The sequence below is a fragment of the Dromiciops gliroides genome, chromosome 2 (genome assembly GCF_019393635.1).
Source record: "Dromiciops gliroides isolate mDroGli1 chromosome 2, mDroGli1.pri, whole genome shotgun sequence".
NCBI lineage: Eukaryota > Metazoa > Chordata > Mammalia > Microbiotheria > Microbiotheriidae > Dromiciops > Dromiciops gliroides.
In genome coordinates, this window is record NC_057862.1 from 19424003 (window position 1) to 19496091 (window position 72089).

Genomic DNA, 72089 nt, shown 5'->3' on the forward strand with positions numbered 1-72089 from the left:
AGAAATGGCAAGCTAATCCAGTATCCTTACCAAAAAAAAAAAAAAAAAACAACAACAACAAATATGGTCACGAAGACTAGAGTATGACTGAAAAATGACTGAACATTATAAGTTGTGGTATTTTGTTGAGCTTCTTTTACCTATTCATTTTTGTATTATAGCCAGATCCTAGAGTTACTTTAGTAACACATTTCTATGATTGCAAATTCAATTTTTGAAGAGAATGTTGTCTATATCTCCCCCTCAGTCTTTTAGAGATAACTCTAAGGAGTTGTGGTGATATGTCCTCTAATTCAATCTATCTTAGCCACCATTATAAGATGTTCTCCTTAGTATCATTTGCCAGTGAATTATATTCTAATATCATTTAACCACTTCGTATCAAATAATTTTTCCAAAGTGATATGTAATGGGAAAAATTTGGCAAGAAGAGAAACCACCAACACCTGGAGCCACACTACTTGTTACACCTATTCAATCTCAGGGGAGCGTGACTTAAAACTTAAAGCAATTTCCAAGACATTATTAGTTCCACCACATTCACAAGCCCATCACCAAAATGAATTTTAAAATAATTTGTATAAAAATTGAGCAGCTGGTGTGATGTTTAAAATCTAAATTGTGGTCACCTTAAATTAGAAGCTTCAGCACCAGTCTTTGGGCATTAAACATTTATTAAAGCATAGAGGTATTCACAAATAGTTCAGAAGAAAAAAGAAAGTCCTACCTAGCCTAGAGTTCCAGCCTGGTTGGGTTCTTCCTGAAGTCCTCCTCCAAGAGCCTGCTTTAATCAGGAACTCTCTAGCAAGCTGATTGTGGAAGCTTTTTATAGGTCTGGAACAGAGGCAGTCCTTACACACTGCTTCAAGCTGATTGGTTGGCATCATCCAAATCCATTGGTTTTGAAAGTGTTCTCAAGTTGAGTTCACAGTCTAGCTTCTGAGAACAATACCTTCTTAAGGGATAGCTAGGTGTGATTACAATCCAGTTAACTTGAAGTAGGCTAATCAGCAGGCAATCACTCACACTTGATTCAATCAGTCTAGATTAATCTATAGGTGAGTCTTTGAGTATCTGTGAATTCCCATTATTTCATCACACTGGTCTTTGAATATGGCACAGCTAAAGGGTAAGTCCCTTTTGTTTTTAGAACAAGAATCTTGGCTACTGTATCAATCAATCACCAGGATAGATCTTGGTCAGTCCTCAGGCTTCTGTTGGTAGGCCACAAATGTTGGTCTAAACTCTAGCTCCTAAGTCTCTGGTGGCTCATTCTCTTCATATTTTCAAATTTCATAACATCCAAGGCTAATCTGATACTCCTTCATCTAAGGCAGGAAATAACAGGTAGAGAAGGCAGAATCAGCAATTGGGTTATGTGCTTGTGGACCATATGTCAGAGAGGTGGCAATGTCTGATGCCTCTGTCTCCTGACTGGGAATCTTACAGTAGTCCTGGTCTCTTCACTTGAATACATCCAAGAAGAAAGAGAAAAGACATTAGCCAGTTAGTGCCTGTGGAATGCACTATTTCTCTCAGTTCAGTACTCAATCAAAAGGCTCTTTTTCTTCATTTGGTAAGCCAACTGGAAACACTATCTGTTTATGCTCCCAAATATGTATGGCAATTATATTAACAGAGAACACTGCATATCTTCATGAAAATTAGACTCGGTGGCCAGTGTCTGTAATAATACTGCTTATAAGATCCATCCCATTTATTTTCTCAAAAGTTTCATGATAATTCTGTAGACTCTCACCAGAACAGGGACTCATGGAAAAAGTAAGGTTCTGGTTTTCCAAGTAGAAGAAAATACTGAAGAATCACAGAAGTCAAAGGCGCAAAGTATAGGAAAATTCCAGTAAGTTTGGAGCTTTGAATGTTGAATATGAGGTCCATACAAGGGAAAGACATGGCCATACTGTGCTTAAAGAGTGACCCACTTGGGCAGCTAAGTGGCACAGTTGATAAAGCACTGGCCCTGGATTCAGGAGGACCTGAGTTCAAATCTGGTCTCAGACACTAGACACTTACTAGCTGTGTGACCCTGGGCAAGTCACTTAAGCCTCATTTCCCTGCCCCCCCCAAACACACACACACACACACACACACACACACACACACACACAGAGAGAGAGAAAAAAAACCCAAACAAAAAAACAACAACAAAAAAGAGTGACCCATTTAAGGACTTGTGTAACTGGACAAAATTGACTGTCCAATGAAAAACTGGTAAATTTGTCACTTTCTATACATTTTCCTCTCCCCTGCCTCTATAATGCTTGGTAAAATGACATCACTAGTCCTTAAACATTGTTTTCTGTACATACTTTTATATTTTCCCCCTCCAAGTAAAAATATATTGATTTCTGCTACACTCTGAATGAATGTTTCTTATCAATGAGTGGATCTAACTATGGAGTTTATTGTGGCGATGGAATGACAGGAAAAAGTCTGGAGGAATAGTCCTAAACTTAATTGAAACACCAGACCCCTTCACCTATTTCTGTCTGTCTTTGTCCATTTCTGTGTCTCCCTTTGTGTGTCTGTGTCTATCACTGCATCTTTTCTTTCTATGTCTCTTTGTCCTTATCTCTGTCTCTCTGTGTGTCTCAATATCAGTAATTTTCAATCTTTTCTCATTGCTACTCATAGTGTTTTTACCACATTTATTTAACCATCTTAACTATAATTTTGAATTTTTTAAAGGCAAAAGGAACATTCACTTTTTACTGATGCTTCAGGCCATGTGGATTAAAAAGGTATAAGTAAGATTGACAAACCAAGCACAAGTTTGTCATTAATGTGAATTTAAAATAATTTGACCAAATTAGATCAGCTAGTTGCAGCTGTGAAATTATCATCTCTTTAGTTTACTACCAGTTACTTTTCCTTCGTTTTTACTGTACAGGGTAAAGGGTGTTGAATAAATATTTTTCTGCAATAGAAACATCTTAGGGCTGTGTTTGTCATCTCTACCTTTATAAAAGATGGGGCAGGGGATGGCATATCTATGTCAATTGAACAACTAGCTTCTACATACAGGAAATAAAAGTAATTCATTCACCTTAAGCATCAGGCCACCACGAGATGAGCTTGAGCACTGAAGTTGAAAAAAATGTCTTAGCAGCTGGCTGAGATACCCATTTTTTTTGTAGTATGACTGTCAATCTAACAAAAGAGCTAAAAAGTCATTGAAGAGCCCTCAGGTATGTTGGCCTGAGCAACTTCATAAAACAGTAACTGCACTCCCTTTGAGGAAGAAGCTCCAGCAATAGAATACTGCTTCAGTAGATCACAGGAATTTGGTTAAGAATCAGCAATTCAAAGTTTTGGAGACAGAGAAATGAAAATTGAAAAGGATAGGACTTCATCAGGGTACAGTTAGTTGCTAGGATTGAGAGCTATTAGAGCAATTCCAATCATGATGGAATGCTAGGAATGTGAATTTCCCAGGGAATATTTCCTCATCCACTGTTATAGAAATGTGGAAGAGGTCATATACCCTTAGGTATGAAAGCTATAGAAATATTCCACTAGTTAGTTTTCCTTGCCAGTTTACTTTGCTATTTAGTCTTAATTAAAAATTATGTAATTTGATTTGCAATTCTCATTAGCTCTGTTGATAGAGAAGGCATTTTGTGGTCACTCAAAGCATAATTGCATAAATGAATACCCAAAACACCTCAAATTTAATTGGGAATATTAACTGGGTGCAGAATTCTATGGAACTTATGAGATATTGACAATGGAAATAAAATCATCTGCTGTAAAGAACAGCATTGTCTTTAGGTTAAGGCATCAAATTCAGAACACATTCTAGATTGAGTTATAGGAGTGATTTCCTGGGTGCCCGTTCATCATGCTACAAATTTCCGTTCTTCCTCTCCTGATTTTTTTTCCTAAGGATTATGCCTTAGACCCTGCCTGCTTCATAAAGATGTCCTGCAGATGAATGAGATTCTATTTTCTCATCACTTAAAGATCACTTAAACCAGAGTAGGTTGGATATACAAAGAGGTCCTATTTCTTTTTATGTTCCTTTGAGAAATTACAAAATTATATTTATTACCCTAAGATTTTCCTCAAAAAAAAGACAAAATCTTTAAGCAAAAATCTTCTTCTATTGGTGTTATGTGACTATAATATATAAAATATGGGTATGTATGAAACAAATCAGAGTGAAGTTTGCCCAAGTAGTAATGGAGGAGAGCATGACAAGTGTGACTACAGAATGACAATACAACTCATGCATTATATAGGGAAAAGAAAGTAAAGAACATCTTCAGAGAAGTGTATGATCAGAAAAAGGCTGTTCTCTGTATGAAGAAAAAGGAACAAGTGCCAAAGTCTATATGCTCCATTAATATCCATTCAATTTCAAGAGAATATAAGAGAGGTGGAAGCTAGGTGGCACAGTGGATAAAGCACCGCCCCTGGATTCAGGAGGACCTGAGTTCAAATCCAGGCTCAGACACTTGACACTTACTAGCTGTGTGACCCTGGGCAAGTCACTTAACCCTCATTGCCCCGCAAAAACAAACAAACAAAAAAAGAGAGAATATAAGAGAAGCTTCCAGCATTGTAGGTAGAGTCCCTGTAATGGATTTACAATTGGGCGTACATAAGGGAATCATAAGATAAGCAAATCTGAGTGGGATGCAATCTGCATCATCGAATGGAATACTCTCAATGAGGTGATCATGTATCCACTGGAGTATTATAACAGGGTTATTTTTTTATGCAATAGCACCCATGTTCACTCATTCATTGCAGGGTTTAAAAGTCATCATGTGCTTACAGGATTCTTTTAATTATAGTAATTTCATCAACTCTCAATTATCACAATCCAATTTAATCTTAGGAATTCAGGTTAAGCAGCTCAGTATGGAAAGGTAAGAAGATTATACTAATTTACTGCCTAAAATCTCTATAGCGAGGATTAAACCCATGCATGGTTTGCATTGTTGGGAGATTATATTTCCATTACACATTCTTTGGGGAGTATTTCAGATGCCTCTTTGCTCTCATCCAACCAGTTGATTTCTGCCAAGTGATAGCCTGACTGCAAACAAAATCATTTTAAGTCCAAAATAATTGGTTGAATGGTCTTCATTAGTACAAGTCTGTCATTTCTATTTATGATGATTTGAGGTAAGGTGTTTCACCTGAACATTTTACCTCAGGGGCTGCCATTACATTCAGGAACACACATAACTTCTATTCTATTAACTTGACAATACAGTTACCTTTTGAACCAAGCATGAGGATGTGGAAATGGGATCACACACCAGAGAAGGCATTTTTTTTCATAGTGTCCAACTTCCTGCTTGGAGTTAAACCAGCCTCCTTTTTTTTTTTTTCAGCATTTGTTTTTGAGAGTTTGATATACTTTTCAAAATAACAAAGTGAATTTGATTTGTAACTTGCTTATTGGAATTTTAGCAAGTGTATTACATTTGGGAAATTCAAGGTTTTATTTTACATTTTTTTCTTCACTTAATAATGTAAAGAATGACACATATTTTGACTGTGTTCTTTCCAGCTTCATTATCACTCCCTCTCCCAACTGTTGAGCCCAAGTGCGGTGGACCTGCTTTTGGATTTTTAAGGATGTGGAAAATGTCCCCATCTCTGCTAATTGTAAGCCTTTGGACAGAGGATCAGTTTATAAAATCACTGATTTAGAATGGAAAGGAATCTGGTCCAATCCCTTCCCCAATCCCCAATTCAGGCATTTGAAGTAACCTGCCCAAGGTTAAGTAGGTAATGATCAGCAGCACTAAATTTCATGCCCAGATCTTCTGATTCTTTGATTTGAGACTTCTTTGAACCTCCCCATCATCCTTTCCTTTCCCAGAAAACTCACAATTGGGAAATCTCATTATAATGCACGATATCATCAGCCCTGATTCTCACACCTCCTCAGTCTTCTCTGTCCCTTTGTTGGGATTCTCTGACTGAAGGGCCAGACCATGGGCCCCAGGGCCAATATTGAAAGGGAGGAGGGGGTTCAGTACAATTTTGTTCTTCATTTCCCACTAACTATACTGCTTTGAGAATGTTTGGGGATTCTCCATCATTCATCATACTGCCTACACAGTTTCCAGCTTTCTTTTATGTGTTGGCTTCCACTGCTATCGTGTAAGTTCCATGAAAGCAGAGGCTGTGTTTATTTTTATTAATATCCCCAATGTTTAGCATGAAGCTTAGCACATACCAGTCACTGTTCTAGACTTTCCTGATAATCAAATAGCTAACATCTATAAAGTGATCACTGTTTATCAGGCACTGTGCTAAACACGTTGTAATTATTATATCACGTACACCTCACGACAACTCTGGGAGATAGGTAATATTATTATCCCCATTTTGTAGATGAGAATAATGAGGCAGAGGGTATTTGTCCAGGGTCACACACCTGATAAGTGTCAGAGGCAGAGTTTGAACCCAGGCTATCCTGACTCCAAACCCAGTACTTTCTCCACTCTGACACCTGGCACGCCACCTTGGGACTTAATATTTAATAATTGAATGATCTTTCACTGTGCTAGCCTTTCTTGATGCCCCCAATTACTATCATCCTTTCCACACAAAACCCATATATTAATTTGTAATAATTCTGTCCATACTATATATGAAGGGCAGCCAGGTGGCACAGTGATTAGAGCTCCAGGCCCGGAGTCAGGAAGGCCTGAATTCAAGTCCTGCCTCAGATACCTAATAACTGTGTGACTCTGGGAAAGTCACTTAACCCTGTTTGCAAAATGAGCTGGAGAAGGAAATGTCAAACAACTCCAGTATCTTTGCCTAGAAAACCCCAAATGCGGTCATCAAGAGTTGGACATTACTGAAATGACTCAACAACAGAAATTTCTGAAAAGGCACTGTGACATACTGCAGAGAGTTCAGTTCCTCAGAGTGAGGAAGATCTGGGTTCAGGTCCTGCCTCTAACTATGAATTGGCTATGAGGACCTGAGTCACTCATTCAATCTTTCACACATACCCCATAGGGTGTTCTCTAATATTATAAATTATAGAAAGGTGCTGATCTGCATCAGTAGTTCCAATCCAGACTACTGATGCAGATCAAATGTGGCAAGTGAATGTAAGCCATCAGGGCTCCAGTGGCTCCCAAGAATCAGAGACCATAGATCAAATTTCACTCAATCACTGATTCCCTATGAGGGGTCTTGCACAAAGCTATTCTGGGATGGAAGCAAACAATAATCCCCTGAGTCATCATAATATGTGATCACAAGAGATAGTCTTCCATTTCAAGCTCCTAAAGGGTCTAAAACCTTTTAGTGCCAAAGAGCACTCAGAATTGAATTGTCATGTTCTACTAGTGGTCTCCACCATGTTCCAGGATCCAGAATATTCCCAAGGAAAGACATAGTGTTGATGAATGCCTATGCTGAGACGGAAGAATGAGAATTGTTCAATTCTACTTAATATCTCAATGACACTTTTCTGTACAATGAGAGATGGTGGTGTGATGATTAAAAATATGAGAGACATAGTTTCTGGGTAATTTAATAATTTTATTAATAGGATGATCATTTGGCCATCTCTCTCAGACCAAAGTCTCCTAATGGCAGTGAGGTCAAAGTTCATATACCCCATCCCAGTGTACGAGGTCCATCACATAGCAATCAAATCTAATTGGCTAACAACAATCAAATCTAACTGGGTGACATGATTGGAGCTTGGTTACATTAAAATGAAGTCCAGGGATACATGACTTGGTTGACATCACAGGAGGAATATGAACCCCTCACCTAAAATAATTTCCATTTAGGTGTAAGTTTAATCTCATCAGTAATGTCTTTCAACTATCTACACAAAATGATCTGTATCCAGCCAAGACTCTTTTGTAATCTTGGGTCATGCTTGACCCAGATGAATCTTATTTTCAAGGGGAAATCTAATTTGGAAATAAGGACTCATTCCTTTGAAATAAGGACTAAGAAAGAAAGGGAGATGACTAGGTCCCCTAAGGTATTAGTTATTAATAATTATTTCTTGAAGTGGCATGGTAAATAGAGACATGACTTTGGAGTCAGGAAGACCTAGGCTCTACTCTCTAAATCTTTCATTCCCAGATCAATTAAACATCTACCTCTAACATTCAACCAATGAGCATTTTTAAAGTGCTTAAAATACACTAGGGAGTTTCCATGTCATCAGCATCCTGGACCAATGAGATCACAAGTCTCATATGTCCCCTCCAAAATAAGTACACACAAAAAATCTCTCCTATCTCTCTCCAAGAGTTGTCTGTGCCCCCTTCCTTTCAGAGAAACCTTGGAGTTATGAGTCCACACAGTACTTGTCTGAGAACTAAAACAACTACTTATTCTTTTTTTTTTTTTTTTTTTTTTTTTTTTTGCAGGGCAATGGGGGTTAAGGGACTTGCCCAGAGTCACACAGCTAGTAAGTGTCAAGTGTCTGAGGCCGGATTTGAACTCAGGGTACTCCTGAATCCAGGGCCGGTGCTTTATCCACTGCACCACCTAGCTGCCCCCTAAAACAACTACTACTAAGGTACCTTCTAGCTCTAAAGAATATGAAGTTAAAATTTGGAAGAAAACATCCCTCTCCTTAGCTACCCTAAAAAACAACCAGAAGAGCAAGGTCCAGTTATACAAATATGTCCTTGAAGACAATGTTTGTCCAATGACTTATGTTCAACATTAGCTAGCCACTAGTATAGGGCAACAACACTGGGTTAAGAATCAGACAGGCCTTGGATTCAAATCTGAGTTCTGTCGTATGTTCTCTATGAATATAGTAAAGTTGCTTACCCTTTTTGGCCCTTAGAATATGCATTTGTTCATCCTAATGCATTATAAACAATCTAATATTCAAACTCTAAACTGTTACCACCTGGGACATTTAAAATCTAATATGTGGTTGCCTTTTTCTGCCCCCAGTTTGTGTGTATGTGTGTGTGTGTGGGGGGGAAACTAGCTAGTATTTACTTATAAATTAGAAGTTTCAGGAACAGTTTAGGCATTAAGCATTTATTAAAGTGTATTAGAGGTTAGTAAAGAACAGGTGGAGTTCAGGAAATTAAAAAAGAAACCTATCTTAAGAGCTGATATTATTAATATGATTAAATTATATTTACACACACACACACATATATAGTGAGAAACCTAAAAAAAGAAGCTAGCTAATTTGTACAAGGTACCACCTAGTTAGTATCAGAGCAGGGCCCAGAAATAAGACTTTCTTTCTCCCAACACAGTACCATACTGATTCACTGTTTCTAAGATGTAGCATAGTGCATGACCTATTCTGTTTGTAATTTTTTTTAAGTGTTAAGAGATTAAAGAAGGAAATGCAAAAATAAAAAAAATTAAATTAAAAAAAAAGAAACCTATCTTCCCTAGGGTTCAGACTGGACTCCTTTTCCTTTCCTCAGCCACCAGCCCCAGGTTCTGGTATGTAGAAGGCCATAGCCAGGGAGTCAGCCTCACTTCCTACTTCCTGTCTTCCTGCTACTGAAGGGGCCGTCCTTCAAGCCATTGGCTAGATTGCTTCACTGGACCTCAAGGTAGTCTCGTTGCTGAGTTCGAAGTCCTCAGCTTCTGAGAACAACACCCCACCCAGGGCTGGCCAGGTGTGGTCTCCATTTAATCAACCTTAAATACGTTGTCAGTCAATCTCTCAATCAGTCTCGACCAATTCAATCAATTCCAAAACAATCTCCAGGTGGAGCCCCAAATCCCATTATTTTCTTACACACACACACACACACACACACACACACACACACACACACACACACACACACACACACACACACACACACACCCCTCTGTGGCTAGACTCCAGCATTTTTTAATTTGATAATTCCATAAATACTTATTAGGCACTTGGGCAATGTAGGAGCATCTCATAATAAAGCAATGAAAAATAACCAATTACCATTACCTATGCCCCGGAAATGGTAGAATGGTAGCAGCTAATAGGGAATTGCTCCTGAAGAAGAGTGAGAAAATACTGAGAGTCCCTAGCTGTTTTGGTAAACTACAGTCTCCTGGTGCAGATGCATCCTTAGGCCCTCAAAGAATGGGCAGATGTGATCACTTCAGCCATTGTCAGTGATATTTGAGATATCATAGAAAATGGTACCTATAACATAACCAACCTAATACCAACTAGGTTTCACTTAAAGATCTCCAGAAATAGGAAACTCCCTTAATCCCAGGGACAACTATTTCATTTTTTTGTGGCTCTAATGATTTATTTCCCATTGTTAAACAAAATTTTCTTCTCTGACATTAACATCCATTGCTCCTGGTTCTTCCCTCTGTGACCAAGGAGAATAAGCTAAATTTCTCTTTCATATGAAAGTCCTTCTAATTCTTCTAGACAGTCACCATGGCCTGTCCTCCACCTCCAGTCTTCCAGGTTAAATATAGAGGCAATCATTCAATTGATATTCTCCAGTCTCTTCATCAATCCAGGAAACTGCCTCTAGACATACTCCAAAATGTCCAAGTTCTTTTGAAAATATGGTGCCATCATCTTCCAGATATTGTTCTGATTGAGAGTGAAATATGGTAGGATGATCACCTCCGTCATTGTGAACACCTTATGTCTCAATGCAACCTAAAGAGTAGCCTAAGTTGCCTGAGTAAATCATGAAAGCTTTCAAGGGTGAAATGACCCCTCAGCTAAGCTTTCAAAGGAAGGAATGCACTTAAAAGACAGAAATTTGGGCGGGGTTATTTGCAGGCATGGCAGACCATGTTTGCAAATTTAGGCAGAAAGTGACAGCCAAAGTAGTCTCAAAATATGAGTATTCTAATTTGGCTAAAAGATATAGGAGAGGATGGGATAGATGTGAGAAAAAGAAAAACAAGTTAGATAGTAGATACATTGTCGAGGACTGCAAATACCCCATAAAATAATTTGTATTTTATAGTGTAAGCAATAGAGATTGAGTGAGGGGCTTTCAGCTGAGAGAGTGGGGTCCTGAGGTGTGAGAGGTATTGCTACATATTTCTGCCTTTGTTGCATATATTTCAGGCAGAAAACATGAAAGAATGAAAATAGCTCATGTAGGTAGGTCTATTTGATCACATCTATTCATGCATAGAGCAGTACCACCCATAATTATTTTCTTCCTATTCCACTCAGTGAAGGAAAGGAAGTCTGAATTTGGATCACATTCCCATTCTGTAGAATAAAGGCAGAAGAAGCAGGGGGAGGGATCCAGACCTATAAGTCTCAAGTGTGACCAGGATTCATGTGAATAAAAAGAAGGAGGAGGCCAGAAATCAAAATTAATCTGTCTAGTGAAAAGCCAACTTAAACCAGAAATCATGGCATATGCTTCTAATCCCAGCTACCATGGAGGCTAAAGCTAGCTGATCTCTTGAGCTTAGGAGTTATGAGCTTCAGTGGACTGATGCAGTAGGTTATTCATACTGAGCTCAGCATTAATAAGGTGAGCTCACAGGAATGGAGTGGGGAGGGAGTACCAAGTTCCTCAAGGAAAGGTAGACTAAACTAGGTTGGAAAAAAAACAAGCAAAATCTCCTATACCATCAGAGTGGTACTGACTTGGTGAGGAGCCCCTGTACTTCCAGGCTGGATGAGATAGAAATATCTAGTCTTTAAAAAAAAAAAAAAAACAGCCAAGTTAGATTTAGATCTGCTTAGAGCATGCTAGAGAACTTCTCAATCACAAAAGTGCCAGCTGGTGTTGTGGGAGGTTGGGGGGGGGGTTAACTCTGAAGTTCCATAAGCTTCCTAGACCAAAATAAACAGAGAGAGAGAGAGAGAGAGAGAGAGAGAGAGAGAGAGAGAGAGAGAGAGAGAGAGAGAGAGAGAGAGAGAGATGGAGTAGAAGAGAAGGAAATTGGGGTAGGAAGGAAAAGACATAAAGAAACTGAGTCATAAAGAGAAAAGAGAGGGTGGAGGAAAGGAGGGGAGGGGAGGAAAGGAGAAGAGGGGAGGTGAGAGGAGAGGAGAGGAGAGAAGGGAAGAGGAGAGGAGGGGAGAGGGGAGGAGAGGGGAAGGGAGAGGGGACAAGAAACACTAAATGCTTACTATTTGCTAATGCAGTTTAACATGGTAAAATGCCAAGTTACCTAAAGAGGGTTAAACTAGGACGGGGATGACAAGGAATACAACCCCCCAGCAAGCAAGACAATGGGAGAAGAACAGGACACCCATGAGGTGAGGGAGGGCACAGCATGGAGAGGACCCAGAACTGTGGGAAGTGTGGTGGAGACCTGGATCCAGGCCAGGCAGAAGTCAGGATGGTTTCAACGATGGAGATCAAGTGTTGGATGGGGAATACGTGTGGATGAGGAAAAGCATGCATTCAATTCAATCTTTAAAGCTTTCATTAAACACCTTGAATGGTTGCTATCTGTACAGTGACAAAAACTCTAGCTAGACTGTCTAAAAATCTAATGAGTGGTTGCCAATAAATTAGAAGCTTCAGCAAGAGTTTAGACTTTTAAACATTTGTTAAGGAGCATAGGAATTTGGTGAGCAGAGAGAAAGAGGCCAAGATGCCTTCATCTATCTATCTAAGGGAGCCAGCATCTCTGCTCTACTCCAAACAAGGTCTCAGTGAAAGAGAGCGCCTCACCCCTTCTTCATCCCAGAGGCCTCCTGTGAAACAGGAAACAGGGCTGTACACACACACACACACACACACACACACACACACACACACACCTCCAAGCTAACTAGCTGGTAGCTCTGATTGACAAGTCTAACAGGTGACTCTACAGAAGTAACTTCCAGATGCCAGACTGACCTTCAAAATCCCAGAAAAGATCAGTTCTGGGATGTTCAAGCCACATGGCCTTTCCTCAGGCCAGAGCCCATGATGTTCCTCCCAGCAGAGGGCACCATTTCAACTCCCACAGCCTATTATACATTTCTCAGTGCAATCTAAGATTTTATTAACTTTCTTAACTGCCATATCATGTAGCCCCAGTCCAATCTATTACCACAGACATTTCTTAAGGACATATTATGAGGAATAATTAATGAATTAATTCCTAATGCATTATCCGAAAAGCCTTGCTGAGGGCTAGGGAAACAATGACAAAATGAAAATATCTGTGTTAGGGGCAGCTAGGTGGCGCAGTGGATAAAGCACCGGCCCTGGAGTCAGGAGTACCTGAGTTCAAATCCGGCCTCCGACACTTAACACTTACTAGCTGTGTGACCCTGAGCAAGTCACTTAACCCCAATTGCCTCAATAAAAAAAAAAAAATATCTGTGCCCTCAAAGAGTTTACTTTCTACTAAGGAAATGCGACTCTGTACACACATAAATAAGTAAAACATTTTTATAGAAATACATTGAGAGAGGGAGAAAGGGTTAATAATACCACAGATTTATAGTTGGAAGGGACCTCAGGAGACATCTAATCCAAACACCTCATTACCAGATGAGGAAACTAGAGCCCAAGGAGATGAATCTCTTTCCTGGAGGTCACACTGATGGGAAGTCAGAAATGTGGGATTTGAACCCATGTACTAGAACTACAGTGACTATGTCCTTGCCACTTCAATGTCAGTGTTTATAATACCACAGGATTCCTATTTTTTTTAATTTGTGCTAAGAGAGCTTTTTAGGATGCAAAATTAAATGCAAGGAGAGGTGGACTAACTTTTAATACCTTAGGTAACCATTTATTTGTAGGTTTATTTAAATATACACCAAAAAGGGGGAAAACAGAAATCCACCAAGCAGATAAGTGGCCACATCACAATAAATCAAGAAGTCAGCTTAACTCCCAAAAGTGTCTTTTCAAATATATGACATCTTATATGTGCTGACACTGAAGAGATTCCTTTTGTGATAATGAGCATATCAGATATAGCATTCCCCTTTAAAAGTGACCTTTCTTATCAAAAATCACATTTTTACAAATCCTTGGCCTGTTTTTATCCCATCACTATAAAATTAAGATATGACCTAGCTTAAGATTTACATATACACACACATATGTGTTTATGTATATGTATATTTCAGCATCTCAAATCCCACAAATAGATAAGGTCAGGGGGCTCCTGAAGACAAATTGGAAGAATTCCAAGCAAGTCATCTCTACTAGTTCTCTCTCCTCCCTACCCCCCCCCCCCCTTTGTAGTTTGTTGGGATTCAAAGTGAGGAAGGCCATTTCTGGCACCAGCATCCTCCTCTGCTGCAATCAGGTCTTTTACCAATAATGCTGTTCTATGCAATTTCAAGTCATCAAACAATTTATTAAGCAACTACTCAGTGCTTGACTGTGCTAGCACTGGGGATACAAAGAAAGCCAAAATGTTATCCTAATTCTCAAGTTACTCATAGTCTAAGAAGAGGCAGTGTGAAAACTATGTCCAAACAGGATACATATGAAATAAAATTGAGATAATCCACACTGAGGAGACAGCCAAGAATATCAAGGTTTTGGGGAGGTGGAGCAATCAGGAAGCCTAGAAAATAAGTTGTACAGAAAGCTAGAAGAGGCGAATTCCCTCTCCCCCCTGAGTAGCAGATTTAACTCTTTTGTATTTATTTTGCATTAATTCTGAATAAGTATTTTTTAAATATACTTATATATTATTATGTTGTCTCCCATGATAATTTCTTTGAGAATGGGATTATCTCACTCTTTGTATTTAGATAATTGGAGCCCAGTGCAGAGCCTATCATGTAGAGGGTATTTAATAAATTCCCACTCACTGGCTGTGAACCCCTAGAGAGCACGTAGGTTTTAGTTTTAGTTTTTGCTTTTTGTTTTGCTTTTCTTTGTATTACCAGTATTTAGTACAGTGCCTGGCACATAGTAAGCACTTAATACACACTTTTTGACTAACTAACTGACTACCTAGAACATAGCAGATATTAGATAAATGCTTATTAAATGAATGAATGATTTGTTTTATGTATTTATGATGCATTTTCTGAAGGTTGATTGAGCTGTTCTAGTGTTCATTTTTATTGTGTTGATATCTCTGAATGGTAGGATAGTAGAAGGGGAGATAAACTTAAGAGTCTTACTAAAATGACCTAAGGTAACTAGGAACCACAAGAAATAAGTCTAGTAAAAAAGGAATCATTTTCTTTACAGTGACGGATTGATGGTTCATCTTGTCAAAGGATACATTAATGATGATGGATCTGTTCCATTAGGGTGCAGGGTATATGCTATGTTTATCTTTCTGCCTAAAACAATCAGCAATTATAGATGCCGTGAATTCAACCTATCTTCCTGAAAAAGGATAAAGTGAATAGTTTAGAGGAATGTGGCTTTCATCTCTGGCTTATTGAAGAAGATAAAAGGAATGAGGATATGACTGAAGAAAAAAAATCAAAGAAGGTACAGTTTTTTGAATGCATACCAAAGTCATAGAAAAGAAGCAAAACATATCTCAGGAAGGTAGTAAGTAGAATTATATGATGAAAGGATAAAATATGAACTACAGTTACTAGGGAGGTAGGAAAGTGATTCTATTTATGGATGGTGAGGTCAGTTAGATGAATGGTTAGATAAGATGAAGGAGCATCATCCCAGTTCTTCATGGACAGAAGATAAACAAGCATTTGCAACCAGAGAAATCTTATAAATATCTCTTCCACAATCCCTCCCCAAGAATGAGAAATATGAGTTAGTGCATGGGTTCTTAAACCTGGGATACATGGATCCCCAAGAGGCTCATGAATAGATTTCATGGAGTTCATAAACTTTGATGGAGAAAATATATACATTTATTTTCACTAACTGCTGAAGTAGTGTTTCTTTCCAGTATTTAAAGATATTACCTGGATGGCCAGAGAGGTACATGATACAAGAGGTCATGAACCCCTGCTTATTGATTATTGACAGTCAATGGTGTGGATATTTCCATACCCGGAATCATTAGTTATTTTATTTTATTTTTATAGAAATGTTTAGAATTTTTTCCAAATTACAAGTAAAAACAAATTTTGAAATCAATTTTTTTTTAAACTTTGTGTTCCAACTTCTCTTCCTCACTCCTCACTCCACCCCCCAAGAACTAAAGAAATTCAATATGAGTTATACATGAGTGGTCACACAAAACATTTCATCATTAGTCAGGTTGTGAAAGAAAACAAACAAAAACAAAACTTCAGATTAACAAACTATCAAAATATTATGCTTTGGGGAAGGTAGGTGGCACAATGGATAGAGTACTGGCCCTGGAATCTGGAGGACCTGAGTTCAAATCCGGCCTCAGACACTTAACACTCACTAGCTGTGTGACCCTAGGCAAGTCACTTAACCCCAATTGCCTCACCAAAAAAAAAAAAAAAATTATGCTTCAATCTGTTTTCAGATACCATCAGTTCTTTCTATGTAGATGGATTGCAAATTTCATAAGGCTTTCAGAGTTATCTTGGATTTTGCATTGCTGAAAATTAACAAATCATTCACAGCAGATGATCTTTCACTATTTCTGCTATTTTGTATACAGGACATTTCATGCTGCATCAGTTCATGTAGGTTTTTCCAGGTTTTTCTGATAGCATCCTGCTCATCATTGTTTTTTTGTTTCTTATAAAAAGTAACTAAAAAAATTCTGTTTCAAAATGTAGTCAACTATGATAAGTTCTCTCTCTGTAGATGGATTGCATTTTTTATAAGACCAGGAGTTTTCTTAGATCATTGCATTGCTGAAAGTAACCAAGTCATTCACAGCAGAATATCTCACAATATCACTGTAATTTTATATATATTAGATTTCACTTTGCATCAGGTCATGCAGGTCCCTTCAGGTATTTTTTTTTAGTGAGGCAATTGGGGTTAAGTGACTTGCCCAAGGTCACAGAGCTAGTAAGTGTTATGTGTCCGAGGCTGGATTTGGACTCAGGTACTCCTGACTCCAGAGCCAGTGCTCTATCCACTGCACCACCCAGCTGCCCCACTTCAGGCGTTTCTGATAACATCCTGCTCATTTTTTTTTATACTAAACTACATTCATATAGTACTTTATAGAGAGATTTCCCTACAATGAATCCATGGGAGTGGGGGCAGATAGGTGGCACAGTGGATAAAGCACTGGCCATGGATGATTCAGGACAACCTGAGTTCAAAACCAGCCACAGGCGCTTGACATTAACTAGCTGTGTGACCCTGGGCAAGTCACTTAACCCTCATTGCCCTGCCAAAAAAAAAAATCTATGGTACTTATTTTATTTTGCCGTGCTATTGTGAAGAAAATTCTTTGTCAAGTTTAATGTGCTATATAAATGTCATCTATTACTTATGTTGCAATAATCAACCTTGTGGGTTCATTTTTTTCCAGGGCAGTGAGGGTTAAGTAACTTGCCCAGGGTCACACAGCTAGTAAGTGTCAAGTGTCTGTGGCCAGATTTGAACTCAGGTCCTCCTGAATCTAGGGCCAGTGCTTTATCTGCTGCACCATCTAGCTGCCTTAGTACCATACATTTTGCCATCAAAATCAATTAGTGAATCATCAATGAAGTATCATCCATCAATCCTCATAGTTATGCTCAGTCAATCCTCATCACTGTCAATCAATCCTCCTTTTTCAATCATCATCATCAATGGGTCCTCCACATCAATCAGTCCTCAGCAATTGATGCTCATTTTCCTCCTCTCATCATCAATGCATCAAGCAATGCATCATCATCGTCAATCATCCCAATAATCATCATGGTCATCATGATCATCTTACATTACTCTTGCTTCTGCTTCAAAAATTTTTCATAATTCCTATTGTTAACTCCCTCCATCCTATTCCCTTCCCATGATATTTACTCTATTTTGTATCTTCTTTTACCCTATGCCTCCGCAAAAGTGTTTTGCTTCTGACTGGCCTCTACCCCACTCTTCCCTCCCTTCTTATCCCCTTCTCCTCCTACTTTCCTTCAGGGTTTGATAGATTACTCCACTCAATTGAGTGTGTATGTTGTTCCCTCCTTGAGCCAACTCTGATGAGATTAAGGTCTTTGAACTAACTCTGTTGATTATAAGGCACATTCATTTCCCCACTCCTCCCCCATCTCTCCCCCCCATTCCATAAACCCTTTCCTGCTCCTAGTGTGAGATATCACCCCATTCTACCTCTACCCTTTTCCCTCCCCCAGTGCATTCCTCTCCCCCCATCAATTTTACCCTAAAGATGTCATCATGATGAAGCTAGGTGACACAGTGGACAAAGCACCCACCCTGGAACAAGGAGGACCTGAGCCCAAATCTGGCTGCACCCCCGAAAAAAAAGATGTACAAAAAAACCTTTCCAGATATCATCCATTCATAATCAATTCCCATCTGTGACCTCTGTCTAAATGTATTCCTATCATCTGCCCTAATACTCAGAAAGCTCTTATAATTTAGATATATCATCTTCCCATGTAAGAATGTAAACATTTTAACCTTTTAACATCTCTCATGATTTCTTTTTTCTGTTTACCCTTTTATACTTCTCTAGGGTCTTCCATATGAAAATCAAATTTTATATTCAGTTCAGGTCTTTTCATCTCAAAACCTAAAAGTCCTCTTTTTCACTGAAGTCCCATTTTCCCCTGAAAGTTTATACTCAGTTTCACTGAATGTGTGATTTTTTGTTGTAATCCCAATTCTTTTGCCCTCTGGAATATCATATTCCATGTCCTCCAATCCTTTAATGTAGAAACTGCTAGATCCTGTGCTATCCTGACAATGGCTCCACAGTATTTGAATTGTTTCTTTCTGGCTGCTTGCAATATATTCTCCTTGACCTGGGAGTTCTGGAATTTGGCTATAATATTCCTGGAAATTTTCATTTTTGGTTCTCTGTCAGGAGGTGATTAGTAGATTCTTTCAATTTCTATTTTGCCTTCTGCTTCTACAATATCAGGGCAATTTTCCTTGACAATCTCTTGGAATATGATGTCTAAGCTCTTTTTTATCATGGTTTTAAGGTACTCCAATAATTTTCAAATTATCTTGCCTGTATCTGTTTTCCAGGTCAGCAGTTTTTCCCAGAAGATATTTCACATTGCCCTCTATTTTTTAATCATTTGGATTTCCTTTATTGTCTCTCAGGTTCTCATAAAGTCACTAGCTTCCATTTGTTCAGTCTTAATTCTTAGGCAATTATTTTCTTCAGAGAGCTTTTATATCTACTTTTCCATTTGGCTTTTCAAGCTATTGACTTTTTTTCTCATGACTTTCCTACATCACTCTCATTTCTGTTTCCATTTTTTCCTCTACCTCTCTTACTTTGTCTTCAAAGTCCTTTTTGAGCAACTCTATGACCTTAGACCAATTCATATTTTTCCTGGAAGCTTTGGATATAGGAATGTTGATGTTGCTTTCTACTTCTGAGGGTGCACTTAGATCTTCTTTGTTGCTAAAGATACTCTCTATGGTTCTCAACTGTCTCTGCTTGCTAATCTTGCCTATCTTTTGTGTGACTTAACTACCTTTAACAGTGGGGCACTACTTCTAAGTTACACTGTACCAAGCTTCAGAGGGTCCAAGGTGTTTTGGTTTAAGGAATGGCAGGGTTCTCACTTGCCTAGCCTATTCCGTGATCCAAATTTAACCTCAGGCCAACTTGCTAATTAACCAGGCAGCAAAACTTTGTGTGCTTTGGTTGTTAGCTCCAAAGAGTCTGTGCCCCTCCCTCACCTGGGCCCCCCACTGCTCAAGATTTCTTCCTGAATGCTGGGGTAGGACTACCATATTCCTCCTTAGGTCCCATAGACACCCCTGTACACCACCCCCCTGCAGTTGTTCAGCCTTCTCACTGGACCACAAGCTTAGTTCCAGAAGACACTGATGCTGCAGCTGATTCAGAGGCTCAGGGGTAAGTTTTTCTGGTGCAGACGTCTTGGGGCTAAATCTGTGTTGGCTCAATTGTGGGGTTGAACTCCACTTCCAGACCAGCACAGGCGCCCCTTCCTGTCAAGTTTCTAAGCTGTCTTTGGCTGGAAAATAATCTCAGCCCATCTTTTTGTTGGGTCTGCTACTCCACGGGTTGTCTTATAGCTGTTTTTAGATTAATTGCTTCAGGAGCTCTGAGCATTTAATGCCTTTCCTCCATTATCTTTGCTCCACCCCCTGGCATCATTAATCAAAGTGTATGCCATCTTCTTAGAGTAAGAATTGTTTGGACTGCCACTCATCTTTGGAAAAAGACACCGAAAGGAAACAACATGCTAAAAACATCTAATTAACATCTAAAAACAATCTTATTAATGTGTATGAAGATAAGTCTACTCAAAATCTCTTAAGCACAAGAGTAGATGTGAGGCAGACAATTATTTGAATAGGGATAGAAAGAAAGAGAAACATAAATGATACCACAATGATTCTATTCCAAAGACTGTGTAAAGAAAGATGAATACTATGACATCTTCCTAATATAGTTTTTGTTTTAATGATGCAATGTCAAGCTACTAGAGTTAAAGTCACCTTCACCATTTTGACTTTTGTTGGAAGGTAACTATCAGAATATAATATATTTAGAACTCCAAGGGGCCAAAAATCACATATCCCAACAGACTAATTTTACAAACTAGAACATTAAGGCTCAGAAAGCTTAAAGGATTCCCAAAGATCTAACAGGTAGGATGCTACTTTTGCTCAAGGGCAAAGAGCTGATAAACATTTGACATGAAGTGTATCAAGTAAAGGAATGTAAAGTTTCAGGGAATAGTCTCTACTATGGACCAGCCTGTTTGTAGCATTTCACTGCTATGACTGTGTTGCTTGATAAATAAATGTTAACCTGGAAGGAAATCTTCATCTGCTTGCAGAGGACTCTGTATTTATAGAATTACACATTATAAGAGGCAAAGATTCTAGAGGCCACATCAGCAAATCCCCTCATGTCAAAGCTGAGGAAACTGAAACCCAGAAAATTTTAGTACTTTGTATGCTTTGCACTCCTCTGCTTCATCCTACTTAAGGATTGCATCAATGGTTCTGATGAATAATAGAGCTATCCCATATACTGATGTGTAACTCTTATAAAAGAGGGAAGGGGAGTTTTCCCTATGGAGAACACAATCAACAGGCAAAATCACTATGCCAGGCTAGAACAGCAAAATTCAGCCACTAAGAGGAAGACAACATAAAAGTCCCCAAGTCCTGTTTTAGGGTTAAAAACACTCAACAAGGGTCAGCTAGGTGGCAGAGTGGATAAAGCACTGGCTTTGGATTCAGGAGGCCCTGCATTCAAATCTGGCTCCAGACACTTGACACTTAAGTAGCTGTGTGACCCTGAAAAAGTCACTTAGGCCTCATTGCCCTGCAAAAATACACACATACACATACAAAACACTTAACAGCACATGTAGAGAATTAAAAATGCCTGCTTTGACATTGGATCCTATAAAAGAGACTTGAGCCTTTTGTTGAACCACAGGGTCAATAGGAGCCAAAGGTATGAGGTACCTGTTCCAAAATCCTGAATTTCATCAATAGAAGCCAAGTGTCTGAATAAAGGAAAGTCACGGTCCCTTTATCCTCTCCAGTTCACCTTATATATTTAGAGATTTGTCAATGTGTTCAATTCTTAGCAATGCATTGTTTGAGCAGCACAAAAGAACAGTCAGAGTTGTGGGCAGGGGGGCATTGTAGCAGAGGAGATAGCAAGTACAATAGTGGTCTGGAAAACACATCATATGAAGAACAGTTGGGGGAAAAACACCTGGTAGTATTTGGAGTAGAGGAGAAAAATCCTGAGTTCATTCATGTAAGCAATTCTCTATAAGGAAATTAATCTGTCACTGTAGATATACTACTTCTTTGAAAGTTGGTCTTGAATTTATCTGAGGCACTGAGAAGTGAAGTGACTAGCCCAAGGCCACACAGCTAGCATGACAGAAGTGCGATTGAAATCCAGAGCTTCTTGATTCCGAGTCCAGCACTCTGTCCACTATACCATGCTCAGGCTTAACTGAACAAGATTTCCCCACGTAATATACTGGACAAGTCTGTCAGTCAACAAGTCTTTATTAAGCACTTCCTATGCACTAGGCATTGTGCTTAGTACTGGAGATAAACATAAAAGTAGAAACAAAGGCAGTCCCTGCCTGTAAGGAGCTTTTTCTTAAATTCATCATGGCTTACCGCAGTACCTAGCTACATAATAGGTGCTTCATAAATATTTATTGAGTGAATAATAGGTGAAGACATATATAAAGAAAGCTGGGGGGGTGGGGAAGATAAATGAAGGGGTTGAACGAAAAATGTGGAGAGCAGCTTGGAGAATGAGACATGGTTGGTATAGACCCTCCCCTAAAATGGATCTCTGGGAGTAGATATCCAATCAAAGAGAGAGGCCACAGGGGTGGAGGGTACTTCCAGTGTGAGAAGCAGTGCATTGGTGAAGTGAGTTTCTGGGGTGAAGAAGTATCTGAGACATGGGAGAGAAAGTCTAGTGAGCAGCCTAGAGAGAAAGGCACCCAACTTCTCCTTGAAGAGCTCCAAAAAAAGGAAGTCAGCCACTATAACCTGAAGCAACCTGACTCACTTTAGCAGAGGTCTGACGATTAGCAAAGTTTCTGCTGACATTTGCTTAAATTTACCACTTTGTTACTTCCACCATTCCTTGTGGTTCTGCCCTCTGGGGCGAAACAGAAGCCGTCTAATCCTTCTTCCACATGACAGCTTTTTAAATACTTGAAGACAGCCATCATGTCTCCCCTAAATCTCCTCTTCTCTAGGCTTGTACTCAAGTTACATTCAATCACAAATACCCCTTGCTCAGCAACTCTCCCCTTATTTTTTTCCTTTTCCCTAGTCTCATTCTGTTTGGCTGCTGTGAAATTCAGCATCTTATGCACCCTCTCTCAATCTTATTATTGCTCTTTTCTAACTCTCTACATTTCCTCTGGCTGTTTTCCCTTCTCAGGAATTGATTTCTTGTGAATTGGTATCGCGTTTTTTCTTGGAGAACTTTCTTTCCTTACCCCTCTTCTCTCCTTCAAAAAAGTGTTTGGAATAGTAAAAAGAGCAAAGGGCAAAAAGGAATCGATGAAATTTCTTTTTATATAATCATTGATGGAGATTTCCAAAGTATATTGCTCCATGCCCAAATATTCTCACTGAGCATACATCCCAAGGAGGAAAACTACCTTAGCAACACAGGGGATTCAGGAGAGCCAGCAGTTGTTAGAACTATAGCTTATCAGAGCTAATACTTCAGATACTATCTGATACAACCAACTTCCCAACAAGTTGGGGCAACTTCTCCATCACACGCCAGAGATCTCTGAGTCCTGTAAGATCATGTCAGTCCTGATACTCACAACTCATCAGTCCCTTTGGCTCCTCTTATTGGAGAAGTTCTCTGATTAGAGGGCAGAGTAGAAAGCTAGTCCAAGAACGTTCATTTTAAGAAGGTTCTAGTCCATTCATCTCTTTATTTCCCACTCAGACACGTTCCTTTGTATTTTTCCAACATGTCCCCCATATCAGGTACCTTCCCTCCTCTGCTTTTAGTTTCACTTTGTGTGTTGTCTTCCTGCACTAAATGTTAAGCACTTTGATTGTAAGGACTATCTTTCTTCTTCATTATTGTATCCCCAGAATTTAAAACAGTGACTGGCATATAGTAACTGTTTAAGAAATATTGATTGATTTAATATAATGATGATGCTAATGATGAAAGAACAACTAGAATTTATATAGTCCTTACTATGTACCAGGTATTGTGCTAGATGCTTTACAAATATTATTTCATTCGATCTTCACAACTGTGGGAGGTGCTATTATTATCCTCATTTTATAGATGGAGAAATTGAGGTCATTTCTTCTATTTATGGACAGTTCTCATTATTAAGAAGTTTGGGGGGGTTGTGTTTTTCTCTTCCATACTGAAAAAAGTTCACCTCTGCAACTTTCTGTCACTATCCCTTGTTCTGTCTTTACCCCCTAATAGAATAACTAGGATCTATCTTCCAAAGGCCAGCCCTTCAAATATTTAAAGACATACACATGCCTGCCCACCCCAATCCAGATACCCAGGCTTTCCTTCTCTGGTCTAATCACTCTGAGTTCCTTCAACAAATCCTCACATAGTATGACCTTGAAATCCTTCAGCTGTCTACCCTACCCTCCAACACTCCCCAGCTTCCTGAAATGTGGTTAGCCTAAAAGGACCTATGCATAGATCACAGAGTGTTTTTGTAGGATGTGAGATCTTTTACATTCTATAAGTCTCAGGTTCATTTCTTTCTTTTTTTTTTTTTAGTGAGGCAATTGGGGTTAAGTGACTTGCCCAGGATCACACAGCTAGTAAGTGTTAAGTGTCTGAGGCCGGATTTGAACTCAGATACTCCTGACTCCAGGGCCAATGCTCTATCCACTGCACCACCTAGCTGCCCTCAGGTTCATTTCTAATCCCCCAGTGGGTTGCATCCCCACAGTTCTTCTCCCTGATGTTTCTCTCTCTCTGACCCTCTGTTGCTCTGTCTCTCTTTCTCTGTCTCTCTGTCTCTCTCTGTTGGTGACTGTGTCTATCTATCCCCTCTCTTCTTTCTTTATTCTCTTTCCTTTATCTCTCTCTCACTCCCTGTCTTCTGTCCTCTCTTTCTCTGTCTCTCTCTAAACATATAACCATATACATATATATACATACATATAAACACACAAGCATACATATATGTAAATATATGCACATACATTTATAGAGACAAATATATAGATATTTAGATACATATCCATTTCTTTATATATAGACATGCAAATATACATAGAGATACACATGTATGTTTATCTATATATGTATATGTATATACAAGTTGCTTACTTTCAGTAAACCTGAAACTCCCAGAGGGTAAGTGTGATTTTCTTGTTTTCTCTGTGCCTACAAAGCAAGTTAGATATTTAAGAACTGATCTTTGACTTAAATTTGTTAAATAATGTTAACAGCTTGTATTTAGATAGCACTTTCAGATCCTGAAGTATTGTATACATATTTTATCATTTTATTCCCCCAGTAAAAGCAGTGATACTTTTGTTAACCCAATTCCACAGATAAGGAAATTGAGGGTAAGAGAAGATGAGTGACCTAGTCAAGGTCATGCAGATGGTAAGTATCTGAGGCATGATCTAAACTCAAGTCTTTCTAACTCAATATTCCACAATCTGTTCCTCTTTGCCACTTAGATTCTTCTCAAAAATGAAGGAATTAAATTAGTGGTCCCTTTCAACTCTACATCCTTTGTTAATCATCATCAATAGTAGTAGTACTTATATATAATATCTATTAAGTTCCAGTTAGTGTGCTAAGGGCTTTAAAAATATCTTATTTAATTCTCACAATAATCCTGGGAGGGGCCATTATTATCCCCATTTTATATTTGAGGAAATTGGGGCAAAAATAAGTTAAGCAACTTTCCCATGGTCACAAAGCTAGTAAGTATCTGAGGACGGTTTCAAACTCCAAGTCAAACATTCTATCCACTATACCATCTAGCTGACTAACTCATTGCTCCCATTTATGAGCCTTAACATATGTCATGAATTTTGTACTGGTTAGAAGATGAACCAAGAAATCTGTTTTCATTAAGATTTTGTTCAAGACAAAACTACAAGCAGAAAGGAAGCAGTTCTAACATTTTCTTTTTTCTTCTCAAATATGACTAGGGTTCTTGTTTGGATCTCTCCTTTGCCCCAATCCACCAATGCCTTGTATCATGCTGATCTTCATATGTCTCAAAACTTTCCCTGCTTTGAGGCCTGGAGTGGTTTATTTGCCCCTTTTTTATGTCTATTGGCTAGAAGTATACAGTACTTCATATCTGTTTAATAAACATTCAATATTTTAATGAACATTCGATTGTTTCCCCGACATGGTGTTCTGGAAAGGTAGGCATTACAAATCTATTCTTTCCAAATCACTTTCCCAGAAATATTGTGGCTGTCCAAAGGAGTTTGAATGGGTGATTCGTGGGCTAGATTGCTCAAGTTCTGTGCTTCCTTAGTCATAGTTTGATTCTGGAGGTTGATGCTAAAAGAAGACACTCCTAGAAGCATTTCCTACTCCTCAACACAATTTTGTGACTCTACCTTCTACTACTGAGTTTCATACACATCAAATTTTCCTTGGAGGGTGAAGGGTTAAAGGACTTCTCCAAATTGTAATCCTTAGAATTAATGAAGGACATAGAGTCTCTTTTGCCTTCCCAAGTTAGACTTTCCATTTCACATTGCTGGTTCCTCATATGTTGTGTATTTGAGCATAGATATCTGAGGCTATCAATTTTATTCTTAGCCCCTTTCTTGTATCTTCAATCTTGTGAATTTCTGGAACTCTATGAATTTCAGGAGTTCTGAGAATTTCTTTCTTTAAGTCAGCATTACTCAAAGTAGGAAACATGGATATTGCATAGAAATTAATCCCCATATTTCATAAGTCCAAAGTGAGTCATCATTAGCCCCAAACTAGGTCTGCCTAAACATTGAACCAGGGAGGTACTCTGAGGTTTATACCTGGTGAATTTGTGGTTCCCAATGATTCTAGGGAGCACTCCAGTGGGGTCAGGATAAGAGTAGAATAGATTCACAGCTTGAAAATATCTTAGAGTTCAAGTAGTCCAATCTCCTTATTTTCTAGATGACGAATTTGGTAACCAGAGTAGTTAAATGATTTACCCAAGATCACTCAGGTACTGTAACATATAGCCAGGGTTCAAACCCAAGTCCTCTGACTCCTAATCCATTATTCTTTCCACTGTGCTAGTGATTTTTAAAGGGTAAATGATATATAGTCTTCTAGACACAAAACTTTGTGTGGAAGAAGTGAACTAAATGCCTTCCAGATCCTGTATTCATCTCTGTACAAGAGAAATTATATCTTCTCATCTACCAATGGCCCTCTGAAGATAGCAATTTTCTAATCTGTGAAATGAGGAATTGGTATGGTACAGACCATAAATCAGCAATTAGTTAGTTGTGATTTTTTTAAGGTCTGAAAAAAAACTGGTGCTTAAACAGTTACAAAAATAAAACTATATGTGATTTGTGTTCTATGAAATTCACTGCTTCCATGAGAGCTTTTCATAAAAATCTGCAAATTGCAAAAAAGCACAAGGGTACAGTCTGAGGGATTTCAACCAATGACAGGGAGACTTGGTCCCTCCCTGTTCTAGGGCTACAATGAGATCATTCATCAGAAATATAGTGAATATCCACTGAAGGTTCACAAATGTAATAGTGACAGAAACTTGTCTTCCCTAGTTTCTCAGCTAATATAGTTTATATATAGTTACATCTCTTTTTGCTTCAGTTATCAAGACAATATTTGAATTGGGGGGTTGTAATAAATATTTTTATTTATAGTTTTAGGTTCCAATTTTTATCCCTCTTTTCCTTCCTCCTTGAGGCAACAAACAATGAGATATGGGTTATACATGTATGATTATGTAAAACATTACCATATTTGTCATTTTGTACAAGAAAACCTGATTAAAAGAAAAAATGAAAGCTGTAGCATTTTATTATTTGACATGCCTTCCAATTCCTCATGAAAATTCCCCTCCATCTGAGGCAAATGGTAACCTCACTATAGATCCCAATCTAAGAGATTCTTGTTGACAATTTTCCAAAAAATACTCCACAGACAAACCATGCAAGGAACTGGAGAACTTTGGCATTTTAATTTCTTGATTGTCCCCAAGATACTGTGATACAAACCTTAGAGGAAAGAAGCTCTGTGATACAGTGGATGTAGTGCCAGACCTGAAGTTAGGAAGACGTGAGTACAAATATGGCCCCAGACCATGACTGTGTAACCTGAGCATATCATGTAACCTCTGTTTACCTCAATTTCCCTTACTATAAAAAGGAACTCAGCTATTATGTGTTAGGCATTGACCTAAAGCTTATAAGTGCTAACAATAGCACCTCCATCACAGGGTGGTTGTGAAAATAAAATTATATTGGGAAATGCTTAGCACTGTGACTAAAATGTAGTAGGAGCTTAAAATCTTATTGCCTCTAATGAATTTCAAATCAGCAGAGCTTGGTTCTACTTCATATTCTAAGACTACTATATTATAAAAGCATTCATTAGGAAACTACTATGTGCCAATCCTTGTATTCAGATCCATGGGCATGATGGGAATAATGAAAATACACCCTATTATCAAACACCATGACATAAATTACTTCTGAGGGAAGTTTGTTCAATCATCTCACCATTCAAACACAGGCAAATAATTTTCCTTCTGTAGATGTCAGTTTCTTCATCTGTTCAAGAATGGGATTGGACTAGATGACCAGAAAGTTCCCTTCCATCTCTAAACCTATGATATTGTGCTTCTATGAACTGTGTTGTCTCTCATTCCCATTCACACTTATCTTGTTATATGCTGTATTTTGTGTCTTCTTCTCTTGCCAGGCCATTATATTTGCACACTTTTATAGAGATGAGAAAGCAGTTATATGGAACAGTAGTGGGAAAAATTTGCAGGCAAAAAGTTCTTTAAGGTATATTTAAATGTGGTGTTCATTGTGTCACCTCATGCACAGATTGTGTGTGGGTGAGTGTGTGTGTTTGTTTAACTTTAGCTGTTTTTCCAACTTCATATTCTTCATTATTATAACAACGTCCACAAATCCCTACCCTGTATTGAAAACCAATGATAAAATGCTTATACTTCCCCTTTTGAAATATGAAAATAGATCATAATAAAAAATATTCCTTGTTTCCATTGTTTGTATGTTTCCTGGTTCTACCTACAACTCCTCTCTATATTGCTCAAATGATCCATAGGTTAGTTTATTTTTCACCTTTTTATTTAATTTTTTTTGTAAATGGTATATGACTCATCGTCTTCAATGATCATCCCCCCTCAATGTTTTAAAAATTAGTTGGTAGACACAAAGTCAAGGTGGTGGATTATATATAAGATGGTGGATTATAGACAGGAACTTACCTGAACTCTCATAAATTCCCCTCCAACGAATATTAAAATAACAGCTAAAACTGAATTTTGGAGAAGCAGAACCAACAAAATGCTAGAATGAAACAATGTAAGAGGTCAGCAGGAAATATCTATCACACCAGGGTGGTGATTGAAACCATAGGGCAGCACAGGCTATGTCCATAGCAACATTAGCAGCAGACCTTGAAGGTAGCTAAATCAGCAGAAGCAGCATATATGAGATCACTCATCCCACAGATAGTATAGGGGTCAAACAACCAGTCAGAAAAATATTATAGGGTGCCCTTTACAGGCCCTAAGTTCTTAACCCTTTCTCAATTCTCATACATAGTTTGGGGTCACAGTCCTAGGAAAAAATGAGCAATAGCTCTTGTGGATGCAGAACAAAGTCTCTTCCTAGGTAATGATCAGAACCAATGACTGAATCTCTCTTTAGATCATCCTATTTTTACAGGCCCTCAAAGGAATTGGGATTTCAACCAAGAGTCACCTACCAAAAAAAAAAAAAAAAAAAAAAAACTGAGAGTAATCTTTCAGGGGAAAAATGGGACTTCAATGAAAAAGAGGACTTTCAGATATCTCTTATGACAAGACCTGAAATGAATAGAAAATTTGACTTTCAAATACAAGACCCTAGAGGAGCACAAAAAGGTAAATAGGAAAAAGAAATCAAGAGGGATGTTAAAAGTTTAAAATGTTTACATTCCTACATAGGAAAATGATATGTCTAACTCATAAGAATGTTCTCAGCATTAGGGCAGATGATAGGAATAAATATAGACAGAGGGCATAGATGGGAATTGATTATGAAGGGATAATATCTCTAAAGCATGTATTTTTGTTTATCATTTTGGTTTTTTGGGGGGCGGTCAGGGTTGGGTGGCATGCCTGGGGTCAAGCAGTTGGTGAATGTCTTGTGTCTGACCCAGATTTGGGCTCAGGTCCTCCAGGGTCCAGGGTAGGTGCTTTGTCCACTTTGTCACCAAGCTGCTCCATGATGACATTTTTAGGGGAAAATTGAGTGGTGAGAGGATTGTCCTGGGGGAGGCGGAAGGGGAGAGTTAGAATGGGGTGAAATCCCACATGAAAGAAACAGGAAAGGGCTTATGGAGTGGGGGGAGACATGGGGAAGGAGCAGGGCAGTGAATGAACCTTACACATCAGATTTGGCTCAAAGACCTTAATCTCATCAGAGTTGGCTCAAGGAGAGAACAACATACACACTCAATTGGGAGTGTAGAAGGGAAAGGGGATAAGGAGAAGGGGTAAAAGAAAGGAGGACAGAGTGGGGGAAGGGGCAGTCAGAAGCAAAACACTTTTGAGGAGGGTTAGGGTGAAAGAAGATAAAACATAAATATCATGGGGGAGAGAATAGAATGGATGGAAACAGTTAACAACAGTTAACTGAAAAAAAATTTGAAGCAGAGGCAAGAGTAATGTAAGATGATGATCATGATGGTGGATCAATTGATGGATTGATGATGATTGGATAAAGATGAGAAATGATTGATGATGACTGAGTGATGATTAGTACTGATTGATGATCAGCATTAATTGATGAAGATGAGGATTGATTGATGATAAAATGTATGGTACCTACTTTGCTGGGCTACTGTGAAGAAAATTCTTTCTCAAGTATAATGTACTATATAAATGTTATCTATTACTATTGTTGCAAGAGTCAAGCTCATGGGTTTATTGTAAGTAAATCTCTCTTTAAAGTACTATATAAATGTAGTTTACTATAAAAAAAATGATGAGCAGGATACTATCAAAAAAAACCAGAAAGACCTACATGAGCTGATACAGCATTAAGTGTAGTATATACAAAATAACAGCAATATTGTAAGATGATCTGCTGTGAATAAGTTGGTTATTTTCACCATTGCAATGATCCAAGCCATCTTTGAAGGTTGTATGAAAAATTCAGTCCATCTGCAGAGATAGAACTGATGGTGTCTGAATACAAATTGAAGCAAGATTTTTTGTTAGTTTCTTTATCTGAAGTATTTTTTGTCTGTTTTCTTTCACAACCTGGCTAATGTAGAAACGTTTTGTGTGACTGCTCATGTATAGCTTATATTGAATTGCTTGAGTTCTTGTGGGGATGGGGGTGGGGGAGGGGAGAGGAAGAGATTTGGAATACAAAGTTTAAAAAAATTGATGTCAAAATTTGTATTTATATGGAATTTGGGGAAAATAAAATTCAAAATCAATTTAAAAATTTACAGGCCCTCAAAACTAGCTCTTGAAAAAAAAATCATAAAAAAACTTGAAGTTTGGGATAGTGCCCCCTCCACCATGAAAGCAAAGCTAAACTTTAGCTTAAAATTAAAAAGTCAAGAAACAGGGTAGAAATATAAGGAAACCACAGCAACAACAGCAAAGAACCTAACCATAAAAAATTACTGTGGGGACAGAAAAGATCAACACCCAAACTCAGAAGAAGAAAAGAACATCAAAAAACTTCATGCAAAGCCTGACAGAAAAATGGGAAATGAGCAAAAGCTCAACAAGAATTCCTGAAAGATCTGGGGGAGAGGAAGATTGTAAAAATAAAAAAAAAAAGAAGTGGAGAGATAAATGCGGAAAGAAAAGAAAGTGATGGATACAAGAAAATTATGAAAAGATAATCAATAGCTTTGTAAAAGAGGCACAAAAAATGTAGAAGAAAATGACACCTTAAAAGGAGGAACTGGCCCAATAGTAAACAAGGCACAGAATACATTAAAAAGCACATTTGGCAAAAGAAAAAAGAAAAAAATGTATGAGTTCACTAAAGAAAATAATTCCTCAAAATTTAGAATTGGGTAAGTGGAAAAGAATTACTCCATGAGACATCAAGAAATAATTTTTAAAAAACCAAAAAATGAAGAAATAGAAGAAATATTTCATTAAAAAAACTGATGTGGAAAACATGTCAGGAGAGATAATTTTATAATTATTGGACTACCAAAAAGCTGTATTGTTTTTTAAATCCTAGATATATTGCAAGAAGTTACAAAGGAAACCTGTCCTGATATCCTAGAACCAGAAGGTATGATAGAAAATGAAAGAATCCACTGATCACCTACTGAAATAGATTTCAAAATGAAAACTCCCAAGAATATTATAACCAAATTCTAGGGGTCACAGATCAAGGAGAAAAAACTACAAACAATGGGGGGGGGGAATTCAAATATTGTGGAGTGACAGGATCTCATGAGATTTAGCACCTTCTACATTAAAGCATCAGAGTGATTGGATTAAGATATTCTAGAAGGCAAGGGACAGAGGATTACAACCAAGATAAAACCACTCAGCCAAATTTAGTATAATACTTCAGGGAGGGAAATGCATATCCAATTAAATAGAGGACTTTTAACAATTCTTGATGAAAAGAGCAAAGTTGAATAGAAAATTTGACTTTAAGATATAAGACTCAATAGAAACATTAAAAAATGTAAACTATGAAAGAGAAATCATAAGAAAATCAATAAGGGTAAAATATTTCTATTCCTATTTGGGAAAGTAATACTTGTAATTCCTAAAAATGTTATCATTATTCAGGAAGTTAAAAGGAGCATATATATACAGAGCACACTGTAGTGAGTTGGCCATGATGGAATGACTTAAAAAAAATAAATTAAGGAATGAGAAAGGGAGATGCACTGAGAGACAGGGGAAGAGAGAGATAGAATGGGGAAAATTCTATAACATAAAAGAGGTAAAAAACAGAAGGCTTTTACAGTGGAGGGACAGATGATAAAGGGTGATAGGCAGTACTGAACCTTATTCTCATTGGAATTGGCCCATAGAGGGAATAATATACATACTCAATTGAGTAGAGATATCTATCATACTCAAAAGGGAACTAGGAGTGGAAGAAGAAAAAAGAATAGAGGAGAGCTGATAGAAGGGAGGGCAAATTAAGGGAGTCAATGGTCATAAATAAAACAGACTTTTTAAGGAGGGATAGGGTAAAAAAGAAACAGATAAGAATAAATGGGAAAAATAGAATGGAGGGACACACAGCAATCATAACTGTAAATGAGAATAAAATTAACATACCAAGAAAAAAAAAGGAAGCAGATAGCAGAATGAGTTGAAAATCGGTATCCAAGAAGATGTTGTTAACAAGAAAAACACCTATAACAGAGACACACATACACAGTGTAAAAATATGGGCCTGGAGCACAATCTGTTATGCTTCAGTTGAAGTTAAAAAAGAAACCAAAAGCAAAACAAAGCAATAAAAAAAGAATAGGGGTAGCAATCATGATCTCAGAAAAAGCAAAATTAAAAATAGACCTAATTAAAAGAAATATGTGGAGGCAGCTAGGTGGCACAGTGGATAGAGCACTGGCCCTGGATTCAAGAGTACCTGAGTTCAAATCCGGCCTCAGACACTTAACACTTACTAGCTGTGTGACCCTGGGCAAGTCACTTAACCCCAATTGCCTCGCTTAAAAAAAAAGAAAAGAAATATGCAAGGAAACTATGTTTTGCTAAAAGGTAGCATAGACAATGATATCAATACTAAGTATATATTCACCAAATAACATAGTATCCAAATTCTTTTTAGAATGTTTTTTTTAATTGTAAAATTATTTTGTTATTTTCTAGTTCCATGTAAAGATAGTTTTCAAAATCTGTTTTCATAAGATTTTTAGTTTCAATTTTTTCTCCATCTTTCCCTTCCCTCCTCTCTCCCCAAGACAGAAAGTGATCTGATAGAGGTTTTATATATATACACACACACACACACACACACATATATATATATATATATACACACACATATATATATATATATACAATCACATTAAACATATTTCTGCATTAGTCATGTTGTGAAAGAAGAATCAGAAAAAAAAGGGTGGAAACCTTAAAATCAGCATTCAGAGTCCACATTTATTTTTTTCTGGATGTAGAGAACATTTTTCCATAATGGTTTCTTTGGAATTGTCTTGGATCATTGTATTGCTGAAAAGAGCTAAGTCTATCACAGTTGATCATCACGCGATGTTGCTGTTACTATGTACAAAGTTGTCCTGGTTCTGCTCACTTCACTCATCATCAATCCACATCAGTCTTTCCAGGTTTTTCTAAACTCTGCCTGCTCATCATTTCTTACAGCACAATAGTACTCCACTACATTCATGTACCGCAACTTGTTCAACCATTCCCCAATTGGTAGGCATTCCCTCAATTTCCAATTCTTTGCCACCATAAAGAGAGCTGCTATAAATACTTTTGTGCATGTGGTTCTTTTTCCCTTTTTTATAAGTATCCAATTTTTAAAAGAAAAGTTAAATTAGTCACAGGAGAAAATAGAAAGTAAAATTATACTAGTGGGAATCCCAACTCTCCAACTCAGAATATATAAATATAACTATAAGATAAATAAGACACAAGTTAAGGAGATGAATATGCTTTTCTAAAAGTCATGATAGACATGGAGAAATTGAATAGGAATAACAAGGAATATATATTTTTTCTCAGTGGTACAAGGCATCTACACAAAAATTGATCATACATTAGGGTATAAAAACTTCATAACCAAATGCAGAGAAGCAAAAATATTTAATGCATCTTTTTCAAGTCATAATGCAATAAGAACTGTATTCAATAAACAGCCACAGGAATGTAGATTAAAATGCATTAGATACTAAATATTCTAATCCTAAAGAACAAGTGGGTCAATGGACAAATTATAGAAACTATCAATAATTTAATTTAAAAGAATGATGAAGAGACAACTTACCAAAAAGAATGGGTTTCATCCAAAGCAGAAATTAGGGGAAAAGATATATCTCTAAACACTTAAAAGAGTAAAATAGAGCAGGAGCAGATCAATGAAATTGGTACACAACTAAAAAAATTGAAAAAGAATAAATTAAAATCCTTAATTAAATACCACATTGGAAATCTTGAAAAAGTCAAAAGAGGGATTAATAAAATTGAAGGGAAGAAAATTATTGAACTAATAAATAAAACTAGAAGCTGATTTTATGGAAAAAGATAATTCATTGATTAATTTTATTTAAGAAAAGAAAAGGGGGCAGCTAGATGGCACAGGGGATAGAGCACGGGCCCTGGAGTCAGGAGTACCTGAGTTCAAATCTGGCCTCAGACACTTAACACTTACTAGCTGTGTGACCCTGGGCAAGTCACTTAACCCCAATTGCCTCACTAAAAAAAAAAAAGAAAATATATAATATCAAAAGGGAAATGATGAAATCACTCCCAATGAAGAGAAATTTAAAGCAATTACTAGAAGCACTTTTACCCAATTATATGCCAATAAATCTGACAATCTCAGTGAAATGAACATTTATATAAATATAAATTGCCCAGATTAATAGAAGAGGAAATAAAATACTTAAATATCCTCTCAAAAAAGAAATTGAACAAATATCAGGACAACATGGATTCACATTTGAATTTTTTATAGGGTTGAAAATTATAATTATAAAAGTATTTTATTATTTTCCAGTTACATGTAGAGATATTTTTCCTCATTTGTTTTTATAAGATTTCTAGTTTAAAATTTTTTCCTCCCTCCCCCCTCCCCAAGATGGCAAGTAATCTGATATAGATGATATATGTACAATAGCATTAAACATATTTCTGCATTAGTCATGTTATAAGAGAAGAATCAGAGCAAAAAGGAAAAACCTCAAAAAGAAAAACAGCACCGAAAACAAAAGACATAGTATGGTTCAATCTGCATCCATATTCCACAGTTCTTTTTTTTTCTATATTTGGAGAGCCTTTTCCATCATGAGTCCTTTGGAACTCTTTTGTACCACACAACTGAATTTTACCAAATATTTAAACAATTAATTCCAATACCATCTAAACTATTCAAGAAAAAAGACAAAGAAGGAGTCCTACGAATTCCTTTCAAAACCCAAGCATGATAACTTAAACTAGGAAGATGAAAAATAGAGAAAGAAAACTATGAATCAATTTCCCTAATAAATATAGATGCAAAAAATTAAATTAAATACTAGAAAGGAGGTTACAGCAATATATTGAAAAGATTATGCACTCTCACCAGGTGGTAGTTATACAAGGAATGCAGTGCTAGTTCAATATTAGAAATGCTATCAACAAAATTAACCTTATCAATAAAAACAATAAAAAAAAAAAATATGAGGATAAAGCACCGGCCCTGGATTCATGAGTACCTGAGTTCAAATTCGGCCTCCAATACTTGACACTTACTCGCTGTGTGACCCTGGGCAAGTCACTTAACCCCAATTGCCCTGCCAAAAAAAAAACAAACCCAAAAACAAACAAACAACAACAAAAAAAAAAACATGATTATCTCAATAGATGCAGAAAAAGCTTATATATAAGACTGCTTGCAGAATGAAATATTCTCTGGGATTCAGTAGGCCTCCAATTGCTTTGATCACATTTCATCACTTCAAATTTGTGAAGAAATTGAGCTTATTCTAGTCAATATCTTCACTTTTGTCCATTTTCCACTTTGGGAGGTCAACAATATGTTAAAAACAGATCTTATAATTATGCAGCATGCCTTCTCATCTTTATGTCTCCCTCTGTTTTGGTGTTTAGGATTCTAAAATACTACAAACATATTGAAGCAAAATTTAGGACAGGATGCAAGGTGTATGAAAAACCAACTGTTAAAATCCTGAATAGACAGTAACAGCTCAATTACCAGATTCATCACTCTAAACAACATAGATTAGAAACTCCTTCTATCACAAAAGTACATACCTCAAAGAATCTCAAACTGGAAGGCACCTTAGAAATCATCTAGGTCACTATATAATATTTCCAGGAATTCCCTTTTTCAACAACCACTACAGTATGCATTCACCTTTAGCCTGAAACCCTCTAATGTTAAGGAGACTGTCCATTTACCCACCAATGAAGTCTACTTTCATAAATTTAGTTGATATGAAGTCACCATCATAGAACTTATCTGGTTGATGGGGATCACCCATTAGCAACATTTTTTCTTCAAAGCCATGTGTAGGGGCAGCTGGGTGGTGCAGTGGATGGAGCACTGGCCCTGGATTCAGGAGGACCTGGGTTCGAGTCTGGCCTCAGAAACTTGACACTTGTGGGCTATGTGACCCTGGGCAAGTCACTTAACCCCAGTTGCCTCACAAAAAAAAAAAAAAAAAGAAAGCCATGTGTAGAGTTAGTTGCCAGCGTCAGACCATGTGTCCACTGTCCAAGCAAAGTGCTGACTTTGAAATATGAAAGTAGGATTTTGAAATTCTCTTGTTTAATTGCATAATAAAAACTTAGAAATATCCAGGAGCTTCCTGCTACTTCTTTTAAAATCAAAAACTTCCTAAATACTATAGGCTAAATGTACTTTGGAATACCTCACCAAAGCTTAACAGTCCTCAACAAATGAAGCTGAGAAAAGGTGAACAAATAATGAGACTTTAGTTGTAGATTCTGGCCCATGGCAAATAAACTTTGCATGAGAAGTGTCAATAGTTTTTAAATGTGCATAGTAATTGCTGAGGAGACCTCTGTACCTCAGTAGAATTTCAATGATACACAGTTTTTTTTCCCCCTCCAAATCTTATCTGTATTATTTAGCCTTTCTCTATAAATGAAGTCTCATCATGGGCCACCACATTACTGTACAGTCTCTAATGTTTCAATTTTATGAACCATACTCCTGTTCCAAGCTCCAGAGCCCCTTATCACCTTGCTGCAGAAGCATGTAACTTCAATTTAAAGCTTCTTCGTCTCTTGGCCCTCTATGTCTCAACCAAGAATTAGAGTTGATAACTAGTTCTCTAAGTATCTCCAAGAAGGCAGAATTTATCATCTGAAGTCACAGGAGTGTTAAGTAAGTATCTGCAAAGCAGAATGAGAGAAGAGAGAGGTTCTAAGAAACTGATAAAGATGAGGATGCCTTTTGTACGTGGTGCTGACATCCAGAATCAGTGGAATTACTGACCTACCAAGAATACATAGGATCATCAGCAAGAATACCTTTTTTTACCCTTAGCTTGTGACTATAGTCCCCACTTCTTTGCCTTGTTCTGTTTGTTTTGTCCTGTAGTTTGGACAGCAAAGTGGTGTAGAACACTGTCCCTGAATTTGGGAGAACCTGAGTTCAAATAGTTGTGTGACACACTTAACTCCAATTGCTTCAAACATCCCAGGACATTTCCAGTAGTGTATATAGATATATATATATGTGTGTGTGTGTGTGTGTGTGTGTGTGTATATATGTGTGTGTGTGTGTGTGTATATATGTATATGTGTGTGTGTGTGTGTGTGTGTGTGTATATATATATATGTATATGTATATATGTATGTATATATTGCCATTGGACCAGAGAGAGACTTCTGGAGGAGAAACTGAGTTTGGTGATTTTCCACAGCCCTCCCTTATTTAAATCCAATTCACTGTGAGTCATGACATCACCTCCTAATGTCATGGACCTCTTTGAGAATAAAGGACAAACAACAAAAACTTTTGGTTTGGATGCATTTCTGACAATGAGCAAAAAGTGATAAAAATTAAATTAGAAATTTCAGGGGGTAGCTAGGTGGTGCAATGGATAAAGCACCAGCCCTGGATTCAGGAGGACCTGAGTTCAAACCTGGAATCAAACATTTGACACTTACTAGCTGTGTGACCCTGGGCAAGTCACTTAACCCTCATTGCCCTGAAAAAAAAAAGAAAGAAAGAATTTTGAGCTACTTTTCTTTTCAAATTAAATATTTTTTTTATTCTTCTCAATTTTTAAGTAAGCTACATTACACCTTTTCCCTATTCCTTCCCTGTGTTATGCTTACCTACAAGTATATATGCCCTCAATAAAAAGTATCATGGCATCATAGATTTAGAACTGAAAAGGACCTTAGAATAGCATATTGTCCAACCCAGTCACATACATATAAAGAATCTTAGGGCCACAGATGAGAAGAGACTTGTCTTATGTCCTACAGACCAAGAAGTCAATGAACCAGGACTGAAACAATATCCCTGACTCCACCACCCCTATCATCATCCATAACAATCATTATGATAATAGTAATAATGATGATTGTGATGGTAATATTTGTTAATATTTAGACATTCCCATAAGTTTTGCAAAGTGCCTTATTATTTCCGAAGTTCTAAAAGGGCAGGAGTCATGTTGTTTTATATATTTACATTCCTAATCCCGAGTGCAGTGCCAGGCACATGTTTAATACTTAATAACAAATGTTTGTTTTGGATGTTTTAAGCAAGCAGACAGAAGAATGGAACCTTTTCAAGTATCACAAAAAGTACATCACATATCATTTGGGCCCTACAATCTCTGCCTTTGAGGAACATACAATCTACTCTAGACAATTCACTAGTGTGCTACTCTTGTTTTCTCACAGAAATACTGTTCTGTCTGGTTGAAAGTGTGTCATTTAAAATTCTAAGTGTGGGTTCTAATCTGTTCCCCCAGTTTTGGGGGAAACTGACTAAAATCACTGGTAAAATGAGTTTAGGTTTTTAAGGGTTTATTGAAAGATAGAAGGACAAAGATTGAGAACAGAATTCCTACAGCCTGGTAATCCTATCTTTCCTAATTTTTCCTGTGAAGTCCTCTTGATTCTCTCTCCTCCACCACGGTGAAGTCAGGAACCCAAAGAGAGAGAACTCCTCCCCCAGCATCTGCTTCATACTTCAGGTGTTCCTCCCAGAAATGGGAGGGTCCTCAAGTTTATTGGCTGGTAGCCTTGATAGACAGTACCCATGAGCAAACATCACTTCCTGACACCAAGGAAAAGCCGCATGTCCTTGCCCTCAGAGGCATTCTCCTCATGGTGGAGCTTCCCCATAGTAAGTCTCCAGCAGGTGGCGTCATTCTAATCATTACAAAAGTAAACTCCCAAAGGGCAAATGTTTTCAATGTTTAACTAGATAGATATGGCATATTAGAGGAGACAGACAAGGCTTAGAGTCATGAAGATGCATGTGCAAGTCCTGCCCCTGATATATATTAGCTGGTGGAACTATGGATGGAGTGCTGAACTTGGAGTCAGAAGGGCCTCAGTTCAAATTCTACCTCAGATACTTACTAGCTTTATCTCCCTGTACAAGTCAGTTAATTTTTGTTGGCCTCAGTTTCTTCATCTGTAAAATAGTCTTCATAATGATAGCAACTTCCATAATTCTTATGAAGGTCAAATCAGATAAAACAGAAAGGGAATGAGCATTTATTGAGCACATTCATGCCAGGCATTGTGCTAAGTGCTTTACAATTATTATCTCATTTTATCCTCACTTCGACCCTAGGAGGTAAGTGTTATTACAATTCCCATTTTACAACTGAGGAAACTGAGACAGAAAAGGTAAGGTATCTTGTCCAGGGTCACACAACTTGGCAGTGTCAAGGCAAGACTTGAACTCAGGTCTTCCAAATTTCAGGAGCAGCACTGTATCTAATTTACCACCTACCTGTTCCCCTAGTGATTAAAAAGTTCTTTGAAAACGTTGAGCTTCTTTCCTTGTCACCACTGAATTGAGCAGGAGGCAGAGGCTCCCAGGTGTTTTCAAGATTTAGCTTCACCGTGAACCTCTGCCATGGCCGAGGAAGGCATTACTGCTGGGGGTGTAATGGATGTTAACACCAGTCTACAAGAAGTGCTGAAACCCACACTCATCCATGATGACCCAGCTCCCTCGTGGAATTTGTGAAGCTGCCAAAGCCTTGGACAAACACCAAGCCCATCTTTCTGTTCTTGTTTCCAACTGTGATGAACTTATGTATGCAAAACTGGTTGAAGTCCTGTGTGCTGAGCACCAAATTAACTAGATCACTGTAGATGACAACAAGAAACTGGGTGAATGGGTAGGCCTCTGTAAAATTGACAGAGAGGGAAAGTCCCCCAAAGTGGTTGGCTGCAGTTGCATTGTTGTCAAAGACAATGGCAAGGAATCTCAGGCCAAAGGTGTCATCAAAGAATATTTTAAATGTAAAAAATGGGTAAATAAAAGCCTTGATCTGTTTTGAAAAAAAAAATGAAGTGGCTATATAAATGCTAGCTATTATGGTTATTCACCATATGTCATTTAACAGTGCTCCAGGCATCTCTATAAGAGCTACCAATTGGTAGTAGTGGAAAGAATTTGTAAAGAAGGAATATCACACACTGATAAAAATTACAGGTGTAGATGACTCCCTTGGTAAAAAAAAAATGAGTCATGGTAAAACAGATGGCGGCCTCCGAGGTCCTCACATACAATGGCCTTACTTACTTTAGAAAAAATGCAATTTTGGGGGCAGCTAAGTGGTATGGTAAAGTACTGGCCCTGGATTCAGGAGGACCTGAGTTCAAATCCAGCCTCAGACACTTGACACTTACTAGCTGTGTGACCCTGTGCAAGTCACTTAACCCTGATTGCCCCACCAAAACAAAAGAAAGAAAGAAGAAATTATGGGTCAAAGAAGTTAAGAGCATAGCTAAGATCACACAGAAAGTTAAGTGGCAAAGTTCAGACACGAATCTAGGCCATCTGACTCCAAATCTAATCTTCTTTTTGTGACACTAGCCTGTCTTCCCCAGGCATTTCGGGCCTTTAAAGACAGAGGATTTATCACCCACTAGAGCATTTGTGTGTGTGTGTGTGTGTGTGTGTGTGTGTGTGTGTGTGTGTGTTTGGGTTTCGGTGTATTTTGTCGGGAAAATTTTTAAGTCCGATGGAAGAACAAAAAGAACAAAGTTTCCAGGCTGAAGCAAATAGGTTTATTGAGAGAGTTTTAATCTCCCAATAAAGTCGGTCATCCGGGCGTTGGACCTGAAAGACCCAGAATTACAAAATCCATGGGTTTATATACCCTTCCAAAATTTACACTTGTACATCATAATATCATTAGTTGTACTTCTAAAATTAAAATATATTCTTAGAAAATATGAGAAACTACCTAAATGACCATAAATGTCAACATTATGATGACAATAGGGTGGGTCATTGTCAGGCCACTGGTCAGCAGCTTGAACTCTTTATAGAAAAGTATGTCACTCGTGATTATGAAAATATAGCATTGCTGACTACTAGATCTTGTGATATTACCTAATGCTTGACGTTGGAAAATTAGGAAATATGAGGAAAGACTTGACCTTTTTACCTTATATAATCGAAATATAATAATATCTAAATATAATAAATCACAATTTTTAGTTAATATATTGATTATTATCTTAATCCAATCACTTATAACTATGGTGAATCTCTTATAACTAAGGGATGGGGAAAATCTCACTCACAATTTTGAGGTCATTCATGTATCTGCTTGTTTGTGCAGGGGAAGTGGGGCATTTGTGTATTTTGTTCTTAAAATAATAAATAATAAGAGAAGAGTGAATTATTAACAAAGTGGCTCATCAAATCTGGGTTTATTCAAAAACAAAAGAACTGGTCTGGTATGGTTCCATTGCTTTTTCACCTGACTAGATTAGAGAAGATATTTAAAATCATCCGGCAAGTTGTCAATCTGATTCAATATACATCTATGAGGTCTGCAGAGTTTTGTAATCATGGGTTTAATAGAATAGCTTAAAATTTCTCATCCTTCTGTGTCAATTACACATGAAATACATATCCCCATTAGCCCGACTGCCAAGTCAGAGGGTCAGATACTAAAGCTTAACCCATTGTTTTCTCTCTGAATATTTTCTCCTATCCTTCTCTTTCTCACAATTCACACTTCTACTACCTTTATCCATCTGCTCTTAATTGGTCTCTCTCTTCCTAATCTCTCCCCTCTTCAATGCATCTGCCACACAGGTACCAACATAATCTTCTTCAAAAACAGGTTGGCCCAGATCACTCCTTCACTCAAAAAATCTTCTGTGGAACCCTATTGCTTCTAGCCTAAATTACAATATCTTCAGTCTGAACTTTAATACTCTCCAGAGTCTGGTTCCCACCTTTCTTTCTGATCTTATTTCATGAATCCTCCCTAGAAATAGTATATTCCACCTAAACAGACCCAGTAGCTACTCCCCAAGTTGGATATGCTGCCTCTTTTGATGCCTTTGTCTGAGTTCCACTAAATTCCTTGAATACACCCCCCTTGATTTCTGCCTCTAAAATACTTAGCTTCTTATAGCCCTCAGCTGGGATGCCACATATTCTGTGAAACCCTTCCTGAATCATGAGTTGCTCAGTTTACCTTTTATTTTTGTATAGGATAATAGAACCATAGCTTTATAGCTTCAAGTGAAACCAGAAGGGTGGGATACTATGGTTTTAGCTGTAGGACTGCATCACACAAGGAAACCTGACCTTCTATTCACCCCATTACTTACAGGGAATGTATGTGGGCATGTGTCTCTTTCAGGCATATTGGCATATCACATTAGTCCTAGGAATGTCTTTGCCACTTCTGGAAATAACCTTGTTGGCCTAATCCCAAAGAAACATGTTTACATGTGTTTTCTCTTATGAATCCTTTGTTTGCCCCTCCCTATAAAAGGGGACCCTTAGAGTAGGACAGCACAGGGATCCACTTTGTCTGCCAGCAGTCATGGACTACTACCCACCTATATGGAAGCTACTTATAATAAACTTCCTATTATTTGGGGTGCTTGCTGGTCCAGCCTCATTCTTTGGTACCTCCTTTACCTCAGCTCATGGGGCACTTACTCTTCTGTGCCCCTTCTGGCATCCAACAAGATGCTATGAAAATGCAACACTTTCATTTTACAAATGAGGAAACTCAGACACAGAGAAGTGAAATGTCTCCCCCAGGTCCACATGCCTAGAATTCTCTGGCTTCCTGCTCCTCTGCCTCCTGGCTCCCCGGGCTTCCATCAAAACTCAGATCAAATTTCATCTTTTGTAAAATGCCTTTCCTACTCCTCACTACCCCCCCACTACTATCCTTTCATTCTGAGATTACTTTCCATTAGAATATATATGTATGTGTATATACGTATATGCTCTACCTCTGCAATTACTTGCACTTTGTCTTCTCTTTTAGAATGTGAGCCCCTTGGAGACAGGAATGATGCTTTTGCCTTTCTGTCCTCTGCACATATTAGATAGATAGATATAGGATAGGTAGGTATATAGAACACATCAAGCCCTTTATAACTGTTGACTACTAATTCATAAAAATAATTTTACATACATACATACATACATATATATTACATATATAAGCATATGTGTGTACAAACACACAAGCATATATATTTATACATATATATGTTAACTTACTTAATTTTCTAGTTCTAATGGTGATGTATAGGGGAAAAATTAGATGAGGCTGAAAAATCTTGAAAATATTCCTTGTATTATGATTCCAGACTTGATTATTTGGTTTATCAGCATGTGAGAAAAGATTTATTAATGCATATGGGATTGTCAGACATTTCAAGGCTATTCTGTTAATATGATTCTTTCAAACAACTTTCCAATCTACCTGCTTATCAAATATAATTGGAAGAGAAATTATCACTTTTGTTCTTCCCCCACTAAAATGCCAGTTAAATGTCATAAGACTCTAACAAGTTAATTACCAAGATAGTTGGGTGGGCATGACAAATATTTTTATCCTTACAACTGCAATATATGAATTTTTATTCTGTTTGCTACATACAAATCTCTGGGTGATAGTATGAATGATTGGTTTATTTATTCAACAATGTGTGTTAAGTGCTTAGTATGTGCATTTTAAAATAAAATTTGTATAAGAGAATAGGAATAAAGAATATCATTTTAGAGACAAGTGACTGGAGCAGGCTATGTGTTTAGCAAGGCCCCAAGAACTTTAGATTTATGTCTTGTGGAGGATTTACCAGAAAAGTTAAAGAAGTATTACATAGGTTGAAAGGGCATGGATAGATTTTATTATGTATCATTGAACAGAGAACCTATGTCAGTGAGATAAACTATAGATCGATTAACAGAAATAATTTCATAGGGCATAAAAAGGAAAAAGAAAAGATGAATGGTAGGACTGAGTAAGTTCTAGTACATCACCAATCTGTAACTCATGATCAAGAAGTGGAATCATCAAAGAACACGTCATAACAAAAGAGGTGATCTGTCCATGAAGCCAGGGAAAGGGTAACAAATTGGTGATCCAAGGATCATTCTCTATGAGAAAAACTTGGAGAACATTGGGTAGACACTCTGGGGAATATGTATAAAAAATATGAAAAAGCATTCCAGAGGGTAAGAAGGTATTAATAAGCTATGACTGGAACTTTGATGAGATCCCAACACCATGAGGTACTCAGATACACACTGTGAGAAAATCATCTGTTTTGGGATGCTCAGAGGCCCCTCTCAAGAGGATAATATTAAGATTGATTTGATTGATTTTGCTGATTGACTCACTTAAACTTGACTTGATTGAAACCACACCTGCCTGAGAGCCTGGCCCTCGGTGGGGGGGGAGGGGTGTTCTCTGAACTCTGACCTTGGCACAGTTCTGCTCATGGACCACCCTCAAGTCCAATAAACCAATAGACTTGGATGATGCTAGCCAATTAGCTTTGAGCAGTGTAGAAGGACTGCCTCTCCTCCAGACTCAGAGGAAACTTCACCTCTCAGTTAGGCTCTGGGACATGCTGGTGGAGGAGGACTTGCAGGAGGAAGTAGGCCAGGCTGAGTTCTTATCTCTACTCCTATATACTAGCTAGGCTTTCTTAACTTTCTGAACCAAGTGTTCTCTCTTTACTAATACTTGGTAGACTTTAATAAATGCTTAATGCACAAAACTGGTGCTAAAGCTTCTAATTTATAAGTAACAGATATATTAGAAACCCCAGATAATTTTCCCTAAACTTGGAACAGAAATAAGGTGACCACAAATAATTTTAAATGCCACAACACAAACATAAATATTCTTTACCATTATTTCCTCTTCTTTCACTCACTATTCAAGCTATTCAATATGCCTTTTGACATCCTCACTCACTTGAAATTATTCTTTCCATGTCTATCAATGATCTCCTACCTATTTCATTTGTTGACTCTTTTTAGTTCCCATATATCTTGTTCTGTTTGAAGCAATAGGAAGTGAACATTCTAGCCCTTCCTGGATGCTCTCTTCTACTTTGGTTTTCATGACTAACCTTCCCTGGTTCTCTTCTTATAATTCTGACCAATCTACTTCAATCTCTTTTAATAGATCATCATGCTTTACCTTCTATATACATATACATACATACATACACACACACACATATGGGTGTGGTTGGGTGTGTATATACAGATACATACACACACAAACATATATATATATATACATATATATATACACATACACATACACACATGTAGCCTATTTTCTCTTTTCTATACTCTGTGGGTACTCACAGATTCCATAGGTTAAGATATCAGGTCTCTCCAAGTGATTCCCAGATCTATATTTCAAATATTCTTAATATTTCATGATTTTCAGTCCAATATCATCAATTTGCCAACCGGCCATGTCCACCTGAATGTCCTATACACATCTAAAACTCAACATATCCAAATAAAGCTCATAATTTTCCCCTGTAAGCCCACCTTTCTTCAGAACTCCCCTACTTCTGTTGAGAATGTTAACATGAATGAATGTATAGATAAGTAAATAAATGAAAAAGTAATTAAGTGCTTACCATGTGTCTCCATTCTTCCTTCTCCCTCATTTCTAAAAAGTTTGCAAGTCTTGTCTTTTATATCTTCCCAACTTTTTTTTTTCATATTATTCCCTGCCCTAATCATTTTAGTGCCTCACAGAGACACAATTGATTCAGGTACTTATCACCCCACCCAATACATTTGCACTAGGCTCATTATTTTCTCTTTGCTTCCAATCTCTTTCTTTTCTTATCCATCCTACCAACAACTACCAAATTGATTTTCCTAAAACTCCAACCTTATCATTACCCTATTGCCTCTAGGGCAAAACAAAATTACTGTAATGTATTTAAAGCCCTTTATTATTCAGGGAAAGGAAAAGGAACAAATATTTACACAGCATGCATGTAACCAGGCACTGTGCTAAGCATACTTATTTGAACCTCACAGCAACTCTGAGATAAAAGTGCTATTACCATCTCCATTTTACAGTGGAGGAAACTGAGCTTCATTGACAGCTGGAAGTCTCTGAGGCTGGATTTGAATTCAGGTTTTTCTGACTCTAGGCACAGAGCTCGATGCACCGTGATGCCCAGATGCCTGGCTGCATCTTATTTCTCAAATGGATTTACGTTGTGCCCCATTACAGTCTATATTCTATTCAAACTGCCTTGCTTGATGCTCTCAGAATACAACATTCCATATATAGATTTGTATAATTCTGTTCTCCCATTGGTAAGTTCACTTGCTATTTGTGGGTAAGATCCATCTAGAGTACTGATAGCAAAATCAATTTTATAAAGATTGGGAATGAACACGTGATTACATAGTGTAGGGAATTCCCAGATGAAGAAACTTTATCCATCAATGTAGGTCAACACCTTCTCTGCAATGTATAGACTTAGTTACCAGGAGCAGTGGTTTCAAACTCAAATAGAACAAGATTCCTAGAAGTCACATACTGACTTAGAAAATCACAGATTAACATTATCTGCATTTCATCGTATGTCATTTATTTTGCTAAAGATTGTCCAATTACATTTCAATTTAGTTTGGGAACACAAAGGAGTTTTGTGGCCAATTAAAACCTGAAAGCTGGGAGTTTGATACCTCTGCCCTAGAGCACTGAAAAGTTGTTATTTTCCTAGGCTCACACAGCCAGTTTGTCAAAAAGCAGGTCTTGAACTCAGGACTTCCTTAACTGCCTGCTTTTCCTCCAACATACTGCTTCCTCTCATTTTGGACACATAGTCTAAAACCTGTATGATTCTTATCATGTTCTACCCACTTTATCAACACTCAGCCCTCATCACTGCAGGAACAGATTGGGGGCAGCCTTCACTGAGAACCAATTTTTTTTGTTTGTTTGTTTAGATAGCCCCTCTGTTACATATTTTTGTCCATTAAATTACAAAAGACCTCAAGTTAGACCCTAGCACATAAGGTGGAACCTTTGAGGAAGTTTTATCAGAGGTTCTAGATGGCCATCACCATAGGTTGTTATCTGCATCACTAAAGAGAATATCCACATCAGTGTGATCATGGATCCATCAAAGTAAATATGTACATGGTACTATGCTATGTGATTAAATAACTTTTAGGGAAAAAGTTTAGAAGACAAGGTTTTAAAATAAAGAAATGTAAGGGAAAATGACTCTGAATTTGGAGAAGGTAAGAAGAAAAGAGAAAGATGTTCCACCATAGAGGAAAAAAACAAACAAAAAAACAAATTCTAATGACTCAAACACTCATTTGACAGCCAGTCATTTGAGGGACCATGGACAGGGGCAGAGTCCTCAAATAGAGTTTTCAAATACAAAAGTTATACTCCAATAAAACACATTCAGTCAATTATTGTCCCAATATTGTTAAACTGTGAAAATTACATTACGGCTGTGTCACTTAAATGTCTTTACTTTTCATAGTATTGTCTTTCTTTTCTCAAGGTTACATGAATCATAGGCTTACAGTTACAATACTTAGTGCCCCTAAAGCAATCACTGGGAAGGAATACTATGTATGAAGTTTCAGATTTAGCCCTGGAAGCTAGTTCTGCTTCCTTCCCCTAACTGGGTAGTTTCAAGGAAGAGTGTCCATTTTCTATTGTGTATAACTGTGTGAGGCCAGAGTTATCAGGCCTGGGGATGATTACTTTTTCAAAATATTTCTACATTCAGCATTTAAAGTGTAATTCACCAGGCAATTCTCACAGAGTTTTGCTAGTTACAGGAGGATAATTTCTAAGTTATACACTGTCCAATTCCTCACTATAGTCTGTCATTCCTTTAACAATGTGAACTCCTCAGCATCAATGCAGTTTGGATATGGACCATTGGGACTGAATTTCAGGACTGCCCATTAGAAACCATGTCCTTTTCAGAGACTGTATCTATAAACACCTTTGGGATGATTTTTCTATGCCTGATCTAACTTTCTAGCTATTGCCTTTTCCTTTGTTGTAATGAACCAGTGTTGATTCCAGTGTTCAAATCCAGTTTTCAGTGAAGTAATGGTGTTGTATCTAAATTTCTGCCTTCATTTTCAGGAAATGTAGCTGGTAACCTTATATACAAATCTAAGGGCTAAGTGTTTTTTTAAATATCATCTTCCAGCTATTAAACCAAACCCAGAAGCAGTAAGTTACAAATGTGTGGACAAAACAGGGGGAGATAGGAGTGAAAAGAATCAAAGAGATACAATAGTCATTTCTCCAAGCAGTATATCATTTTCCAACAAAGTGTTTGGGACTAGGGTCAGCTAGGTGATGCAGTGGGTAGGTCATCAGCCCTGGAGTCAGGAGAACCTAAGTTCAAATCCAATCTCAGACATAAGACCCATACTAGCTGTGTGACCTTAGTCAAGTCACTTAACCCCAACTGCCTCACCAAAAACAAATGCAGAGAAACAAAACAAAGTTTTTGGGACCATTCTTCCTAATAAGTATTTTTTTCAGTTCCTCCCGAATCCAGAGCCAGTGCTCTATCCACTGTGCCACCTAGCAGCCCCACGCCACCTAGCTTCCCCCCTAATTATTATTATGATACAATACAGTACCATACATGCAGTAAAATAATAAATTTCAAACTTGACTGGGCTGCTTAATACCACCATGACATTAAACATGCCACCTGACCTCTGCAGGGTTTAGTTTCATTCAAAATAAGAAAATTTGAAGGAGTCTGAGGGCCCTTAAAACAATTTTAAGTTGCTACTGTTCCTATACCACTACACAGTTTAGAAGGCATTCCTCCAGGTAACAAAAGATTCTTCCTTTAAACTGACAATGGCCGATACCATGGACCCTCCAGAAAACTCAGATATCCTTTTAATACTTGTGGGTTTGTTTTGTGGAACTCAAGATATTCAATTAGTCATTTCTTCATCTTTCTACTGTATTAATAAACTTTATCTGAACACCAGTGAAAAGAAGAAATGCAAACCATGAAGAAAATTTCCTGAAAACAAGCATCCAAGAGTGTCCACAATAAATACGAAAAGTACAACAGAATCAATACACATTTCTCAGGCAACTGTTATGTGTCAGGCACTCTCCTAAATGCTGGGAAGGCAACTCTCAACTTGTGTAGTTCGTTATTTTTCAAAAGAACAGGAAGACATTTGCTAATTTGATTTTAACATTATAGTTTCCCATCTTCCTTTGGGCTTGCCTTTATTTTTATTGCCACAAAATATGATCTTCATTTATATAGTCAATCAGAATGCATCTTGTTTCTTTGGCTCTGCAATCTTTACTCTGAAAGGCCTTTCTTTATGACAAATCATCTATTTATTAAGATGGTAGGAATTTCAGAATTAATTGAATGGACCACATAAGTCAGTTAACCCTAAGCTTGCTGATGAGTATGTTGCGTATAGCAAAGAAGAACTGAGACCCTGTCTGAAATTTTCTACATGAGATATAAAATCCCTCATTTATCACAAAATATTCTATTCTGGTACTGGTGATGTCTCTTTAAAAGGATGTGAAATTCTTTTGGTAGATTAAATCTTTGATAAGGAAATACCTTGTCTTCTCTTGGTTGCCCCATTGATACCAAACTGCAAATTATTGATGTTTTCCCTTCATACATCTTGGTCCAAATCTTATATTTGAGCTTTACAAGAAGATTAGAGATACAGAGTCTCAGGGAACCAGAGATAAAAAATCAGAGGAAAGCTGATTCTGGAGACCCACACTTCAATCCCTGTAGGAAAGTTCATGTGGCTTTATAGTCCTTTAAAGGAACTATGCGTCTTAATGAACCATGTGCTTTTAGGAAATATATATATATATATAAATCTGGAACATTAGAGAGACGGAAGCATAGTAATGAAATTGTAAAGCAAGCCTTCTGCATTGGCTGACTAAATTTTGTGGTCTCATGACAAGACATTGGCACATTCTCACAAAAGTTTCCTCAGATGTATTAGCCAGTATCCATAACAATAGAAAAGTGGGAAGATTCCATAGTATCAGGAAACTTGGCTACTATAGAAATTATAGTGTCCTTCTTGTCAATCTTTACTAGTGCTTTGCACTCACATATTAATTGTTCAGTTAATCTCAAGATGCATGTGTGCCTCAGTACTTGTATGTGAACCATGAATCTTGTCTTTCTTTTGTGGAAAGAAAGACACCTAGAGGTGAGAAAAATTCTGATATTCCCAAGGAAAATCTTGGGTAGGGGTTAAAACCAATAAAGAATAATAGTGTTAAGCCCCAATGTTAACACAGTGCCTGGCACATAGCAAGCACTTACAAATATGTTTCCATTCATCTATTTGTTTATATCCATTAATTGTTGAACCTAATCTAACTAAACTAAGAACTTTGGTTTTAAACCATAGATTATATGATTCAAAAGCAAAATTTGTCCTGAATTATCCAGAGTAGCCTCTATATTAAAACTTTTTTAACCATGGATCATGAACACATATGGGGTTACATAACTGCATGTTATAAAATGTTATAAAAATTGGGAAACAGGAAAAGGTTATGTATACCTATATTATATACCTATATAACTGGAGTCATATAAAACATTTCTCCAGCAAAAAGGAGGTATAGTTCACTGGATAATCCCTACAACACTCCATTATATTTTGTACACATTGATGTAATCTAAAGCCTAGAGCACCTAAACAAAGTAGAATTGAATTGGATGTTTGGATTAGAGGAGATCAATTCATTTGCAAGTACCATACTGTCTCTCCAATTGGACAATGATTTGGAATATATATGGCTGATGTCATGAGGTTATTAGATATTGGACTGGTTATACCAATCTTCTTAATAATCTTCACAGGAAACAGGGGTGATATGATCAGTGGCAGCTATTATCAAACTTCAATATTTCAAGAGTTTATGAATTCACTGGTGTTGGTCCTTCTCCCTCCCTCTACTGATACATATATCAGGGTGGGAGAGAATAAGCATTTATATATCATCTACTATGTGTCAGGCACTGTACTAAGGTGTTGTTTTTTTTTTTTTTTTACAAACACTGTCTAATTTGATTTATTTTAGCCCACCTATGCCTTAGTAAATGGGTGTGGAGAGTTACTTTGGTTGAAAAAATTCATCAAATGTTGGTCTAGATGATCAGCCTCTCTGAACTTGGTTAAACTAAACACTGATCTATGGTCCATCAGAAAGCCAATGCTTGAAGCCTTCCCAGTTTGGCAGCAGCTGCCAGAGTTTGTGATACATTGGCAAATAACCTTCAAGAAGCCAAGTTTAAGTCCTTGTCACAACGAGGCACTGGAGAAGAACACTGTCAGTTTTCTCTTTCTAATTTATTACTATATACACAAAAGACTAACTCTATCCCAAATGATAGATTGGGTCATGCCATATGAATATAAACAAAGATTACAACTGTGCTAAATAAGGCAAATGAGGAAAACACTCTGCTAAGTTTGTATGGAAATAATAGAAAACCACTTAAGTCTATTAAGACAAAGATGTCTTAATTATCTTCATAATTAGGACTGAAAATTCTATATATTTTCTCATGAAATAATCACATAACTGAGGGAAAATTCTTTGTTTTCTTTTCTTTTTTGTCCCATATAATATAAATTGATTAGAATCATTCTTTTATATAACATGGGATAGAGGTATACTCTCAGCATATGAAGATTTGGATTCAAGTTTTAATTCTGACACATATCATCTTTTGGAACCTGGGTAAGGAATTTTATTTCTCTTTGCCACTAGCAATTCTGTAAAGCTCTAAGGTGCAGAATAACATCTAGTCTTCATTGGTAGAAAATGCATTTTTTTTTCAGTGAGACTTATGTATACAAGTAGGAGTGATTACTCATCCAATAAGCATTTATTAAATGCTTTCTGTGTGTTAGGCACTGTGCTAAGCTTTGGGGATACAAAGAAAGAAAAAAAAAACTTTCACTACCCTCAAGATTAACTCACATTCTAGTGGGCATATCGAGAGAGAGAGAGAGAGAGAGAGAGAGAGAGAGAGAGAGAGAGAGAGAGAGAGAGAGAGAGGTAGATAGGTAGATATATAGAAAGATAGATAGATAGATAGATAGATAGATAGATAGATAGATAGATAGATAGATAGATAGATAGATAGATAGATAGATAGATGGATGGATGGATGGATGGATGGATGGATGGATGGATGGATGGATGGATGGATGGATGGATGGATGGATGGATGGATGGATGGATGGATGGATAGATGGATGAATGAATGGATGCATTGATGCATGGGTGGACAGACATGGACGGACAGAAAGATTTCAGGCAATTGCTTCAATAAATCACTATAAAAAGAACACATTCTTGAGCTGCACCATCACACATATTATAATAAAAATGACAATGTTGATGATGAAGACAATGGTAGCTAGCATTTATGTAGTATTGTAAAGTTTGCAAAGCACTTCACATGTATTATTTCATTTGATCCTCCCAAAGACCCTATGAGGTTGGTGCTCTTATTATCTCACTTTACCAATTAAGAAACTGAGGTTGAAAGAGGCTAAGGGAATTGCCCAGGGTCTACGAAAATTGGAGTATAAAAGGGTTTAAGGTAAGATTCAAACTCCAATCTCTTTGTGTCTCTGTCTAGCACTATATCCATTAGCCATCAGCAATATCTCCTGAACATTTCTCTCTCTTTTTTTCTGATGTGTCCTTGTCACAGGTGGTGGCACTCAGGCAGACAAAGGTGGAAGAACCTGGCAGCCACTGGAAATCATCTGATTTGGGAAGCTCCATTTCAGAATTGTTTCATCTTCACATTTTAAGGCTTTGATAATGGTTGATGGTCTATCACTTAGCTCTTTGGTTTTAAGAAAATGAAATCAGAAAAAAATCTGCTTCCTTTGCCCTTTGGCAACTATTCTATAATATGAAGTCTTTTACTTTTTTAAGGAAGTTAACTTGGTATTAGTGTATTACCTCTTCTAGCACACAAATTATAATATTAGTAATAATCGTATTCACAGCTGACATTTCTAGAAGACTCTGAGGTTTGTAAAGCACTTGATATCCATTATTTCCCATGAGCCTTCAAACAATCCTGTGAGAATTTTACTATGTATATCATTATGCCCACTTTACAGAGGGATCAAGTGAACCTTATATAAGTTGTCTATATATCTGTGTTGCTTATCAGCAATAAGCAGTAGACAGCAGAGATGGGGCTTCAACTCCTCACATTTCCTGATTCTAAATCTGTAATTCTTTTTCCTCCACTTTACGAGTTATATCACTAAGACACACTTCTTTGAATTTTGAGAGGTTCCTTGAGAGATATGTTTGCACCAAGAGCTCATATCTGGCACTTAGCACAGTGAATGGTACCTACAAGTTATTTAATAAATGCTTCCTTCATAGATTGATATAAAATTATAGTCATAGGATTAGAAGGGACAGCAGAGGTCCTGACTCCTCATGTTGCATGCACTAAAACTGAGGTTCAGAAAGTTTATGTTACTGGCCTACACATTATCAGAAAGGAATCTAATAGATGACTGTTGTTCTACTTCTCCATTATAAGGAAGATGTATAGCATGTTAAGATTAGAGAGGCAGAGAAGAGCTGAAATAAAAGGTACAGGGTACAGCTTTTCACAATGTCCCATTTTCTTGGGGTCCTTATAAAAGGAACAAGTTGGAGAAAATTGTAAGACCTAATTCAATTTCTCTACCTCTTACTTTGGCTTGGAGAGTTGTTGATTCTCCCAGAGGTTAAATGACTGGTAGATGCTCACATAGTCAATCAATCAGCAAGTATTTCTTGAGTACTGGTTATGTGAAAAGCACTGGGCTAAATATACAGTGAATACAAAGACAAAAGTTGAAACAGTCCCTGTACTCAGGGAGGTATCAGAGAGAGAGAGAGAGAGAGAGAGAGAGAGAGAGAGAGAGAGAGAGAGTCTGAACCCAGTTCAATATGATTTGATACTGATTAATTGATTGATTGATTGCACTTTATCAATTAATCTCAACCAGGGATAACTAATGCTATGTAATGAAAGCATGGTTACTCTAGCTCTATCCAAAGACTCAACACAGAATCATAGACTTCTAAAGCTGATCTTAGCTGACCTATTGAAAATCAATGTCCCCAGCTTTCCAAACTCCACATTTGACCTGGAAGCCATCACCCACCCCTAATGTCTGGTTTTAATTGATGAATACTTATTTATGTTGCCCAGTTCCAGGTTTCTCATGTTACTGATCTTTTCTAACTCAGTGGCCACTGTTTAGTTTTCCAAATTTGCTGGCATCCTGAGCACATTACATTAGCAGAATCATCTTTTAGGGTTTTAAATAGCTTTGATGGAATTCCATCACTTCCACTAGCCTTATTTTCAACAATATTTCCTAAGTTCCACTTGACATCATTCTCCAGGATGGATGACCCTAGATCAGTAACCACACCGTAATGGTTATTGGTTATGATAATATCTTTCCCATATAGTTCCTTGATGAATTCTTAGTTGTGTTCTTAATGTCTTTTGCTTTTGTTTAATCTCTATCATTTTTGTCCTTTATCATACCTATTTTTGCATGAAACGGTCCCTTGACAATTCTAATTGTCTTAAATAGACCTTTTGTCTTTCCCATCCTAGTGTTTCCTTCTATAAAACATGTCTGTTTCTTGGCTATTCTCTGGAATTCTGCATTTAGTTGGGCATATATTTTCCTTTCTCCTTTCCTTTTTGTTTTTCTTCATTCCTCAACTGTTTGTAAAGCTTCATCAGAAAGCCGTTTTGCTTTCTTGCTCTTCTTTTACATTTTACATTGTTACCACTTCCTGCACAATATCGTGAAACTCTGTCCATAGTTTTTCAGACATTCTGTCTACCAAATATAATCCCTTAAATTTATTCATAATGTCCATTTCATATCCATAAGGGATGTTATTTAGATCATACCTGTATGATCTGATGGTTTCCCCAACTTTCTTCAATTGAATTTTGCAATTAGAAGTTCATGATCTGGGGCAGCTAGGTGGTGCAGTGGATAGAGCACCGGCCCTGGAGTCAGGAGGACCTGAGTTCAAATCCAGCCTCAGACACTTAACACTTACTAGCTGTGTGACCCTGGGCGATTCACTTAACCCCAATTGCCTCACTTAAAAAAAAAAAAAAAGTTCATGATCTGAGCCACAGTCAGCTCCAGGCCGTGTTTTAACTGACAATATAGAGTCTCTCTACCTTTGGCTACAAAGTACATAATGAATCTGATTTTGATAGTGACCATCTGGTGATGTTCACATTTTTGGTTGTTGAAACAGTGTTTGTTATGACAGCAAGTTATCTTCACCAAACTCTATTAGTCTCTGCCCTGCTTTATTTTGTACTCCAAGGCAAACTTCCCATTATTCCAAATATCTACTCTATCTCTTATATTATGCTAATTCTATGAAGCATAAGGCTCATAGATGTTGCAGAACAGTCTCTCTGACTTAAAAAGACTGAAAATGATTTAGGCTCCTTCCCTGTGCTACTTAGCTAGCTGTTCAAACATATCCATTTCTTCTACATAATTCCAGCCTATTCTGAGTGGAGAATTTGGTGCCCATTAGTAAAAGGTACAGTTAGTGTCCATTTAAATGCTAATATTATCAAACCAGGCAAAGTCCCTGGAGATCGGAGGCCCTCTGGAAAGGTTCCTCCCTTATACTTTACTAGTTCCCTTTGCCATCTTAAATATCAGTCTATAGCTTTTGTACTACTTATAGTGTTCAATAATTGACTTCCCTATGCAAAATGGCATTTTCCATGTACATTTGTTTCCTGTGAAAACAGGCAAAGCTTATTGGTGGGGAAGACTGAAGTCACACAATGTGAAGAATTTCCTATGCAAGTTATAATTTTTTGAAAGTAATAAAAATGTTATAACAACTTAGTGATGGAGGAAGTATAAGTATTATTATCCTATTTAATAAATGAGGTCAGTAAGGCACAGAAAAGATGAGAATTGTTGACAGTCACACAGCAGTAGGTGTCAAAGGCAGGCCTTGAGCCAAGATCTCGCTCTCTCTCACTCTCACTCTCGCTCTCTCTTGCTCTCGCTTTCTCACTCTCTTTCTCGCTCTCCCTATCCATCCATCCATCTATCTATCTGTATCTTTCTATATGTGTGTGTCATGGACCCTTTTTTCAGAATAATGATTTTTACATGCATGTGATAAAACAGGATTAGAGAAGAAACCAATTATATTGAAATAAAATTATCAAAATATTTTAATTAAACATCAACTTAAGAATCCATGCCCTAGATAGTAATATTTTGGGGGGAGGACAACAAGGGTTAAGTGACCTGCCCAGGGTCACACAGCTAGTAAGTGCCAAGTGTCTGAGGCTGGATTTGAACTCAAGTCCTCCTGAATCCAGGGCTGGTGCTTTATCCACTGTGTCACCTAGCTGCCCACCCTAGATAATAATATTAATGAGAGAGAGAGAGAGAGAAAGAGAGAGAGAGAGAGAGAGAGAGAGAGAGAGGATGAGAGAGAGAGAGAGAGAGAGAGAGAGAGAGAGAGAGAGAGAGAGAGAGAGAGAGAGAGAGATTATCTCCACTATTACTCAAGAGTATGACCATCCTCTCCATCACTCAGGCTTACAACCAATTTACCATTCTTGACTCATTCTTATACTCCATGTCTAATCTATTGCTAAGTTCTGTTGCTCTCACCTCTGTAACATTGCTCAAATATTCCCCTTTTTCTCATCTGATGGTGCCCTCACCCTGTTGCAGGTCCTATTCAATTCATACTTAGTTGATCAAAATAACCTACGAATGGGTCTCCCTGCCTTAAGTGTCCCCCAACCTCTAGTCCATCTTCCATTCAGTTATTAAATTGATCTTCCTAGAGTGCAGGTATAACTATGTCACTGCACCCTGCACCCCACATTCAATAATTTCCAGTGGCTCCTATTACCTCCAGCCTAAAATTATAAGATATTTTCAGTTTTTAAATCCCTTCCTAACCTTGTTCTTCCTGCTTTTCCAGTTTTCTAACATCCTACTACTTTCCATGGAGTCTAAAATCAAAAAAGTGGCCTCTTTTCTTCACATAAGAAACTCAGTCTCTCAACAGGCAATTTCCTTGGCTCTCCCCCCATGCCTGGAATATTGCTCTTCTTCATCTCTACCTCCTGCATGCCCTAAAACTTCAAATCTAAAAATCTAAAATTTTATCATTTTTTTGCAGGGCAACGATGTTTAAATGACTTGTCCAGGGACACACAGCTAATAGTGTTTTCTTTCTAATACCTTTCTTTTTTCTTTTCTTTTTTTTCTTTTGTTTTTTTTTTTTTTTGGTGAGGCAATTAAGGTTAAGTGACTTGCCCAGAGTCACACAGCTAGTAAGTGTGAAGTGTCTGAGTCAGGATTTGAACTCAGGTCCTCCTGAATCCAGGCCTGGTGCTCTATCCACTGTGCCACCTAGCTGTCCCATCTAATACCTTTCTTAATAACTATTAGCAAAATATTTTCCTTCTAAGCAGGTAACAATTAAACTAGTCTTCTAGGCCAAGCAATCTCCCAGACTTCCTGATCATGAAATCATAAGGATCTGCTTACCATTCCCTCCTAGTAAACTTGGATATTGAACTGGACAATTAGATTCATTCTAGGCAGTTAAATGGTTTAATAACCCATTTACAAAATGGAAAGAATAACAAAATATCTTTAAATTGGGTATCTCTTCAGTGTAAAGGCCCATGACTGTTCTCCTTACAGATGGAAAACTAGGGAAATGGATTTAAAACCAAAAGTCATTTTAGATGTCATCATCCATTCTAATCCTCTCCCTTAAAAGAAGAAGCACCTGAGGCCTTGAAGCCCAGCGACAAGAAATGTCTTTCCTAATTTCACACAGATAACAATTGTCAGAGTCAAGATTTGAACTCATATCCCATTACTACAAAGCCAACACTTTTCCAATTGAAGCACCAAAGAAACTGCTGACATACAACACAGATTGGTGTGGCTTGGATATTTATAGAAAATATGGAATTATTTATCCCTCATATAGGTTGCCTTCAATATCATGGAACATTGGACCAAAGAGTACAATACAAAGATTGTTCAGTTGGTATTCTGTAACTTACAAACAGAATATCTTCATGTGGTATGACTCACCACTAGCTAATCAGATCCCTGCAGGTCATTCTTCTTTGTAATTTTTTCAGTAATAGGTTAAATATTTTCCCCTCCATCTTTTGTATTGTCGTGATTTTTTTTTTTAATTTTCTGGGGGATATAATTTGGTTTCTTATTAGAGATAATTGGAATGCTTTTATCTCATTGCTCTGTCCAAGAAGATGAAATATCAAAAGACATTAAAACACAAAAATCAAGGCAACTAATACTTTTTCCCTTATTAATGCTGGGGGATATAATCTGAATTAACAGCTTTCTACATCTTATTCATTCATCCCCATTAAAAGAGACAGTCAAGGTGAAGAAAAAATATGTAAGTTTTTTTTTTCTATTGTAGTAGCTTTAGCATAGCAATCATTCCAAGGAAAGCAAGATAGGAATGAAATTGCAAATTTTTGAAAGTGTGAGTGGCACATTTAATATTTCCTGAAACTTCATCAAGTTTTCCCTGGAGAAATTTTTCAGAATGAACAAAATGAACACGCTTAAAAAAAAAAAAACACTAAATTAGGATTAAGGTCAAACTTTCACACTCACATTTCAACCCCTGCATAGAAACACAAATTAAACTTTAATAATTAATTGAAGGAGATATTTTTAATTATGCACTGAGGACTGGTTGCTGTGAAACCTACCGCTTTATTTTAGTGTTTGGTGATGTGTTAAAACAACATTAAAATGGAAAAATTATCATAAATGTGCATATATGTACATGCATGGTCATTTTCATACATGTGTAAATACATTGTATACTTTCTTTTAAAAAAAAGAAACAATTTATTTATATAAAATTAACAAAAAAACAGCTGGGCTGCATATTACTTCTTTTCCTGAATGGATGTCTGGGCAACTGCTTTCTGTGCTTCATCTGTAGCAACATGAGAGGCCAGTGGATACCATCTGATTATCCATTCAACCAGTTCTTTTGCTCTTATTCTACAATGATTACTGCCAAAAACTAGGACCTCAGCTTTTTTGGGGCTTTTCACTGTTTTCCTCTTGATTGAATACATCTATTTTAATCTTAGCTTCCAGAAAGGGTGTCCATTGATTGAATCCTCATCCTTTCGTTTTATGAGGGCCCCCACAAGCCAAGCCTTGCCCAGGAACCACAGAGGGCCTTCTTCTTGGGGCTTGGGTCTCAGTCTCCAAGGTTGGGACTGGTTATACTCTTCTTGAACAATCTGGTTGCTCACGGTGTCCTTGGAATGCTGATGAAGCTGGCAGAGAGTGGAGGGAAATCCTTAGTATACTTTCCATGGTAAAAATGATAGTTTTATATGTGTGCACATTTCTGTGCACTAGCATACATGGATGAACATGTACATTGTAATATATATTACAATGTGTGTTAATACATATTAAATATGCCCAATGTAGTATGTATATATTACAATATTGATATTTACACATGGTATACATAAGCATATACAAGACCACAAACCAACAAGCTTTGTAAAGCAATTAATATGTAATAGGCAGCATGTCAACTATTAAAGATATAAATACAAGCAAAAAGTAAGACAGTTAGTGTGCTCAGGAAGACAACACATAAAAGGGAGAATAAGAGTCGGAAGGTAGGAGGGATGGAAAAAGGTACCTATACAGGGTCATTGTAGAGAAATCTAGAGAATGGAGGTGGTTGATGTGGGCCCTTCCTTAAAATGGAGGTTGCTGGGAAGAATTCACCAATAGGAGAAGGGTTCCTAAGAAGAAGAGGAAGAAGGAAGTCTTAGTCATGGTAGAGAAATGTGAAGGACAAAGGATAGCTGCTCAGGACCATTCCTGGTAATGGAATCCAGATAATGCACATGTTTGTGTATATGTATGTGGGCATGTGGGTGTGCATACATATGTTTATTATTCATGTGTGTATATATCTGTATATGAGAAAAACAAATATCCTTACTGGTCAACCAATTAATAACCATTTATTAAAAGCTTGCTTTATGCCAAGCCCTTTGGTAGATTGATTATACAAAACTGAAACAGTTCATCAAAAGCTTCCATTCGGTTGGAATATTGTTGATGGAGTTACTCAGAAAAATAATAACTAATATGTATTTACTTTGAGGTTTACAGGGTACTATATATGCATGTACATTTATCTATACACACATATATACATATATGTGTGTATATATATATGTGTATGTGTGTGTATATATATATAAAATCTGATCCAATGGTCATAATAATCCATACAGTGAATAAGAAAATGAAGACCGAGAGAGGTTAAGAGAATTTCCTGAACTGGGTGGTGCCAAAAGCAGGATTTGAACTCATATCTCAATGCCAACTCCAGTGATTTGCATGACACTATTGCAACAAATAAGGTCACCGAGTCAATGCCTGCCTGTATGAATCATTGTTTTCATAAAGAATAAAAATATGGAATGGTCACAACTTATACCTGAACCAAATCATTTTGCAATTTCTTAATGGTACCCTGGTAGTGGCTGAAATAAGTCTTGAACTTACATCCTTTGATTCCAAAATCAGCATCCAATCCAAACCACCACATTGTGTAATTGCAAAGTACCATGTGACTTTTTTTTTTGCAGGGCAATGGGGGTTAAGTGACTTGCCCAGGATCACCCAGCTAGTAAGTTTCAAGTGTCTGAGGCCAGATTTGAACTCAGGTCCTCCTGAACCCAGAGCTGGTACTTTATCCACTGCGCCACCTAGCCCCACTATGTGACTTTTTCAATGTGCTGACTTTAATCAGATGTTCACCTGTGGAATAAAGGAGACATGTATGATTTAAGTACTTGGTGAATGTTCAAAATTATAAACCTTAAAAACATAGTGTTAGGGGTAGCTACGTGGCACAGTGAATAGAGCACCGGCCCTGGAGTCAGGAGTACCTGAGTTCAAATCCGGCCTCAGACACTTAACACTTACTAGCTATGTGACCCTGGGCAAGTCTCTTAACCCCAATTGCCTCACTAAAAAAAAAAAAAAAACCCAAAAACAAAAAAAAAAAAAAAAAAACATAGTGTTTTATTTAACCAATGAAGAATTTTTTTTAAAAGCGACTCACTTCGGAATCCATAGAAAATCAAAAGTCAAACTCACTCTGTAATAAGCAATCTTCCTCCAGGCAACTATACTGTCTTCAAGATTTTCCTGGATGGAATTTCAGCAATAAAAGCAGTTGAAAAATGCTGGAGTGGATGTGGAAAAAATTGGGACACTAATTCATTATTGGTGGAATTGTGAACTGATGCAACCATTTTGAAAAGAGATCTGGAATTATGCCCAAAGCATAATTAAACTGACTATACACTTTGACCTAGCAATACCACTACTAGGTCTATTTCCAAAGATGATTAGGGGCAAAGGAAAAGAAACTGTATGTTATAAAATATTTATAGCAGCTCTCCTTGTGGTGGCAAAAAGCTGGAAATTGCAGGGATGCCCATCATTTGGAGAATGACTGAACAAGGTGTGGTATATAAGTGTTTTTGTTTGTTTTGTGTGTGTGTGTGTGTGTGTGTGTGTGTGTGTGTGTGTGTGTGGAAATTGGGTTAAGTGACTTTCCCAGAGTCACACAGCTAGTAAGTGTCAAGTGTCTGAGGCCAGATTTGAACTGAGGTCCTCCTGACTCCAGGGCTGGTGTTATATCCACTGTGCCATCTAGATGTCCCTGTGGTATATAATTGTGATGAAATACTGTGCTTTAAGAAATGGTGACCTCAATGATCTTAGAAAAACATGGACAAACTTGCAGAAAATAATGAGGAATGAAAGGAGCAGAACCAAGAGAACATCATATAAAATAACAACAATATGTTTTTAAAAACAAGTTTGAGCAACCAAGTCATTTTGATTATTATAAATACCCAAATTAACAATTAAAGACATGGGAATAAAAAGGCTATCTGCATCCAAAGAAAGAACTGACAACTAGAAATATATAGAGATTAATTTTACAGACAATAATAATACACACACATATATATATAAATGGTTACATATGCATACATGCATGAATATATACATGCATATCTATTTGTGTCTAGTGTACCATGTGTAAGAGAGAAAAAAGGGAAGAAAGAAACTATACATGATAATTTTATTATATACTTAAAGAAATAGCAAATTGTACATAATAGATTTGCAGTTCCATGTGCAATCATCTTTTTTATTATACTGTTATGGAAATGCTTGTTTTATTTCACAAATTAAAAATGAAATAGGGGGGAAAGAAAGCAGTCACGATATCCTCTGTGATGTCAATGTAGCAAGACATATTGCCCTTGTATCCACAGCCATTCTTTGGCACGAGCTTCTATCACTTTATTCTCACTGTTGTCTGTTCTAAATAGTTGTCATCAATTCTCATGTGTCTATCATTGTCCCTTACCACTTGTAGCAGCTATTATGGATTCCCTTGTCTGTACAGCTCCCTGCTATTTGTCTACCTTCTGGTAGGGAATGGGAGTTATTTCATAAGTTCTCAAGGAGTTTGCCCATGGAATGATTGCACTGCATCTACACCTCACAGTATTAACATTAACATTTGTAAACTGGCCCCTTCCTATTATTTCAGTCTTCTTAAAATGACTCCTTTCCTTGCACTCTAAGATCAAGCTGTGCTGGACTACTTGCTGTTCCTCACACATCATACTCCACCTCCAGTTTCCATGGTTTTGTACTGCATATCCCTCTTGCTTGGAATACTCTTTCTTGTCAACTCTATCTATTGGCTTCCCTATTTGCCTTCAAGACAGCTCAGACCCAGGGGCAGCTAGGTGGTGCAGTGGATAGAGCAACGGTCCTGGAGTCAGGAGTATCTGAGTTCAAATCCGGCCTCAGACACTTAACACTTACTAGCTGTGTGACCCTGGGCAAGTCACTTAACCCCAATTGTCTCACAAAAAAAAAAAACAAACAAACAAAAAAACAGCTCAGATCCTTTTTCCTGGAGGATGCCTTTTTTGTCCCACAGCTGCTACAAATATCACTTCTAAGGTTAACTTTTATGGACTCTATTTATCATTTATATATCTAGTTATTTACATGTCTCTTCTCACTAAACTATAAATTCCTTGAAGACAGAAAATGTTTTTTTTCTTTATATGTATCCCCAGAATTTATCACTGTTCTTGGCACATACTTAGCATATACTCAATAATTGTTGAATGTCTCAGTGTCTATAATCCTGATTAATTTTAACTTTTCATTTTTCTGTGAAATATATTTTAAGAACTCATTCTTCTTCAACTGTACTAATTTTGAAACTACTTGTGGGGCATATGAGGTGTTCATGGAGAACTAAAACCTCTAGTGTGATGGCTACTGAGCTCTTTTCAGGATTGCTCATTCACCTTTGTTGTCCACCTGCCACACAGCATTCATCCGTGGCTTCAAGAAACTGTAGCATGCACAACAGCCACACATGAGTAAAACCACATCATCAGACAGGCAAAACCAGTTTGAGGGTAAGTCATGGACCATAAACTCACTGTCAGAGAGTTAGGGCATGTCCATCCCAAGCATATGAAGACTTCCTTAGCAGAATAGATGGATGAGAATTTTTTGTTTCAACAAGCCATGGGAGCAGTGGAAGCAGGTACTGTGGAGTGCTTATAGCTTGATTAGACACCTAAAATTCCAAAGTTATCCACAGAATCCCAGACCATCACCAGTCATCATGAATTGTGTCTTGCCATTGTACTTTAACAATTCTGAAGAGAGAGTGAGGCTGACAACTTCTTGCCACTCTGCCTCACAAGTCCCATTTATAAGTCAAACTTTAGTTATACAAGCAAATGAACCAGGTTTGAATTCCACAAAATAATGCCTTATTTTTTATTAAAAACATTTTCTTCTTTTGATGACTTTATCTGGTGCTAACTATAGCCAGTATCTTCCAATTCTTTGTTAGGAAAAAGTATTCATGATGTATAAGAGTAAGCCTTCAGTTATCAATGGAATGGGTGTTTGGTGCCTTTCATTCCTTTTTCTTAATCCAAGTTACCTCAATGTATTTGTCTTTGTTTTTTATGTATCTGCCCTAATTTTTTTTTAAATTGAAATCACCACTATAATAATATATGCTGAATTGATTTGTAGGGTCTTTCTAAATTCTTTTTATACAAATAGATTTTCCTGCATAAACTGCAATTATTTTCACGGTAGCTATTTTGCAAAGTTTTATCATGAGCACTATAATATTAAAAAAAAACATATAGGGACAGCTAGGTGGCACAGTGGATGGAGCACTGGCCCTGGAGTCAGGAGTAGTTGAGTTCAAATCCAGCCTCAGACACTTAACAGTTACTAGCTGTGTGACCCTGGGCAAGTCACTTAACCCCAATTGCCTCAAAAAAAAAAAAAACACATATCAACAAAAAATAAAGTGTGATAAAAAGATGGTCACATGACAAAAACAAGGAATAAGCCATAAATTAACCTTGTGCTTCACTGACATCAGCAAAATATCAAAAGAAGATCACAACATATTAGTTGAACGCTCTACTGCGTACTTATATGAACAAGAATAGGATCCTGCATACTTATATGAACAAGAATAGGATCCATGGGCAAAGATGACTTGCAATCTTTATGATTATTGGAAATATCTACATCAAAGGTACTAAACGTGAAGTCCATGGATCTCCAAAGGAACTATGGATAGTTTTCAAGGTTCCAAGAATTCAAGGAGAAAAAATACTTAGGTGCTTTAGTGGACAGAATCTGGCTTCAGACACTATTAATTTTTCACCTGAGGCAAATCACTTAACCCTGTATGCCTCAGTTTGCTCATCTATAAAATGAGTTGGAAAAGGAAATAGTAAACTACCCCACTATCTTTGCCAAGAAAACCCAAAATATGGTTTTGAAGAGTCAGACATGACTGAAAAATAACTAAACAGCAGCAATGGGGTGTAAGGGCCAAATTTAATATGGGGGAATTAATTAGGCAGCTCACCATAATTTGGGGGTAAGAAAGTAGATTAACAGCTACTTTCAGGAAAAAAAAACAGGGTTTATTGATGGGAACAAATTTAAATTAATAAAAATAGGGACAAAGAAAAAAGGAATAGGAGAAGAAAAATTATATGCCTTGCAAGCACAGCACTACCAGGACTCAGCAGTTTCCAAAGAGCACACAGCTGCATCCCATCTCTCTCCCTCTCCCTCTCTCTCTCACTAGAATGAATGTCTCTTCCCTTCCTAGTTCCTCTCTCCCTCCCCCAAAGGGGAGGTCCTTCAAGCTGATTGGTTGAAAGTGGTGTCTTGCTGAAGTCAGTAGTATACCAACACTTCACTCAGGGCCTGGCAGGTGTGGCCCCCATCTAATCATGCTTAAGTAGGTACTTAGTCAATTTCTCTTTCTCACCCAATTCAAACAATAGTAAATCAATCAGGTGGTGCCCCTGGGCATCTGCCAAATTGCATTAGTTTATCACAGGGTAAAATACGTTCTTTTCTTTTTTTTTTAATTTCAGCAACAAATATTTCTTTTATTTTCCAGTTACATGTAAGGGTAGTTTTCAACATTTATTTTAAAATACCTTATTTTCAATAAGGTCTTACTGAAATTTATTGTTTTATTCAATTTTTATAAATGCTATTCTAAGAAGGGATTCATAGACTTCTTGACTGCAAAAGGGGTCCATGACACACAACAATGGATAGGAATCCTTGGCATACACTGATGGGATAACAGATCCAAAGAAATATATGGATTATATTTTCACTTTAATCTGATAGATCCACCCCCATTCATCCATTCATTCATTCATCCATTCACACACATGCGTCTGCATACATAAATAAGAATATCTCCAAGTGTCTTTGGCAACACTTTGATTTTTATGTTCACTCAAACAGGCCTCAATTTCTATTCCAATTCAATAAGCATTTATGAAGCATCTCCTATTGTATGCCAAATACTGTGTTAAAAAAGGGAAATAATGCCTAGCCTACATTCTTTGGAAATTTGCTCATTAAGAGCTCGTCTGTATTTTACTACTCTTTCCTTCAGATCCTTTTGACATTTGAAGATACTTTGCTCTCTTTCCATATCCCATTTTCTTTTCAGGCAGCTGGGTCTGATTACTCAAATTACTCTAGGCCACTGAATAGATCCAAAGAGGATGAGGCAAGTTAATGCTCTGACTTTCTCTCCCAGGATAAGTACCTGTGCCTCCCAGGGGGAGGAAGAATCTTCACTACAGGTGCAATAGGATCACATTAATTCCTACTGTGGATGCTCTGAGAAACTTTATCTCTATAGCCCAAAGTTGTCAGCTAAAAAGTTTGCCCTTTAGCAACACCAGCCTGAATAGATTTGTCAGTACCTCTAATTTTCACCTTCTTGCAAAAGCATTTGTGTTCTTTGTACTAAGAGAAATTGTCCCCATTAAATCATGCTAAAGCTCAATGAAAATCAGCCGTTGATACTTCAATTAATGCTATAATCATCAGTCATCTGTAAAGAATAATGTCATCAGCACAAAGGAAGACCAATAACAGCCTGGCCATGCAGGGGAATTCATAAGCAAATGCAGATATTTCGAAAGGGGTTGGAGGATGGGGATAGAGATAGATGATTTGGAGTCTACAATTTTGCTACCTTGCACTTGGTCTGAATCCACCAAAACTCCTCTGCCCTCTTCCACCCCTCAAAGGAAGGACAGCATGAGAAGAAAGAATAGCAGAAAGTAGCTTTGGGACTCAAATTCTACCCATGGTGCCTCCCTTTTGGACTTCTATCCTAATATATAATTAATGCCAGTGGGTACCTCCCTTATGGAGACATCACAGAGATAAATGAGCAATCCTTATAAAATTATTTTTTCTGTCCCCAAGTGGTGGGAGGTTGGCCTTGGCCCCTTGATAACAAGGGGAAAGAAGGTCCTCAAGCTATGATCATCTTTCTTGTTAATGAAAAACTGGGGGAAGTTTTCATCTTATTCTCCTTTGAGAAATGAAAGCATATGGACTTCAAAAATGGTATGCTTAAAAGGAATAAATCATTAAATATAATTCCTTTAGCCTTCCCACAGAGAAAATGGCAAGAGAATGTGTCTATAGGGAGCAGGTAGGTGGTGCAGGGGCTAAAGCACCGGTTCTGGATTCAGGAAGACCTGGGTTCAAATCCGGATTTAGACACTTGACACTTTCTACCTGTGTGACCCTGGGAAAGTCACTTAATCCTTATGGAGAAGAGGACAAAAAGTCCATCAATTCCCATTAGCAGATTCTTCTAGTCACCCAAGTTTATGGCCCAACTCAACTTCATTTTCAATTGCTCATGCTCTGTTACTCTCCCAAACTGAATCTATCTCCAGGTCTTGTCAATCTTATCTCCATTATCTCATATCTGTTTCTTTCTCTTCATTTATATCAAAACCATTTTAATCCATTGACCCACAAAAAAGAAAGAAAGAAAGAGAGAAAGAGAGAAAGAAAAAAAGGAAGGGAGAAAGGAAGAAAGGGAGAAAGGGAGAGAGAAAGGGAGAGAGAGAAAGGGAGAGAGAGAAAGAAAGAGAGAGAGAGAGAAAGAGAGAGAAAAAGAAAGAAAGAAAGAAAGAAAGAAAGAAAGAAAGAAAGAAAGAAAGAAAGAAAGAAAGAAAGAAAGAAAGAAAGAAAGAAAGAAAGAGAAAAATATAGAATGGTACAAAGTACTGAATCTGGAGTCAGGGGACATGGGTTGGAATTTTGCCTCTGCCAATTTGTTTGTCCTTGTTTGTGAAAACTGATACTTGCTCTGGAAACAGTGAGTCCACTTTCAAATCCTTCCTCCAATATTTATTACATTTGCAACCTCTAAAACACCAAGGTGCGAGGGTTTAAAAAACCCTTTTCAGGGCCACTCATCTGCCTTTGGTGTTCACCTTCCCCCAACTCTCACCTCTGGTTCCAAGAAGCTATAGCATGCATAGGGGCCATACCCTGGTAAACCATCTCATCCAGATGGGTATAACCAGGTTGAGGGTAACTCATAGGCCTCAAACCTGTCAGTGAGTTAGGGGGATGTCTATTCCAAGTATGCAAAGACTTTCCCCAATGGAATGAGCAAATGAGAACTACTTGTTCCAATGGCCATGAAGACCGCTGAAGCAGGCACTTTGGAGTATTTAGAGCTTGGTCAAACATCAAAGACATCAAGGTCATTCACTTCATCCTGGGCCATGACCAGTCATCTTGACTTTTGTCCTGCCATTGGACTTCAAAGTCTTAGGAAGAGAAAGTGAGGCTGACATCTTTGTGCAACTCTGCCTCACTTAAATCCAATTGACATGCAAGACAAGACTTCACCCTGTGATATCATTGTTCCTCTTCAAAAATGAAGGATGAACAGCAACAACAAAGCTTATACCATAGAGCGGACTGTTATTTTTTTCAGATGAAAAATTGAGATTCAGAGAGAATAAATAGCTCGGCCTTAGTCATCAAAGCATCTACGTGCTTCTAGTCCAATGCATTTTCTGAGACACCATGCATCTGACCTACAAGACAGATTCCTAAGAATTAGGAACACTCATATTTTCATATTACCACTGTGACGAATATTATACCCAAGAGGGACTAGACTCTCGACTTCAAAATATACCCAATATCTCATATTTATACAATGGCTTATAGATTACAAGAAATCGCAAGGATCCTTCTTTACCATTGTCCTGTGAGGAAGATGATATAGGTAATATTGTATGCATTTTACAGGTAAACTGAGGGTCATATACATGAAATGGCATGTTCTCAGTCAAACTGCTAATAAATGACAATGCTGGCAATTGAATCTGGGTTTCCTATCTCCAAGTTCTGGACTTTTTCACTATACCATATTTCTTCTAAGTTAGTAAAAGGAAGGTTGGAGTAGATGATCACTTCAAGCCCTAAATCTGTGATCTAGGATCTTATAATATGGTCTAATAGAGAGTTATGTGGATTTGAAGTTAGGATATTAGTTTGATAGATTCAATGTTCTCTGATGTGATGTGATTCCTGCTTTCTATAATCAAGTCGAACTCACATTCTTCTTGTTTCTCATAAACAGCACTGTATCCCTTATCGCCATACCTTTGTACTAATTGTCCCCTATGACGAAAATGTCCTCCCTCCTCATTTCCACCTCTTAGCATTCCTTGTTTCTTTCTAAACCTAGTTCAAGCCCTACCTTCTATAAAAAACCCTTCCTAACCCCAAATGCTAATGTTCTATCTTTGAAAATTGAGTTGTTTTCATTCTGTATGTATCTTGTATCTATTTCCATGTTATCATGTTGTCTCTCCAAACCAGACACTAATCCATGGGCATTTAGGAAGTACTTCCTATGTACCAGGCATTGCACTAAATAGTAGAAATAGAAGGCTAGAGATCAGGGATGGACGTGTGATTTCTTTGGTGTGGGGAGCCCTCAGGAAAGACCTTCCTCCATCTAATGTAGTTCAACGACTCTGAAACTTATAGTGGTAGAGAACTGACCCAGGAGAAACAAAGAAAACACAAAAACTGGCCTTGCTGTCTAACAAGAGATGCATGGCATACATAAATACATTCATACAAGATGTAAGTGCACACATAGAGTAGATAGAAGGTAGCTTTTGAAGTAAACACACTAGCAGCTAGGAGAACTGAAAAGCCTTTAGTAAGCCACTCAAACTGAATCTTGGAGGAAACCAGAGATTCTAAGAGGTAAAGATGAGGACAAAGAACATTACAGGTATGGGCATAGTCAGTGCAAAGTTATGGAGATGGAAGGTGGAGCATAGTATGTGAGAAACGGTAATTAAACTGTTCATTCTTTATATTTGTCTTTCCAGGGTCTAAGATAGCTTGACAAGCAGCAGGCACTTAATAATTGTTCATAATAAGCTTGGTAAGGAAAGTTGACGCCAAATTGTGAAGAGTTTAAAATGCCTGAGCAAATTTCATTTTATCATAAAAGCAAAAGGAGAATGTGGGACTTTTTGGAACAAGAGAATGACATAGTCCATCTTTTATTTCAAAGTCTCACTTTATCATAAACCTTATCTTATCTAATCTTTATATAGCCTCAGTTTCTCTCTTCTAAGCTCAGATCCCATATTACCCTCTGCCTATGGGATATTTTGAAATAGATTCAACATGTCCAAAACAGAACTCTCTGTCTTTCCCATAAAACTCATAGCTTTACAAATTTGCCTATTCCTGCAAAGGGCACTGCCATCCTTCCAGTCCCCTAAACTCATAATGATAATGTTATCCTTAACTACTCATTCTTATCCCACTTTTCTAACCAGTTACCCAATCTTATCCTTTCAAAGTTCTGTAATACTTCTCACATCTATCAGCTTATCTTCACTCATATATCCATCATCCTAGATCAAGCTTTTATCCCTCTCATCTGAACTGCTGCAATAGCTTTCTCATTGGTTTGCCTACTTCAAGTTCTTCCCCTAGTATGATTCATAGACCCTACAACCACCAATGTGATTTCATATATAATTTTCCCTGGGGAGACTACACACAAGTTTTCACTTGAATTAAATTCTCAGGATCCTGCCTACTACTGTCAGGGAAAAAGTGTGAGAAACTAGTCTCTAAGACTATATCTCCTGAGCCCCTAGCAGTGTGTTCTACATTGAGAATTATTCAATAGATATCAATTAGCTTGCTGTGATGAAATGTGTGGAGGATTTAGTTCTATAACATTTGTCCAAAACCATTTTCTCCCAACCCAGGGTCTCAGTTCCCCTTTTCACACACAATGTTTCATGGAAAAGGAGGCTCAAAAATATACTAAATAGTTAAGCAAGTCACTCAGATGCTGCACTGACTTGTAACTGAGCTCAATTGCTGTTGGGCTAGAACACTTATCTATGATCATGACATCTTTCCAGTCCTTAAAAAGTTCATAAGGTCATTATCTATGCAAGTCCATCTCAAGTGTGGTGCTTGGTTAATTCTTCACTACTGGAGCTACTGATTCTAACACCGGTGATATCTGACACCATCTCTATGAAGTGATGG